The following is a 60,948-nucleotide window of genomic DNA, read 5'->3' as shown; positions in this document are numbered from 1 at the left end:
GTTTAGTGCTGTCCTGGCTAAAGTGAGCTCAACAACAAAAAAGGATATACACAATTCTCGGCCTTTCATTCAGCCAGATTACACATATAAAAGTCAGACTTGTAAATGCTAAAATATCAAGGGAATCACATTCACAGAATTCCTCTATGCTTTGAAGTCTGTCACACAATCTGTCATTTTAGCCATCACTCATCACTGCTGGATGTACTACTCATCTCTGAACCTATAAATGGCAGCAGCAGAAATGTTGTACACATCATCTGGATTAAAAGTCTTTATTTTTTGTTTGAAAATGTCAAACATGCAACACCTATCCTTTTCGGATAATGAGTTGTATGCAAGGAGACAGTAGGATTCCAGTAAAGATCAGACATTTATAAGAGTAATGAGAATGACCACTCCTTTGCTATTCAGGATTAAAAAAAAAAAAATAATATATATATATATATATATATATATATATATATATATATATAAAGAATCACAACATTTCTATTCTAACTACTTACTGAAAGAGATGGAAAATTGCACTTCTGTGTGGCATCCAGATTGTCTGCAGGTTTCCCCCTTTTCTCCATTACCTGGTTGACCCCCGTGGGCCAAGCAAATGCCATCAATGCACCTGATTCTGCAGAATTTGCAAGAAGCCTACCAGCAGCTGCCACCAAGGGCAAAGGCCCGTTCCTGGTGGCCGAGAAGTGACCACTGGCTATTCTCTGCAGAGCCATTGCAATGCAGGTGGGAGGTGTTCTGTTAGAAGGGAGGGAAAAGAAGAAAAACCCATGAAGAAGAGATTTCCCCAAATATTAAGTATGTGGGAAATCAGAATACTGTAAGAAGAAAAAAAAAAAAAAAAAAAGAAGAAAACACCCTTTTATGCTTTCAGAAACTTAAATAATTCTCACTGACATTTTTGATTACTATCTCAACTTTTCTTATCTGAACTTTGTACCCTTCAAAAATTCGATAAACCTAGTTTGGCAATTTTATTTCTGCAAGAGGGAGCTTGTGTCATTACACAGTGTTATATAACGATTAAAACCTGGGAAAATACATGGAATCTGGAAAGAGCCCAGATTTCAGCTGCATCCTTGGAGCTTATCTGTAACAAACACATAGCTGTAATAAAAATGAACTGGATGAGAATGCATGAGTAAGCTCTTCAGATGTAGCAAACTGACTTGTGAAAAGAGGAAAATACAGTGGTGCTCATGAAACCGTACTTTCTTCTGATCATAACTTTAATGCTTGGTAGAGGAGATGGAAAGCTACTGACACAAATGTATTCCCAGCATTGTGATTTAAATAACACATCTGCACTGCAAGACTGTATCTACATAGACATAACCAGCACCACTGCTTTTCTGATATCACTCACAGGGAATGAAAAGGACTGGGCTGAAAGCATCATTTATTTCCTTTAAAACTGAAGAATGAGGGGCTATTTATGCTGTAAGAACTATGTAAGAGATGTCTTGGGAAAGAAAGTTGCCTGTGAGCAAAATTCTCATTGAAGTTGATAGCGGATTGTTTTGATTTCAAGAACGTTTGTGTTTTGGTGCTCCCTGGCTCTCTCCTGCCTGGTCCACTCTACTGGAAGAACTGGGTAATCCTGCCCTGAGGGAACTGTATCTTCACAGCAGAGCACATGCCTTTGCCCTGCACTGGCAGCTGATCTCCTGTGCCAATACGTGATTTTGCTGACTTCTTCCATTATCGTAAACAGGCATTGTGGTTTTCTTATTTATTATGAAGCTTTTTAGTCTTGCTTTGTTTGCCTTAATTGTATGGCATACTGCGTTTTCAGTTAATAGCTAGGAGTGCCCAGAGCGTATGATGGATGATTCTTATGCTTTTATAAATTAAAACAAAGAAATACATAATTAAATGCAGAAACAATGGCCTGTAGTAAATATTTTTCATTTTCTTTTGCATGTGACTAGTGGGAGATGAATCAGACAGCTGTTTGCACATCTCAATTTAAAAATGCTGTCCCATTCTTTTGACTGTTCTGGAAGGTGGATGCTAAAGAATCTAAGAGGGAAACAGAAAGAACAAGGCAGAGATTTGGAAAAAAATATTTCCACTAAAACCTCTAAAACAGTGCACTGTGTTATAACAGAAATAAGCTGCTTCTAATGATTCTTAATAGCACAGCTCCCCCTTAGTCTTGCATGCATTTATTCTTGTAAGTGCCCTGAGGGCAGGGAAATGCTATTCCACTCTGGAGTGCTACATTTTGCTCAACTCTCATTTTAGGAGGCTAATGCAAAATAGCAGTCCCTGACATCTCACCGAACTGCTGCTTGTTCTGCAGCTGACCAGACTGAGTGCCTGGGCAGCCTCCGGAAAGGTTTGCTCTTTGGCATCTCTGGGAATACTTCAATCTTCAGTTCAAGTAGCCTCAGTTCACACTCATGCGTGAGTTCTGTGGAAGTACAGCTGAGCAAGGGCATCTAACAGGTCTTCACGGCCTCGGTGCCCATAGCTTGGATCACCACTCGGCTGGATCCCACACTGTGCACACACGTTTCAGCCACAGCTAACGTCTGCTGGCTGTGACCAGACCCCCGGCAGATCGCTCGCTGCACCCATTGCTGAGCAGTTGAGTTGCAAGTGATCTCTGGAAGCCAATGCCCAGCTGCAAGCCTTCCTCCAGAGCCCGAGTGCATTATCAGCCTCAGAACCCACCCCGTGAACCCCGCAACAGCAGCAGCAGGAGGGAGGACTAAATATTTCATCACAGCTACAAGGCACTTTAAAATTGTTACCAGTCCTTCAGAGGATTTGGCTCAGCTCATGGAAAGGGTCTGCAACAGATCCAGGACTCTCCAATGCTGTCCAAATGTTAAAATAGGATCTATCCATGTACTCCATTGTATTTGTGGGGGAACACATACTTGCAATCAGAAGTTCTGCTGTCAGATGTAACCATTTAACCATTTTTGTGGACTTCAATAGCAGATCTCTTGCAAGAATGTCTTTATTTGTTAATTTGGATTATGACAGCTCCAATTAGAGTGGAAGAGTGTTGCTACATTTTCCTTAATTGTTTTCATCCTGTTTTCTCCCTACTGCTATGAGCAGGTACGAGAAACAAAGGCACTTACTGTCCCTACTGAGTACAGCCATAAAATTATCCCCAGGGAACAAGAACAGAGGGACACAGCCTGTAATTAAGAGTGGAGAGCACAAGCAAAATGTGAATTCCTTTAGAAATTTTTAGGCAAAACAAACCACTTCCCAGTCACCCCTTCTTGTGCATATGAGGCCCAAGAACTTCTGGAAGAAAGAAGTCAAAATGTCATCTGATACGCAGTAATTTTATCTGTCATTTCACATGTCGGCAGGATGCAGATAATGATCCATCCAGTATAAACTATTTGTACGGACCAGGAGCATAAGCTAGTGGCATGAGCTGTTGCTTGCCAAAAAAGTTTTAGAGAACAAGCAGAAGGCAACCCACCTCCTGCTCAGATCGCCTCAGAGCTCAGCAGGGCTGTTCAGTGAGAGCTTGCACACCTCTCAAACCCGGGTGGCTCACACTGCACCCCTTTGATTTCAGTCTTTTAAAGAAGTGTGCACATAGAGTTACTCAGATCTGCGTTCCAGTTTTCCTGTCCCATTTTTGGACATTTTTGTGAGCAAGAATCCTGCTCTTTATAAGACTTCCCTTTCCTGCAGAAGTAAAAATAAGCAAAAAAATGCTTGTGAGCAGCTGCCTGAAGAACACAGTATTTCTGTGAACTCTTCTGCTGCTGCATGGAAGCCTCTGCTGACTTCTGGTACATCCACTTTCATTATGGAGAAAGGGCCATTGTGTGGCTGCCTGTAAACAGATCCTGCCCTTCCCTATCTTCACAGCATTATCAGGTCCTAAAATCCCCTCTGCTTGCTTTCCAAACTCTTTCCTCTTTCTTTGAAAACATCTCCCAACTACTTGCTTGCCCCACTCTTTCTTAGGGGGAAAAAAAAAAAACCCAAAAACCCCCAAACACAAAAAGAGATAAATTACTCCAAGCCCCGCCCTATAACACCACCAGGAAGGGGAAGATAAAGTGACATTGCTCAGTGGCATCTGAAGTGGCAGCAGACCAGCCGGACTCTCAGGCATGGACCTGTGTGGGAAGTTCAAGGAGAGCAAGATGAAGGAAGATAACAACAAAGAATGTAAATGGTAAGTGAAAGACCAAATAAACCTGTTCAGCAGGTGAAGGAAGGGAACATGGGGTTGACACTGGAGTTTCAAAGTGACCCAGGCAGCTGAGCATAGGAGGTTTGGTTGAAACTGTGCAGGAGCATGAAGTGGGGAATCAAAACTGCTGCAAAAGGAAGTCATTAACCAGACAACTACCTCCAGCATTTGTTTATCTATCTCTATTACTGTTTGCCTTGTTTATTAGGATTATAAACTCAAGAGGCCATACCAACTCTGGAGCTACTATACTGTATTTCTCCCAACATATCCTCAGTTCCTGATTACAATGCTTCTCTAGGGTGCTACTCTAGGCAAATAATATAATAAATAATGGAAATGGACCCAGGAGGAAACTTAGATGTTAACTGTGTAGAAACAGGAAACCTGAGGCTTCATTGCTATATAAATTTAATGTTGGGTTTAAAGCTCATGCTGTTTGACGGGTAGGTTTTTAGAAACCTGAGCAGGAATACGATGCCACTTTTAAAATGAAAAGCACTAAGATTTCCATTCTGTCTGCTGCTGCATTAGCACCAGCTCTGTCTCTTCAAATGTTTCCTGCTGGTTCTCCTAGAGCACAGGAAGCAATGTTCTGGTGATTAAGCAGCAGTATCATTATAAAAGCCAAATGAATAATCATTGTGTTAATGAACTTTATCTTAGAAAAGATTAGGTTTTTTTAACGTTAAGCTTCTTTCCATATGAAAGAGGAAATGCACTCTCATTTCATTTAATCAACCCTGAGATGATCATGATCTATACAATTTAATTTTCTGTCTGCATGTATTCTTCCATATATGCATATCCAGTTGCTTAAATGATTATTTCAAATCAATTTAATACATCAGAGACAATGCACTTTCCTGTTTGTATAAACAGCAAGTAGGCTCGGCTCTGTTTCCCACATTACTATTGAAGGGGTTTCAAGAAGTCAGAGTCCCAGACCACTGGCTGACTGCTTTGTGGGGAGCGGTATATTGTCTAGCTAGGAAGTACAGTGAAAACCGTATAAGAATGGGATACTACACAATATACAGGTGAAAAGATCAGGAAGGCTAAGGGTTGGAACCACAAAACTAGGGGGAAAATGATGAGTTGGCAAGATTCTGCTTTCCAGTTTGAGAGAACCACAGTCACTTCTTTCCTCTGCACGGGAAGAGCTAAACCTCATTCTGCAGGAGAATGGCTCCCAGGACAAGCCACTGTACAAGATGCTTTGAGGTGAGGTAGTCAGCTGTTGGCTTTGACTATTTGTGCATGCCTAGCATCTTCTTTAAGAGGGAAACGTAAGATGTGAGTGACAGAGATATCACAGTGTGATATTGTGCAATAAAAAGTGATGGGCTGCGTTCATAACCATATCAACCACTGTTTTCAGCTTGTTTCTGTGAAAGCTCCTATTCAAATCAGATCTTCAGCTCCCAGAAAAATCCTGATTCATGAGAGAGAAACAGAATACCATGAGAGGCCAAAGAGGAAAGTCCTTCGCAGGAGCTCATTGTGGCTGGATGTGTCTGGTCACCCCTCCTGCTGCCTGGGAAGCCAAGCTGGTCCATGCTATGTGTCTGAGAAGCACTGGGTATGTAAAGGGAGAAGGAAAAAAAAAAAAAAGGGTCCTTTTATAGATATACACTTCCCAGGCTAATTTTCTAAAAGCGAAAAGCATAAGGTCATGGAAGTGGTCTAAGGAAGAGGATAATCTTCTTGCTGTGATAGAACAACTGTCTGAACTTTATTTGTAGTCAGGAAAAAATATCAAACTGCTTTTACCAGAACATAAACATCTCAAATTCCAAATGGCTCTAATACAAGAAAGTAGCTGCAGTTGAAAATTCAGTATTAATTTAAGTCAATGGATATCAGTCAAACCAACACCCAATAGCACCAGATCTGGCCTTCAGAAAACACATTGTGACAGCTAGCATTTAAATATGAATTCTTTACTGGTCACATGGGTACCTTTATTAGAAATATAAAGGTACAGAGATTAGTTGGGTCAAGGGAAACATTTGTGGTTCATTTTAAGTTCTCAAAGAATCCACTTGCCTAACAGCAGTGGGAAACAAGCAGCACACAATGTGTTTTCTTCCACACATTTCCTCAAGTGGCAAACTTGCACCACCATTGCACCTGCTGCCTTTTTCCTTTCTGCTCATCATGCAGCAAAAGATGAAATTGTTGAGTGTCTTTAATTAGTATATGTTGTCTGGTAATCGGTACATCACTTCATTGTCTGTAACTGTAGCATTGCGTTGCCATGGCATTTTTTTTACCCATGTAACTTAATGAATGACACGATAAACAAAGACCACACTGCACGTGAAAGGGTACTTGTGCAGCCTTGACTCCCCATAAGTTATCTTTTATTGGTTTGTAATAGATTTGGGAAATGGATAGCATATGCTGTAAAGAGAGAGCCAGACACCAACACATGCTAAGAAGTCCAGAGGGAAACACACAGATAATTACAAGCTTTTTGTGGATTAATCAGCCTGCGAAAATGTTGGAGTGGTGTTAAGCACCCAAACACCCATCCAACTCCCACTAAAATAAAAGGCAAATCACCCGTAGTGAAGCTGCTGGTTGCCTTTTCTCTTCTACCAACAGAAGCGTGACCATATCTGCCTTAACAGGAGACCAAAGCCATTTGTGTAGCTCCCCGGCACCAGCCTCCCTAAGGGACAGCAGGGGTGGCACCGCGGCGTTATCTTTGCCATACCCTCCATGCAAAGCACTAATGAAAGAGGCAGCATATGGAGCTGCCGTGTTGGCGCCCTGGCAAATATTGATCCCTGCTGTGACAAAATGTGACAAAAAGTTTGCAAATGACAGGATGGTCTGGCGTGAACCTTTTTTCTGTTATTGGGACAGGGAAGTATCGCCACCGCAACTGGATGATTTTATTATTATTCTGCTCATGGTAAATCTGTCAAATATATCATTATTAAGGAAGCTGAAAGCATTCAAAACTGAATCTGGCTTAAAGAATGCTTTTAGAGCAAGAAAATAGAACAGGTTCATTTGAAAGTCTTAAATGATTACTTCTGGAATACTTCCAAAACGAACTAAGATGTCTGGAAAAAGACAGAAGAGTTTCACTTCTGTTTTCAAAATGCTGTATTTTAACATTTACATTGTGAACAATATTTTCTTCTTGAAATGTGGGTTGTTGTTTTTTTTTTTTTTTAAAAAAAAAAGAGAAAATACTGTGGTTAAATAACTTTTTAAAAGAAAAAAGTTCTATCAAAGATCAGTCTGACACACCCACTCCCCACACAATTTAATTGTAAGAACTTTCTTTGGATTTCACTAAACTGATTTTTTTTTCCTGTTAATTTTTAGTTCATGCATGAATCTCCAAATTCAATACCTTCAGTTCTAATAGAGAACAACGGACCCAGTGTCATGATTACAGGCAAAACCAAAACTAAAGTGCAAAATTTCCGCCCCCCCTTCCTGTTTTTTCTTCCCCTTAACTTCTCACTTGTCTTCTCTTTGTAAGTCACACTTAAAAATTATAGAGAACAGAATTTTTTAAGTAAAGATATTAATTGGGTTGAAAGGCATGAAAGTTATTCTTCAAGAACTGCTTTCTCTGAGTTCTAGGAAAAGTTGTATAGAAAATCTGACAAACAAAATGCTTTCTGTGTAGGCAGATGAGGTGAGCCAAAGGTAACGAAGTCAGAATATAGAAGTGGAGAAGCAGAGAGGAAAAGCAAAGAGAAATCTGCCATTTTATTTTTAAACACTCTATTTTGAAATAGAAGATCAGAGTGGGAGAAGCTATTAACCCAGAAAAGAGAACAGATTGGGAGGAAAGAAGGCAATGGTAAATGCCATCTGTATTTGTGGTATTACCTACCTAAATAGTGAAACTGGATTGAAGTTTTCAAAAGGAATTGTATTCAAGTCTTTCAAATACTTTCTAGGACTAGAGCAAATTGTTTGAAGAAAAAAAAGAGTTTTAACTCCCCCTCCCTCCCCCCCCCCCCCCCCAAAAAAAAAAAAAAAAAAAAAAAGGAAAACAAACTTGGCAATTTCTTCTTTTTTATGTTTCTAAAGTAACCAACAATTTGAAAGTTACTTCCTAAGCATGATACCAGACTTTCCCTCTCGTGTCTTTGTCTTTAGAGATCTACCCAACAGCTTACATCTGAACATCTGATGCTAACGTAAGTTATAGGCTGTTTATTTCTCCCCTTCCCGATCGTTAATAAAGGAGGATCACTACTTTTATAGTTACAGTTAAAATAAATCAACATGTTAATTAGATTCAGGTAGGGACCTGCAACAAGCAGGATGGAAAAGATCTTTAATTTTAACTGTAGCCTTTTACATCTGGACTAGGAGTTTACAGCTGGGAGAGAGAGGTCAGGAGAAGACCATCATTCTTCAGACTTGTCACATTAAAACATCCTCCTTGCCCAGCTGCAATCACCCTGCATGCATGCACCAAGGCTCTCAAGTCCTTTTTTTCCTTTTCTTGACATCTGCACCTCATCCCATGGCACAGTGAGCACTAAGCCCAGCCACGTCTGTATTGCTCACAACTATTTTGTATCTCATTAATGTGCACATGCCATTAGGGGGACCAGATACCAACACTGTCACCATCCAGGAACATCTCCACAGCTGTTGTAGTTCCAATTCCCTCACCCCTCCCAACAGGCAATGTGGCAGAGCTTGTGAGTAACTCTTCATGAACATTATTTGTCTCTCCTGTCCTTCTTATGGGTATTAGGTACTTCTGTTCTAGCATGTTCTCAGAAGTCCCCAGTTGTATATACACCCTGGAGGACCCACTGGGCTCTCTGAAGGATTTGGGAAGCTGACGGGTTCCCAATTTATGTAGATGCTTTTGGTATGTGAAAGCAATATTTCAGCAACATACACGAGCAGTCAGTGAGCTGGTATTTGCTGTCAGAGTGCTCATAGCGCCATTGTAGGAAGAGGGTTTTGGAAGCAGATGCCTTGTCAATTTTAGGTTTTGCTTTAACAGGCGAGATCAAAGAGAAATGGTTGTGAAGGAAACACAGTTGTCAGGTACAGACTATGCAGAGCTCGAGACATTCACGGTCAGTCCACGTGTACCAGTCACTTCTGTCTTTCAGGTCCAAGATAAAATATGAGGTCACTGGTCATGAACCCATTAGTGCCAGGAAATGAGACCATAGGCAGTAGAAATGAGATTTTAACTAGTCAGTTTAGGGAGTCTGGAAGGTATTTATACATCAACAAAATGTGTCTATACATCCTTTTCAAATTTCTAGAAGGTTCATTTTGGCTATGCAAAGGTGATCTGCTTTGGCTTTCTAAGGTACGCCTAGGTACTGCATTTTTCAGGGGGTGTCAGAGCCTGCACTGACGCCCCAACTGAGATCACAGCCACACCACGCTGACGCCAGAGCACACTCTGGAGTTAAGGACCTCACTAGCCCTGTCTGATAGGGCTGCGCGAGCAGAGGGTGGTACGTGCCACAGGGATCGCTGCCCATCAAGGGACTGCTCGCTTCCACCCAGTGACTTCACTGTGCAACTCATTCCCACCTTATTATTCAATAGTTCCCTCCTCCTCCCATTTGATTACTGCATTCCCAAACACTGAATCATGTTTCAAGTATGTTTATATAGAAAATATATTTGGGAAAAAAAAGAAAAAAAAAAAGACAGTAACTGTTATATTAAACTAATTTCATCAAGCAGCAGTTAAAATGTACAGAATCTGTAGCTTCTATTGGGTTCTTCTTTTCCAGAAATTTATGTCCCAGAATAGAGGTAAGAACAGATAAGCAAAAAAATCTAGGTCTAGAAAAAATAGACCAAAATTTATGCCACTCAGTTTCAGTGAAGCCCATGTTTCAGTAGTGACGGAGCCAAAGCAATGTTTAACCTAACAGTTCTAAAACATTTGAAGCTGGTCTCCCTTCTCCAAATTTTCCTCAAGCTGATCTAAAAAAGCTCCTAAACAAACTGACAGACATCTTTATTTATTATACTGGCATCATTCCTTTTCATCAAAATTTAAACTAACGCACTGAACCTGGTATACCTTTATAGATGAGGAACAGGTTTAGATTGGAACAAGTCCACAGAAAGCGAAGATGCCAACTACCAAAATAGCCATTTACCTTGTCCTGCACAAGCAGCATTAAGCAAAGAGGTTCAGAGAGCAAATAAATGCTTAAAAAAATCAAAACCAACGCCACCCCCATACACACATACCCTCTTATGTTAAAGTACCAGCTGACACGAAGGTTGGACATGGAAGCACCAAATTGCACAGCTGGACGCAAGCTAACAGCCAGCAAGATGCACCAAATCTTTCTGCACATGCAGAGTTAAAATCCATACATCAATGGCAAGTTGCATCAGAGCAACTGTTATTAACGTGGGAGATAAGACAACAGATTTACACAGCTAATGAGAACTGTTACTTAATGACAAATTGCCATCAGCCTCTCCAATGCCTACCCTGCGAAAGGCAAGATAACCGCTGACCTCAGCTTAAATCTACTTGTTTCCAGGGCAAACATTTTAAAAAGCACTTCAGTAAAAGTTCCACATTCCCATCAGATCCACATTTGGCGTGCCCCCGCTCCCTCCCTGACCCCACAGCACCGGCCCTTTCTCAGCCTACCTGGCCCCCGGGGGCTTCCCTCCGTGCTGGGCAGTGCTGGGGTCCGGCTGCAGAGCTGCTGGCTGAGGGCCACGGGCAGCACAGCCTCCACCTGCTGAACAGAAGGGTTATGAGCATCACTTGGTTCTTGGTTGCTGAAATGATTTGTATTAGGATTCCACCCCGCCACCCCACCCCGTTATGAATAAATTTTGCCCATGGAAATCAAGTGCCCATCACAACATTATGTGAAAAAATCAATGTTCCTTTGACGGGAAAAGGATACATCATTTCCACTGGACCCTTGCTATAGATAAGCATATCTCTGCTTTGTCTCCTTGTACGGCTGAGTTACAATAAAAGAAATTAAACTATTTCATGCAGCCTACAAGGTTATTTGCCTAAGGATTGAAAAACAGAGGCAGGAGAGACACAGATTTTATTTTTTTTTTCCTTAGGAGATTGTCTGATTTTATTCTTGCTAGCAGACTTGCTTTACTATTTTCAGGGCAGCTTAGTGTCAGATAAAGCATACCAAAACATATTATTTAAAACCTGTCAAAGAGAACTTGGTTATGTCTGTAGTAAGAATCTGACACACTGCTGAATCCTAAAGTTTGCTTCTGCTTCTTGAAGGGAACACAATAGACTGTGCTTCAATGACAACAGACGTCTTTCCCTTTTGTATGCTGGAACAGACTAGGCAGTAGATTAATAATTCAATGCTCATTAGAAAGTACAACACGCAGTAAGCAATCAGATATAATTAGGCAAAAATATATACACGACTACAGAGTGAACAAGATCTATGAATCTATTTCAGGTGAAATAACATAATTTCAGTGGAAGGGTCAAGAATAAACAGCAATCCTATAAAATACTCAGTTTAAACACATTATTCCCCCCCACCCCCTTACCATCATCTGTCTGTTAGAATAATTTTGCACTAGGAGCATACTGCAAGTACATCCAACATGTTCAGACTCACTCCAGGTTTCTTTTCTCACATTAAAATCAATGAGAGAGTATGTTTCTCCTCAAGATCCTTATATCAAATCAGTATACCTCGAGGCAAGTATATGACCACATAATTGAAGCAGTAAATTGATGACAATTAGCACATTAGCAGTGAATAGCAGCAAGTGATAGTCTTAATTGACAATGCAGTGGTTAGTAATTGATGTTAATGACTCAGAAGAAGAGGAGAATAGTGACTAATAACTGCAATTTTTAGCTGTTTTCCCTGCTGGTAAGTCTTGTACAAGCTTGGGGCAGGCGGGGATGTAGGCTGGTCAGAAAGCGTACAGAATTGCCGCCTAACAAACCAGAGGCTGAGGATTTAAGCAAGCATTTTGTGCATTACTGAGAAGCAAATACAGCTTTCTATGGCTCAATAAAATAAATTATAAATTGCCCTGGTGTTCAACTGCTTAAAGAAAGCTGTTAGTTTTTCCACCACTTCCACGATTCATAATTCTCAGACATTTTCAGAAGAGTTCTGCCAGTTCTGTGCAAGGTCGGCCCTGAGCAGTGTGAATGCAGTCCCTGAGCGGTGCACACAGCAATTAGGGGGGATGTTCCTCCCTCTTCAAAATGTATTAATGCATGAGGAAAAAAAAGGAAAAAATCCAACAGGCATAAAAAACAATGCCTACTTAAAACTTTAAAAAGCATTGGGCTGTGTTGTCTGGACAGATGGTAGATTTTGAGCAGCCTGCCTTATCTGGGGGACCTCCTGTGGCTATAAACAACTCATGGAAACTGAGACCTTGATGCCATTTACCGGGCTGAATTTTACCCAGGAGATTGGTGGGATTAGGAGCTTTATTTTCCTGTTACACAGGAATTTTCCTGTTCATAAAGATGTATTCCCTGCATAAAATACTTATTGTATTGAAAAAGAGGAGAATTAATCATACTTCACAGTAAAACATATGGATAACCATGTGGGTAGCAACAATTATCCAAAGATACCTAACACGATGACACTGAGAGATGCCTAATTATAGCCTTGGTCTTCCCTTCAGTAGGTGATGTACAACCACATAAATGGAATAATCCCTTCCTTAAAGATTGGTGCCAAGACCTAGCATGGCAGATTTTTCGACATATAAATTGTCTTCCTTACATCAAAGCCAAAAATGCTTAAGAATGAACTTATTATGAAGCTTTTTATTTTTAATGTTGTAGCTCCTATGCTGAATTTTAAAATCAATTTTGAGAACGATTAAATGCCAGTCCATGGCTGGCTTTGGTATGAGTGTTATAATCTTCAAGGCAATCATTTCCACCAGAGTTTGAATGATAAAGGACTCCCATAAATTTTAAAATGAACTCAGTTCTCTTTATATTCCTCCTCGAGTGCTCATTACTTTGATCCAAATTGTGGAGAGTATGTCTCTGCAGCCTTGACATACCTTCCCATGGCCAGTCTTTAACGCACAGAGCCAGATTCCCAGCCACAGTAAATCAAAGCCGTCAATGAAAGTCGGTATGTTTAGGCTGATTTACACCAGGCAAGGCTCTAGCCTGGTCCTTGGGCTGCTGGTGACTCCTCAGGCAGGGAACCATCCCCCGGTGTCACCCCAGGAGATGCACGATGGGCTTCCCCAGTGTTGCCAGTGTACTCTGCTTCACCTTGGCGTGAATTCAGGAGGTGCAGCACTGCCACAGGTGCTACAGTGGTCCTATTTTCTTCCCATTATCATGAGAAGGGATTTTTTTGTCCCTTTTTGTTGCAGCTGCAGACATAGAAAAAGAGATGGAAATTCTTCCTGCTGCAGAGCTGTAGGGATAAATATTCATTGGTGGGTTTTTTCGGGTTTTTTTTTTTTTTTTTTTTGCTTTCTTTCTTCCCTTTCTCCAGAGGGGATCATCCCTGGGGGAATGCTACACTTCTGTGGTTGGAGAAGAGTCTGGTGGCAACAGGTTTTACTGCAGCATGTCTTTCTGCTTAGAGTTGGAGGAAGACAGATGAATAATCTATTAAGGGAAAAGCAAACACAAATAGCTAAGGGGCCACTCCCAGGTGCTGGGCATATAGAAAAGCCAAACTGTGAAAATTATTCAGCTTCACTGAAAGTGCAAACTTTTTTCCTGATCTGAGGTAGTTTTTGTAGGTAACTTGCCACCATGCAGACCCACAGATTGCTGCATTAATGAAAGAAAGTGTTTCATTCCCAGAAAGTGAAAAATAACCTGATATTTTGGAAAGTATATTAACAACCAAAAAGTCAGGGACTATATACATACAGCTATTACTTCCTACAATACAAATATTTTTAAAGAACATTTTTAACAACGCTGTGCTTATATCCTGTTATGTAGGTTTTTCAACTTCAGTGCCTAAAGATTGTAAAAGCTTTTGTCATCAGTAAATGCATTCATTAATTTTTTATTTTGCAAGAGGAATCATTCATTAAGTAGGATTCAAACAAACACTATGAGGTGAGAACGGTCCATGAATTTTCATAAAGTGGAAGTCTCCATAGCTGGTGCTGGGCTTCAGCTTGTTGAAGCTAAAGAGGATTCTGGGGATGCTGGGGCACAGATGTAGCTTTTCTCCCACTCAATCATTGCTCAGGTGTAGTAAGAGTACCACAAGACTATCCAACACAAATCACAGGAATGGTGTTTCTGAAAAGACAGGCATCCGTCACACAGAGTGAAGGAGGTTTGTGTATCACACAGCTATAAAACTGCTGTGTGGTGAAGGAACCTCGCTTTTGTCTGGCTACTGGTACAAACTCAAAGACATCTCAAGTCTGCCATGTAACATGAGTGACTGAAGCATCTTAAAGAGATGTCGTGGCAGGCTTTAATGGTAATGATCAGAGAAGCAAGCAATCTTCCCCTGCTTCCCTGGTGTTATTTTAAAATTTTATTCTCAGCAGCACAATCCTATTGCAGAACTGAGGACAGACTTTCCCATAACTGGTGTTTCCAGCCACCAGTCATTTTCTCAACCTATCTAAGGCAGAGGTGTGAGCAAAAAAAGAGAGACACTTGTTTAGGTAGGGGAAAGAAAATGCAATCTCCATTTTTAATTTCTGAGCCCATTTTGCAGAGTAACGCACAGTGCTTCAATATCCGCCCAACAGCAGGTGGGATGAGCAGGCTCCCTGTGTGTCAGAGAGGCAGCATGCCATAACGACACTGGCCTGACAGGAGAGATCATCCTTTTGTTTGTTTAATACCATTCCTGAAGCGCAGAGCCCCTCTGCAATGAATTACAGCGTCTGGGCACAGAGTTTGCACCGGGCGGTCCATCACTTGCAGATCTGATGCTGAGGACAGTCACGAGTGAGGATGCCAGGTTTTTAGTCAGGGTAATTTACTGTGGGTCCATTAGCCTCAAAAAGGCTGTGTGGGTTCAGACCCTCTGAACAAGTCCTCTGTAAATCTGGAGACTATGTCAGGCAGCTCCACCTGCAATGACAGACCCCGATGCGTTTTGCAGCTACGAATTGCTTTCCTCAACACCTGTGACAAATTTTTATCAATGTCAATGTGAGCCAAGGACCCGAAGCAAGTTTCGTTTTTCCTACTGATTAAAAGAAAAAGAATGAAGGGAGGAAGGAGAGAGAAAACCTAAGAGTTCAGTAAAATTTTTAAGTGTTAGTATTGCCATGATTTTAATAGCTGTATATTGAAAATAAACACAGCATAACTGAAATATATCTCAGTGACATCTCAGTGTCCAACTCCGCTGATGCATCTTCTTGGAATTATTCATTTACTTTGATCACAAAAGCATTTCAAGTAGCTTGTAGAAAGTTAAATAAATACAAGAAATCTGAATTTGCATATTACTTGAATTTATGAGCTTTTATAAATCTATTTTGTGCATTTTGTGCAAAACTAATTACTGTAATGATTGCTGAGTAAGAAGCAACACCATACAAGACCTAATTCAAACAACATTTTTGTTATATGCTCTTGTCTTAATTTTCTGTCTTTGCTGAATAACTAGAAATCTTTGCAGCTGTAGCAAAGTGCCTCATATATAATGTATAGATCACATCCTCTTGCCATTTTTCACAGGTGTCTGGCTATTATATGGCTCAGAATTCATTCATAGTGCCTATTAGAGGTCTTTAAACGTAACTGACTTCCTTTCTTGAATATTTATAGCTTTTATGAGACATTTATGGGTAGACCCAACAAGAGTTTCTAAGGAAATACTGGGAAATAGTTCTGTATAACATCATTAATATACTGTTCTTTGATGGTAATGGCCACAAATGTCATCTAATTGCTATATTCTTACTTTGTCTAAGCTTTGTATTGATGGGGAGCCTGCTATAGAGAGCCTCTGCAGTCTAAAAAGCCTTCTGGGAAACAGTTTGGCTCTCATGGAAAGTAACACATTTCATTCTATAAATTAACCATTCCAGTCAGGATGTCTGTACCAGTGATCACTGTGGATTACATCAAAGGTTGCAAACACTTGAATGAAAGACAAAACATAGATCGTATGTGTAAAAATATTTGTTAACCCAGATAAGATTAATTTGGGTCATGTTGTAACAAAGACAGTCCTAAAAGCACAAGAAACATTGCAAAGACTATGACTCATTGTTTGAAAAAGAGAAATGCTGATTTGTAGAGTTGTACATAATAGTAAGATTGAAATTTTAGATAATATTTGCCGGCAAATTCAGAAAGGCAATGCATCCTTATCAGAGATACCTCAAGGGTTTAAGACAACATCTGCTCCTTCTAATAAAGTTATATTCATCAGTGTCGTCAATGAGGTTATAAAAAAATGACACATTTTCCTACTCCACCTTTATTAACCACTTAGGTTAGAAAGGAGAATTGAAAGTGTGTGTATTTATATACATGCACACATATATCTAGTATTTTGAGCTTTTTTCCCTGTAGGTTTATGGATTTACCTGTTGAAGTGGCTTTGGTTTAGACAACATTGTATAAAAAAAGAAAAATAAGTGTAATGTAATTGATATGTGTATGAAAGCACAAAGTTATATTTTTCCATCCAGAAGTACTGCAGTGAGAGTGTTTCCTACAGGAGGAGCTGTAGGCAGCATGGTGTAAAGCAGAAGCTATGGCACCCACACTATTGGAATCCCAGAGTTGGCCACATAAGTGGGTTATGACATCAATTTGGTATGTGTTAAGACATTTAAAAAATCAAGCAAACAGAACTGGAAGATTTTCTATGGTTGCAAAGTAAAGTATGCCATAACATATGAACGAACATACACTCTTTTGCTTTTGCTCACTGTCTTAAAATGACAACTCGCTTTCTATACTTTCTACATGGAATATTAATAAATGAGGTGTGAAATTTTGTCTAATTGCTGATATTGAGGGTAAATATATTTGCTTCTTTTAACTTCATGATGTAAATTTCAAGAAATGAGGTGTTCAAAATAGTATTTGCTTATTTTTGGAGGCAAACATTAAAGGCTTTTTGCATATTTTTCCCTTTGTCCCTTAAGCTGCTCAGTGCACTTTCATACCGCTCCCCATTGCTGGGATGAGACTCCTCTCTGGAGTAGCTCCTGGCATCTGGAACAGCTTTTCTGCAACTTCTATGCTTCACCAGTTCCATCTATTTTTATATCTCATCTCTTCTCCCTTGACTATCTCTTTTAATTTCTCTCCATCTGCTTTTTATATTAAGTTTATAACTCCATATAACATTTGTGATGCAGTTTGCATGAAAAACACCAGCTACCCGAAATAATGTTGAAGCTTACTGTTAACCCTGGCGAATGGATCTGCTCCTGTGGAAGGCTGGTTCCTCCTCTGGTGCACGCAGGAGCAGCTCATTGACAGCAGTTAAAGAAGAGAATCTCATCTTTTTAATATTTCAGTATTAATCCTCAAGATGAAGAGCTGATTGCACTAGCTACTTGGCAAACATAAAACAAGAAAGTAGAGCTTGCAGCCAAGAAGTGTGAAGTATTTATAAGCACACTGGTAGCAATGATAGAAGAAGAGGCATAGAGAAAACATTTTCTTATTTATCTAGTACATGACTGTGTCTAGAACCTGGTTAACTATTAATGGAAACTGCCTAAGTCCAGTGCTTCACTATTCAGCTTTTTACCTTCTCTAACTTGGTCCAGCACATGCTGTAGATTTTAATAGTACGTGAGCAAACTTCTCTCTGTACAGAAAAAATCCACCTCTTTCAATTTACTGAGGGATGTCCATGGGCAACGTTTACAAGAGGTTCCAGGTAGGTCCTTCACCATTTCCAATACTGCAAGTGATTTAAGACCATTAAAATAAATAAAGAAGAGTGGATTTAGCTGGTGGTTGTAACTGCCCAGTCAGTTATAATAACAACATAACACAGAATACAGTAGCTTTAGAAGTAATCTGGATTAAATTCTAGATATAGAATTAATCTAGTCAGTGTAGGCTGATTTCCGCATGCTTGGGAAGCCCTTTAGTGTTTCAGTTGCTGCAAGCTGCACATATACCTACACTTCTTGGTCTCTAGTCCAATAACAATTATTTACTGCAACTAAGAAATCTTCAAGGCCGTGTAACCTGTGTTTCACCTGCACTGACCTATCACACTACTTATCAGAGCAGTGTAAAATGCCATAAGTATATTTCCCTGTGTATTGTGCAATGTCAGTTTTTCTTTTTGATGTTGCTGAAGTTCATTCTATCTAGTGCCAGTATATTAAAAATCTATTAATGTTTCACACATAAAATGAACACAAATTGAGCCAGTGTGAGATTTATATTGCAGTGTACAAAGGCCCAAAAGTAACTCTAGCATTATTATGCCCCTGCCTGTGCCAAATTGAACTCCTAACACTACTGACAAATGTTTCAGAATTCCCATGTATTTCTTCCTGACCGCTCTCCCAGCCCGGAGCTCAGAGCTGTTCTCTCTGCCAGCCAGCTGGTGAATTATGCCTGCCACAACTGCTTCCCAGTCCTGCTAAGTGATGTCCTCACCTAAGGAAAGAAAATTCCTGAAGGAAATCCAGATGTGTAGAATTACTTCACTAAAATAGATACATTATCCCTTGAAAATCAGGCAACATCAGCCTTCCCATTATTATTCCCTGCCTGCCTTTGGCCGTACTAACACGGAGTCCAAATACCCATTCTTTGCTCATTCAGTCAGTTCTCTTCCCATGATTTCTTTCTCTATGTGCTCATGGCTTTAAAACTTATTTATGCCTCTTCTTTTCAAAATACCACGGATTACAGTCATTTTCTTCTCTTGCCTTTTTTGGCGGTACTTCAAGATGTCCAGCTTAGCCTGGTGTGACATAGTTTATGAACTTAAACAAGTGGTACAAGCAAACTACTGGAGCTGAAATCACAGGCTAAAGAATTAAGGAGTTTTCAATGTTCGTGGCTTGAATACAGTAGAAAATTGGGCTTGGAGAGATGCAGAAAGACCGCACGATCCTTTCCCACTGCCGGAGGGGACCAGCACTCCCTGAACCACGCTTGACAGATGCTTCTCTGACCCGTTCTTGTCTCCTATTATGGAGAGCCCGCAGCTTCCCTTACCATTTTTTTTCCAGTGATCACCTTCCCAAACCATTAGGAAGATTTTTTTTTTTCCTTAAAAACTTAGGTATCTCTTACTGCAATCTGGATTCATTACTTCTGTGTCCAGTTCACCGCGGGCACAGAAAACAGCCTGATCTCTTCCCCGAAGTGACCTTTTAGGCTTTTGAAAATTGTACGTCCCTTCAGGCTATTCTATCCTGATAAAATCACTCGCATTCCTTCCATCTTTGCTTATAGGTTGTATTATTCATAAGAGGAAGAGAAAGAAGGGTTAGTATTTGGTGGTTGGTGTGTGGGGATGCTGGTCCTAGAGCTCAGGCACTGCTCAGCGTGGAGAGCAGGTGCTGGCTGAAGGCCGGGGTGAGCGGGACCCTCCCACAGGGAAGGACCTATGGCTTACCTGGTGAGGGCCACCAGCTAGACCAGGGCTCTTTGCTTTTTAAAGTCTGCTAACATTGTGTTTCTCTAATGAGTACAGGTTCATCCTTATATTCTATAATGTCTGGATAGTGGAAAGCAAATAGAAAACCATATTCCTCCTACGAAGGAAATACCTTTGTTATGTCTTTCCTTCCCACCCTTTGTTGCTTTGTTTCTCCATATTGATTAAATCTTCATTTAGCTTCATGGTTTTTCTTAGTTTTCGCCTCACATGCTCACTACACCTGGTTTCATAATCTGTTGTCATGGAAATCAGACAGATGTCAAAAACATGGCATTATCACTTAATTGTGTGAACCACACAAGAGAAAGAATACGGAACCTGATGGGAAGTTTTGCAGGCTAAAGCGCCACAAGACAATGGCAAGGTAAAACCCCAAAAGGTACCTTTTACATGTAACAATGTTCTCATTAGTGCCACTGGAAAATGAACATTTGCAGGTACTCATTTCTGTGCTCATTTCTGTTTATTATTTTACGTGTTGAACCTTATAGGCTCCTGAGCTCTGTCCTTCACATGACTTAGTGGTGCATAAGGAGCTGTGACTGCGCAGGGAGTACCCCCGTGTGGGATGCCTATACAGTTAGGGCTTTGCAAGTGTTTGTCAAGCTCAAACCTAGCAAGTAGTGCAAGACAGTACATACATGCTATTCCATCATTAACAGCAAAACAAGAATAAACCCAAAGGTCATTCCCCTCAATGTCCGGCAGGGCAGGCAGAGGAGTGTTAATTCTATCACAAAAATAAATGGCATTTCGGTTTTTGCTTAGGACTACACAGCCCCGTTGAACATGTTGAGGTTCAGCGTCACTGAACCGAGGGTGATGTCCCACAGAGCACACCCAGAAGTTGGACTTGCCCCAAAATTCTGTGTCCTGTCAATATGTTTTTAAGCTTCGCTTTAGGGATAGGGTGAAAATCCATTCTCAGAGTAAAATGGTGTCAAATGAGGCCAGTGCTAGGGCTGGAAACAGAGGCTGCCCTCAGAAGTTGTGATTCTTGTTCAGGCTACAGTCCTCTGATGACCAAGGTGTTTATCATATCAAAGTCCACACACACAAATTAAGGAATTTTGTGATTTTAATGCCACTATCTCATCACCTTGGTTGAGGATGTCAACTTCCATGTCCATATTTGTACAGCAGTTTTCCAATTAGCTAGTAACGTTGTTCCCTTATATATTTTTATCAAGTTTCTACTAAGTAGAGCAGAGATCTTTTTAATGATTGTTGCAAAAGTGGTCCCGTGATCCCTGCTTACACATCTATTTTGAAATGTCATCCAGAAAAATGAGTCTATCTAAAATAATGCTGGATGTACAGAAATTTCCTACATACAGGAAACTTGCAGTGCTTCCTTTGCTTTTCAGAGGGGATATGTGTACTCTGACGAGAATGGGTGTAATTGGATTCTGCTTTGTAAATTAAGCACATCAACTCCAGACTTGTCATCTCTGAATGTAGTTAGAAATACACACTTTTCTTTAGGGTATAAAAATACACCTGTATCTTTGTTAGCTTAGCTCAAACAGTGAAATGAAAGACTGAAATCAGGATGGAAGAAAGGATGGAAGGAGAGAAGGAAGGAAAGAGTGAACTCAGCTTGAGCCTCAAATCTTAGAATGAATTTGCTGAGTCTGGCTGCTGAAGAAACAACCTTGAATTATAAATTGAACACATCTGTGCAGGAATCACCAAGAGACAGTGCACATAAAACTCAGTGTCCACAGTTTTGCACAGTCGCTTTCCAGATGAGAGCAGCATTTTCTGTAGCACAGGACCCGCAAAATATGCGCTGAGAGCCTTCCTCCATGCTACCCACCCCGGTGTGCTGCAACCCCCTGCACGCCATCGACACCTGCCCCCCAGATCACTCAGCTTCAACCTGGCATAAGCATGATGACGACTACATAGCGCCTGCCTGTCTTTTAATGTTTTATACAACAGAATGAACTGTGGCTTTTCAGTATTAATTCCTATTGCAGCAACAACATTATGGTTGGAGAAGGGTAAAATTAACATGTTATTTATGCTGAAATTACATTGAATCACAAACAGTGTTCCTGGAAGGCTGAAAAACTGAATAATTTTGAATAAATTATTGATGATTTTAAAAGCCTTTCTTATTGATTACAGGTTATACTCTTAGATTAAAAGAGTGCAGCTAAGTCCTGTCAGAGTCTTTCAAAGTCAGAGTTCATCAGAGTAAACGAGTATCACTGTGCTGTAATCCAGATCAGCCAGAGGAGTAAAATGCTAACAAGTACATTGCTTTAGAGTTTAAAGCTCTTCTCTTTATTATTATTTTGCTTTCTAAAAATTACTCTAGAGCTATATAAAACAAAATTAAAGTACCTAAGTTGTGGCATGCCGTCTGCAGTCCACCCTTGACTGGATGAGTGTTGGTGTTGGGTGGCACCTTGGTCCACCAAAGGAGCTGCTCCAGCTGTGAGCACTGAGTGATGTGAACAGCAGAATGGCAGCCACCCTGATAATACTTAGCTCACATATTTTTCTCCAGCCTCTTGCAGCCTGCTTACCAACTGGTTCTCTAACAATGCTGCACTACGTCTGCATTGTTATAAAGATCCTGGCAGTACTACCACAGGCTGTTCCCAATTTACTTCTGGATAATTGAAGCGTCCTATTACTAACAATGTTTTGTTTCTCATTCTGTTTCTTCATACAGTGTGCTGTGGTCATGTGCATTTCACCCTAGAGGTCTTTAGCAAATTCCTGTAATTACTTCTCCACATCTCTTGTTCATTCATTCCAACTGAAATTATCTCTGAACATTAGTTCCATTTGCTAAATCTCTTCTTGCTTTATTAACTTTAATCAAACTAATATATACTGCTAAATGGAAGGTGGTCTAGGATGCCCATACCTGGCTCAGCCCTCTTCCCAGGGGTAAACACCCTCTTGAAACAGCGGCACAAGTTAATTCTGCAATTATCAGAATATAATTTGGCTGCTGTAATTTCAGTTGTTGAATACTTGCCATTAATGCCATTTAAAAGCTGCATTGCAATTGCAAAATAGATCTGAAAAAAATTCCATGTATAGTCACTTGAATTTCAAAGTAAGTTCACTCCGTGATGGAGATTGCATCTCCATTAGTGTTTGCTTTTCACAAAGTTTTGAGTGAAAGAAAATTCAATTGGGCAAAGTGCACTCCCTACTCATGGAGAGGTGTGATTAAAGAAAGGAAAGAGAAAGGGTTTGGCTTTCATTTCTATTTATTTTTAGAATTTGTGAGGTGCACAGATTCAATGGTATTGAGAAAACACAAAAGACTGGTTGAACACTTTATAACTCACATTGCTGCTAAGGAAAAAATTCTGAGAGGAAAAAAATGAGAAATACGGCAGCTTTAAAAATCCTCATTAAAATCAACCTAACGAGACCTCTAAAAACATTTAGACTTCAATTAGTCTGCTTTTCTATGTCAAATACACATTAACGGCCCAATCCTGTTCCCATGGTAGTCAGTAGAAATATTGCCCCTTGTCTGAATAGGAGTGAACAGGAGTTCAAGAGTCAAGACAAAGATCTCTGAAGAAGAGATAAAAGCTGAGCCTCAAGCTCTCAGGTTTTCAGAGTGTGTTCAAACTAAGATGATAACTAGAAAAGTTGATTTTTTTTATATAGCAATATATAAAATACAGAGATAAATTTATCAGGGACGTTGCTGCTGTTCATTGTATAGTTGAACTATTACATGGAAGGATGAAGAGAGGAGAATGTCCTTGTTTGTGCCATCATAAGTAGCATGAGCGTATAAGTAGGGAGGTGTATTTTTGTCAATTATAAAAGCATTGCTAAAGCACACTGCGGGTACGTACATAACATATGGATTAGACACCGCCCCAGCCAGTTAAAATGGAAACCTGGAAATTTTGTACAGTGAGGCACATGGGAAACAACAGAGGACAGGTCTCCTAACAGCTAAAAGCCTTGTTAGTCACGGTCCTTTCACTCAAATTAAGTTCGTACCTACACATTTCTTTGGAGCACATTGCAGGGGACAGTGAAGGTGGCTCTCCTCCGACAGGTACCCACCGCGGTGCGCACTTCTGCTTCGGTCTGAAAGAAGGCAACAGAGTAAGTCTGAGGAGGGACTCTAACACTGTGCAAAAATACCACCTTGCAATTGCTGAATAATAATGGCTCTCACAGTACATAAATGTGTAACTGTGTAGGGCAACTATTGCGGCCAAGTAGCCTTTGATCTTGAAGTGTCATGTCAGACTTTAGGATATTTCCCAGTAATGAACAGAAATACTTACTTTATTGCAATAAACTGAGGTCTTTCCAATCCACATCGATTTCGTGTGTCAAATATTGACGCTGAATTAATTATTTGCTACCTGGAATTTGATTGGGATAAACACCATGAGTCATGTGAAAAAAAAAAAGCTTGTCACTGTCGTGATGAAAAGCATGGCATGGCACACGATTCATAAAGCTTCTGTGTCAATAAAAACCAGCAGAAATCCAAAATAGATTCTTAATGTGTGATTTCTGAATCGTGCTCTGCTTAGACAGCTACTGGTCAGCTTTGATGTTTTAAGGCCATCCTTGAAACGTGGATGAAGCTAGTTCTGCTTTTTAATTGGAGAACAAAAATTGTCAAGCTCGTGCAATAACACCTAATAGCCAACTATATCAAATATGACTTTGAAAATGACTGAACTTATAGCTTCTAAGGAGTGACCTATTTCAATAGCAGAATATACAGTTAGTGAATTTTACTGAAGGATTTTGGGTAATAGACTGAACTCAGAAAATTCCCTGACTTCGGGATAACAGCAGGAGATATTTATTGATATGTTCTGAAGTTATTGCAAATTTTTGGCTTAGCTAAGTGGAATTTGTAATCCTAGAAATAAATGGGGAAGAGTCTGCTATATAATGTCAGCACAGGGCAGGATCCCAGCTGCCAAATTTGATTCTTGCTCTCTGTGCAAGTACGCTGCATGCGGTATATAGCTTTTTAACAGCACAAATAAGGATATTTTTCACTTAAGGATATATTCCCAGTGGCAATGCTGTCACAGGAAGAATTCAGGCAGTGTGCAGTTGAAGACCCATCCCACTCGGGTTCCCACTCTGCTCTCACTATGGACTGGGAGAGTGTCTATAGGAGCTGCCTTCCCTCCCCTCCCTTCCAGATGAGAAAGCTTTAGCAGAATTGGGAAGAAACCTAGATTCTTTTGCACAACAATCTGGGCTTGCCAATTAAAAATTAATAATGCAAAGCAACAGGGAAAAAATAATAGCGAGAGCAAGATAAATAAATAAACAAAAATTATGTTTCCAAAACTTTTGAGTCTTCAGCTTTTTTTTTTTTTTTTTTTTTTTTTTTCCCCCAGGCATCTATAATCCACACATTGCTTCCCAAAGAGAGTTTTCTGACCTGTAAGAGTTAGAGAACTGGCCCCTTTTGTCCTGAATTTATCTTTATAGGAGTCCCCTTATAGGTTTTAAAATTAATAACAGGACAATTCTCGTACCTTACCTGAGTGAATTTGATGTATTTTCATGCTGTTCATCTTCAAATGTCTGGACTGGTACTTTCCACTCTCCCTCAAGAGAAGATTTAAATCTCTCAGTCTCATACTGGGCGCCAAGTTATCATTTTTAAGGCTTTGTTGTAAGACCTAGACTCTTGCTGGTCTAATTATATGGTAGATAAAAAAAACCAGAAGATGTATATCTTTTACATCAGTTGTCTTGTAAAATCAGATATCTAAAAGAACCCTATGAAAGCTGATAAACCAAAGGAAAATAAAAGCCCAGATAACACATACGAATAGGACAAACCTACATTAATGTGTATCTTTTGGAAAAGGCTAGAAAATGTTGAGAATAAGGAGACAGTTTTTGACGTTTCTGAACTTGTTTCCTTTAAATCAAAAGTCACATTTAGTATAAGGCTTGTAATAGATGGATCATTCCTGAGGTTTTAAAATGTGACAAAAATATAAATCACCTTGAACCTGCATTTTAAGCATTATATTATATAACATTTATATTTTGATCCTTTTACCATTTTTTTGCCATTAAAATGTAAGTCTGAAAATATTAAGGTTTGCTAATTAACATCTTAATGTGATTGATGTGTTATCTTGATTACTTCAATTTTATAGCATTTAATATTCAAATGTGCACAGGTCTCTCTCTTCCATAGCTGTATCACTTATACAAACAGTGAAGCACCCTTTCACAGCAATTTTTAGTAAAGAAAATTACTCTGACCCCGTAAAAAACATGCAGGTTGCTGCAACTAGTTGTTCAAAGCATTTTGTTTTCAAGATTATTTTAAAAATTGGGAATCCTAATGGATGTGGTAGCCAATGTCTTCACAGAAGATATGATTCATCTTGCTAAAGTAACGGTCTGCTTTACAAACAGAATATAATTGCCATGGGGAACAGCTAAGAAAAAATTAATTTGCTAAAAGTAAAAGTACAAAGTGCTTCTGATGAAGAAAATGGTAAAGCTATACATAAATATTAAAAAAAAAAATATCTCTGTTCTTATATTGGTAAAGAATGTGTGTTTCCACACATGCAATGGTGGAACTGGCATATGTTAAATCATGACATTTTAGTGTTCAGGAGATGGACATAGCACATGATATGGCCATTTCAGTAGTGGAGCAGGGCAGAGGTGGCAGACCTTTGGCCAGGACACCAGGGATACCTTAAAGGCTTGCTAAAATTATAGGCTTGAACTTGAGTAATTTAGGGGTGCTGTGAATGGGTGGCTCTGATGGGCTGGGAGTCTGAAAAGAGGCTTAAAATCAGCAAGCTCATCTCCTTGGTCTGTGTTTGATAGTTGATCGGAGCCTTAAGAAGACAGGAAATGTGCATGAACATCAGCTGAATGTCCCAGGGGATCTGTGTCTTACTGACTGGGGAATCAAATCAATTCTGGCCAGGGACAGAGTTCAGACACCTTATCTGCAGGGCTTTTGCTGAAAACTTTTCCAGACACTTGGCAATGTTAAGACATTATCTATTTTCGGGGTTGTGGTTGTATTGGGATCAGAAGAGAGAAAGTGATAAAGCATGGATAAAGCATTCCTCTGTGGCCCAAATTTCTCGGAAATACAGCTGAATGCTGCAGCAGGAGCATTTCTCATACCTGTAGTACAGAAATATCCTCAAGGAGATCAAGCCAGGCTGCGGCATAGGGGACACTCTTTCCTAGCTCTGTGTACCTGTTTGTCCTGGAAATCAACCCCAGACTGGCAGCTCAGGGAACCTATAAACACTGCTCCTGGTTCTGCCATTCACTCCTAGCCTAGCTTAAAAATGGCAATAAAAAATAAGAAAAAGAAAATGGAAAACCCCTCACGGTGAGAAGTAGTATGGAATAAAACAAAACGAAGGGGGCTACTGTTCTGTGCATACAGTGGGGAGACGTGGGAGCTGGGCTGCAAAGGCCTGATGCCACCCAGGGGTAGGAAAGATCTACTTAAGACCTGACTCAACATGGAAGCAAAAAAGGTGCTGTCTGATTTACATGGGTGTTGATTAAATTCCCATGAAAGGAAAGCTCAGTGAGCGTATTTTACCATCTTGCAAAAGGCTTGTATTCGAAGACAGAAAGAGAGCAAGGTTTGAGTCATCTATATTACAAAAATATCTGAACGAAGATAAGCAATGCAGCTTTCCTGACAGACTAAACATGGCTTAAAAAAAAAAAAAAAAAAAAAGCTTCAGTACGTCAGCAAATGGTGTGGTCCAAACCACGCTACTGGGTTTGGAATACGGTTTCCTTTATAAATCTCTACATAAACTCTTCAAATGGGTGTAAACTTCTCATTGACTTTCCTACAGCCCGGCTCTTACCTGCAGCCCACGATAAGCAGCTGGCACTGGGCTTTGCTCAGCAGATGGCTGGCACAGGGGCTTACACGCATTTGCTCGTCTCTGGCACTAGTCAGGGATGAATGATACAAAAAAATTCTTCACAGTCGCTGGATGAAAAAATACAGTCTGGTCCATCTGAGTGGAATTGTTATTTTCAATGAGGGCGATTTTGAACTTGGTACATTTTCAAAGGTCAGCTGAATCCCTTGGGGATCTGTGAAAGGAGATCAAGAAATTGTCTGATCATTTTTATTAGGATTAATAACAGTGATGCTGGTCATTTTTTTAACCAGGAGGATTCCTCTGGCTCTTGCTTCAGTCAGCAGTTAGGAGAACTGAATGTATGCTTCAGGGAGATTTTCCATGACACATGTTTTCTTAGGAACGCTCTATCTCCATTAATACAGAGAGATCAGTTTTTAATCATCCTAACCAATTGTTAGGAGAAACAAGAAACAGTCATGAAGTAGAAGACTTGATTTCCGCAAGTGTCTGTCTAACTGGTGCATTATTAGTCTCTGGTGTTTGGATGCTAGGCTATTTCAAAAATACCAGCATTTCACGTGTGGTCTATGCACATTTTATACATGCCCTAAATAATACAAGAGAGGAATCTGTAGGAAGGAGCTCGTGGAAGAGTGAACAAAACACAAGTCTGTTTATTAGGCTTTAGAAAAAAGAAAAGTGAGGAAAAAAATTGTAATTTAACTGCATCTGATCTTGTGCTCTGTGATAGTCACAGTTTTTCAGTGCACGGCTCCTTGTGTACTTCCCTGCAGGATGGCTGTAAAAGTGGGAACGCTGCGAGAATCATGTGTCCCTAGTAGGGAAAGTAAATAATAGTCTCTCCAAAGCAGATCTCAAACTGCAGTCAGTGCTGACTGCAAACTCTTTCCCTAATTAAAGGGTCAGGAGAAGTTCAAAAAGTTGAGTTTAGCCATGATGTGCTGTCCTGCAGATATGTATGAGACTTTTCTGAAAAAGTCTCACCTGTCAGGCTGGGAGAGGAGTCTTCCTTACATCTTCTCATTTTCAGTGTGCACTTCATCAAATGCTGTAAATTTAATGATTTTTTTCTTTTGCCTACTCAGGGTACATATCTGTTGATATCTGCTCACAGAGTCCCAAGCTTTGATAGATCCATCACTAGCTAGAACTAGTCCTTTCACAAAGCAATCTTCCTTGCTTGTGCACTTCTATTTCTTCTAACAGTCTGCTGTTTCATCTTTAGCTAAAAACGGTAAGGAAAAAAGTTGTAGAGTTTTAGTGAAAAATATAACCCTCAATTAATTCCTGTGTCTATTAGTAAAGAGCTTTTCCTTAAGGCATGGTCCACAAATATCTGTAAATCTCAAATTGTACCTTGGCTTAAAATAGATTCTGTAAGTAAGACTCTACAAATGAACAAATAAAATGTGTTCCCATCTTTACGAATTTCTTTCTTTATAGAGTTAGACATTTTAAAAACATTGGGCTCAACTCCGCATTTCCATACAACCTACGATGAATGCCGAGAGGGGGCTAAGTTGCCCTTCCACCTGCAAGAAGCGTCTGATGAGCAGTGAAGTTGTCAAACTAAGCCCGCATTGCCTGCGGTGTAGACCTGGAGTAGCGACCTCATGATGAGAAAGGCTTGGTAAGTACCTCAAAGCTGTTTTTTTTTAAGTTCTGCCTGAGTTATGCAGACCACTGGAAGCTGTTGCTGCAGCCAGACATTGTCAATCCACACCTCCTTACCATCCCTCATGGTGGCCTTCTCCACCTCTGCCCCAAGGGGCCACTTGCTCCCTGTGGGACAACATGTCTTTCTAAGAGACAGAGGAGACAGGAGCAGTTGGTCTTTCTCTGCTGGAGGATCCCTGGGGGCTTTAGCTTGTCACTGGCTTCATCAGTATTTGCTCTGAAACCTCCCGGGGGTCTCTGAGGATGTGTAGGGACAGCACTGCCCATGCCCTGGGGCTGCTCAGGCTGCACCTCATGTCTAGACCCTGTTGGGTGGCCATCCCCAGGGCCTGGCAGGCACCAGCGCTGAAGGAGTTCTGGTGCTGCAGCTTTTCCCTGTGCTTGGGGTGTTTCTCCTGGCAGCATAATGATGCGAAGCCTTGGGAATAGAAGGAGAGCCTCCATTACCCCCAGAAACCTTGATGACAAAGCACCCTCCTCCAAGCCAGGCTGGTTTCTTTCTGGTGAAGGCTCCCCAGCACAGGTCACAGCTCTGCCCCCAGCAGGGAGCTGCTGCAGCCTGACTAGGCTGCTCCGAAGTTCGGACGCCTCTGATGTTCGGGACGTCTGGGTTTACCCTAGTCTGCCTCTGGGCTGGCCACAAAGCCCAGCTACACCGGCAGCAGGTCTCAGCCGGGTGACATGGCCAAGCAAGTTATGACCTGTATCGCTGCTAAAAGCAGACATTTCAGCTTTCTATAATGGGAATAAATGAACTGGAAACCCTGAAAAATGACAGAATACGTAATCCCCATATCTAGCTTTTTTCCAGACATGACACATCTAGAAACCACACACAAGTGATGGAATTAAAGAGGAATAAATAAATGTAGCAACATAATTGGGGCACAAATAACCACAGATCAGCAGAGCAACACAAATGCAATGGATAGAGGCCAGGGCAGCATCTGCTTCTCTGATCTTGCATATACGGCGAGGCAGGTATAGCGGTTTGTTACCCTGGAGCCGTTCAAGCATACAGTATGCGGATTTCCAATAAATGGAGACCTTCTGCTTGAGCTTATGTTGCTTTCTTCCTGCTGCTGTTCTGGGATTTATCTGGAGTTCACAGACTGGGTAAAGTGTCCACTAATCTTATGGCAGCACACTGAGAATATTTTCAGCAGTGCAGCTGGCGCAGGGGAAGCCATTCATAACCAGGCACAGGCTGTGCAGAGGAGCCAGCTGTGTGGATTTGGGAGGATTTTTCTGTACACACAGGTGAAAGCAGATTTATTTCTACCTGCAAATTCTAGGGAACAAATTTCGGGCTCGCTTGGAATGTGGCTTCTGACAGGAACCAAGCACAAACTCGAGTTTCCAACTTGCCCATGCTGCTAATGCTCCTGTACAGTTAGGAAAAGGATTTTGTGTGTGAATCAAATTACTGCATCCTCAATAGCTATGAGAAACCACATGCATTGGAAAAAAGCCTCTGCATATAGAATAAAATTTTAAGAGAAAGGCACCAAGCAGAGGAGAAAATACTTTTTCAGAAAAACCTGGTGAAGGCAGGTTTAAATGAGAGTTGTGCTGAATATTATGGTGCTTCATTTAGCTCTGCTAAGGATATACAGTTTGTTTTGCACTTCAGTAAGAGAGAAGCAGACTCCTGGTTAGGCATCCAGTGTGCTATACTGTCAGTCAATTTACCTCTGCACTTCCCTTTGCTTCCAGTCACTGTGTATTGGGTGCTGATGTCTAGATATAAGCTTTTTAGGTCAAAGAGATGCTTCCCTGTAGTTTTGTGCTTGCACAGCTGCTGGCATGGCTAGCCCTTCATCTGCCACTGCTCCTGGAAGGTGATACTGAAATCAGAGCAATGAGGAGTGATGGAGCCTCCAGGAGCGAGCCCCGTGGGAGGGCATTGACTCCCAGCAGTGAAACAAATCCGGTGGGTTTGCCCAGGATGCACCTTGGGAGTGCAGAGGGGGGAGAAGTCCCCACCCGCAGTGCTCTGCATGGCACCTGCTGAGATGCTCCTAACATATTCCAAAGCATGTTTCTGAAAAGTGGTTGCATCATTTGAAACATCAGTGTAAATCGCCGACATAAATAAATTGAGCACAAACCCACAAAATCTTGGCTGCTGGAGGCTCACAGGCACCTGCAGGGAGCATACAGCCGCCCGCAGGGGCTCAGGAGTCCCCCCGAGAGCCACAAAACCCCAAAGGACCAAACCCTGCACGGAGAGAGAAACCCGGGGCAGGCTGCTGGGGCGGGGGGGGGGGGGGGGGGGTTGGCGCCAGAAGGGGGGTTGTTTTGTCAGCAAAACAAAGGACGATGTGTGTGCAGTCACCCAGGGTTCCTGTCTTGGCTAAACACGGTGCCAAGAACAGCAGAAATCAGATGTGCTGAAATAATTCCCCCTTCTGGATCTCAACTTCCTACCGTTCAGCATTCATTGTAGGCCAGTCTATATTTAGCAACAGTAAATTAGACATAATGTAATTAACCTCGAATATTCGTTATTTTTCTATTGTAAATGGTAATAACAGTAAATTATCGTAAATAATTATGGACTGCTTACAGAATTTCCATAGACAAGACAATGCGCTCTTATTTGATAAGATTCTATAACCGTATAGACTTTATAGCTGTAGAGGTAAATTACTTTTCCTGTGGTTTCAACATAATGGGTTGTGCAGATAAAGTATTTTTGTGGAAATATGAATGCTTCCAGATGTTTCACATATTTTTCTCATTGATTTAAGCTTAATCTTCACATGACTGTGCATAGGGAGTTCATGCAAAGTATGCACAAAAGGCACAAATGCACAGGATTTGGAACTAGAAAATGCAGACTTTTATAACAGTTTTAAATGCAAACAATGACTTGATTGACTATATCTAGCCAGGAATGCTGTTAGGTGTGAAACTTTGTGTTATTTCCAATATCATGCTAAGAGAATTCAAATCTATAAAACTAATAAGCTAATTGGAATTGTGCCAGTTTCAATACGTGCCGTCTAAATTAAGCCTGAGGGTACTTGAGGTCCAATTTCAAGATTTGCCTTGAATCCAAAATTTGCTAAGTAATTATGAAGATATTTGTTGGGAAACAATCCAAAATTTAATCCAAAACCCTGCATCAAATAGTAGGGACACAGAAACCTCCTCAAAGCACAAATATATGTATTTGGTGTGTGTGTTTCAATAGACAGCCTTCTGTAACACAAAGTTTCTTTAGCCCATAGATATTTGAGTGTAGGTGTAGAAGAAAGCAATTAATAGGGTGATATTTCCTTTTTTTTTTTTTTTATTCCGAGAAATGTGAGCAATAAATCATAATGCCAGAGCATAATGCTCTGGAGGGAGGGATTTTATGGGAATAATATGAGCATCAAGCTGGTGGCTGAATCCAGCTTGCAGGAGCACAGTGTGGAAATACGTTTTTCCGACCAGACAGCTGCATCTTGGCAGCTGCAAGGGGCGAACTGCTACAAAGGGAAGTTATTTTCTGATATCATTTCAGTCTGCTTACAACAAGGATATTCACAGTCTAGAGGACTGGTACTGTACACAGTGTTTTATTGTGGGTACTTTATTGTTGAATCAAACGTATTGGGAAGAATATTTTTTTTTCCTTAATTTATTTGGATCAAGGAAAAACATGTTATTCTTTTGAGATCCTTGCTCATGCACACGGGTTAGAAGCTTGGTACAAGACACCATTTAGTCACAGGCTTACCTTCAAGCACACACTTAAATCCCATTGAAATCAGAGAGCTTTAGAAGTGCGATTAAAGCTAAGTATATCTGCAATGCTTTGCTGCAAAAAGGGCCATGTGCTTGGGAAGGTATTTAGTGTTGCATATAACTTGAATCAGACAAACTTTAGGTTATTACTTGAAGACTAATTTTTTGAACGCACATTTCCCATCCATGTTAAATGGATTATCTGCAAAACTCTCATAAAAAATATGTAGCAAGAATAAACCACACAGTTTTCAATGAAAAATGCCAGCCAACTGCTTATGAGTTTAGATAGTAAAACAATCCTGCAAATCTGATCCTAATTCTCATTAAAAATCAAAGGAATGTCATTCTGTTAAATGGGTGGTTACCAGCTGAAATAAAACACTGCGACGTGATTTGAAAGTTTATCATAAACTTTGCAAATAATTTGAAATAAGATGTAAATTAGCCTGTGATAGAAAACCAGTCTTTACTGAATTTTACTTGAAATATTCTAGTGTTAACTAAAGTTAACAGAAGCACAGAGGGGCTGTTGTGGAGAGTGGGGGAAACCGGGCTGTGTGCTGGCCTCGCCATGCATTACGCTCCTAAAACCCAGCTCCTGGTCTGGCGGAACATACCCCTACCCCCCCCCCCCCCCCCCAACCCAAGGGGTTCGGTTTGACTCCCACCCCGCCTCCACAGCAACCTTGCAATGAGACTGCTAATTTCAGCAGATTTCAGTTGTGACAACAGAACCTGGCCAACTAATTTAAGAGAACCTGGAAGGAGAGTTTTTACTTCCAAATCAGTTTTTAGAGAGAGGTTTGAGATGATTCTTGCAATTACTTTCCTGGGAATGCTTTACTAACTCCGTGTGAATGTTTCTGATGAGCAGAGGACAACAGTGTGATAATTCTGCCTTAAAATAACCTAAGCAACTCTTGAAACTATGGTTTTTGAGGGGTTCATTGAAAACAAATAATGGTGCAAGAGGAACATGTAGATGTGCAGAGGTCTGACTTGCTCATCTTCTAGTCATCTTTTAGCCACGAGCCAAGAGGATATTGGCAAACATTGTTAAGTAGAAAATAAAGTAATAATCTTTATAAGGATATCCATACCCTTCTAAACCTGTAGGATCTTAAAAACCACAAAGTGATTGTGAATATAGGGCTCCTAGGTTAATAGCTGGAAATCAAATGCATTAGGAAGTCCAGCCGGAAGATGCTGATAAGAAATATTCTTTGTTCCTTTGGAAATAGCAATACTTAAGATAAAAGTAGAGTGCATCTTAGAGTGGAGATGAATCTAACTTCCAAATAAAACATGAAGTGAATATTGAAAAGAACAGCAGGGAAAGCACTTTTGATTTTCCTCCTAAGTTCAATATTTGAACTTCCAAAATAATTTATTTTTTGTTTGTGTTGATAGCCCTATAATAAAATAAAACCTCAGGGTTTCCAGGCCTCTTACAGTTCACATTGTTCTTTTTTATCTTATTTGCTGTTGTGTTGTGTGTGTGTGCGGTTCCTTAAAGCAATGCTCTCTGTTTCTACATTATTGACATAAACCAAAGAATATCCAACATACAAATTGCACAATAGTTTCAGGAAAAAGCAAGGTATAAGCTGATGCCTAACTGCTGAAAACTGAAATGTCTATTATATGTTAGCGCAAATGATTTCAGTACGGGTATTTGGGAGTCACACCTCACCCAGTGGCAGTTCTGGATATTTGGTGTTGTCATCTGCTGATGCTCAGGGAGCCTTAGTAATGAGATGCTTTTTTGTAAGGGAAGGAATTACACACCGTAGCCATCCATGGCAGCAGGAGGTGAGGTTCAGAGGTACAGAGTGGCTGCTGCTGTCCTAACACCCCCTGTACCCCTGCTGAGGAGCTGGGACAGCCCCAGCCCCTCGTTACTTAAGCCGGAAGAAAGCCTTCATTTCAGACTGTACAGCGACACCGTGCCATGTCGCCCAGCAAGCAGCCCAGCGGTCCCTGGGGCCTGCAGACGCTGCTGCTGTAACACAGGTGGTAGGGGCATGGCGCAGGACGTGGCGGTGAGCTGCCCCAGGCTGCCCGCCAGGCTCCTCCGCAGGTGCTGGAGTTGGCGTAGGAGGAAGGTGGCAGGATGGCAGTGATGGCCCAGGTGCTCCACGGAAACACACACCAGCCAGGGACAAACTGAGACTGTTACCCTGCTCTTTCCCGCACAGGTTTACCACCACCATGCTGTGGCCTGTGTTCCTCTTGCATCGGCCCAACGGCCCCATTCCAGCTGCAGCAACTCTCTCTGTAGGTGAGTAAAGCCCATGGCAACAGCTCTGAGATAGGGAGCCTCCTCTTCCATCTATCTGCTTTACAAGCAAAACATGATTTGTGAGAAGTGCAGCAAAATGTAGATCTAACATGCCCAAAACATTCCAGGAGATATTTGAAGCAAATTCCAGAGTTCTTGATCTTTGTCAAAACACCAGGTATTCGTGGTCCAGGTGACTGGATCATTTCTTCCACTTGCTAGCCAAATTCTCAATGATTTCTTTTCCTAGCTATACTCAATCACCTCACCACTTCCTTTACATGAGCAGCCACTTTGTTTCACTTCACAAAGAGAATTGTAGGCATTGCAATATGCTCATAATATTAAATGTGGGAGCACCTATCTGTCTTTTATGTGTTCATCACTTCAGGATATTAGTAACATTCCTGAGGTATTTAAAAGATGCATTGAAACCTCCTTTACTCACAAACTACATCAGGTTTTCAGTGCTCACTCTGCTGAACACTGCACATCCCATTTTTCGGCGAAGGATAAGTAAATGGGTCTTTTCAACGGAAGGGTAAGTGAAGAACATGACATATCTCTGATCTGGGTAAAATACAACTTCATGGTTTTTTTCTGTAAACTCTTATGAAAATGTCCTTCAGAAGTCAGGCTGTAGCTAGGACAAATGTAGGGGTAAATAAGCCCCTCCACCTTCATGTAGAGGTCCCACACATTCTGGAGAAACAAGACTCGAAAAAGGTGGAAAGAGAAGCAGTGTGTGGAAACCAGTTTCTTTGGTTGTTAATCCTCTCCCTCTCAGATTTTAAAAATAATTCCCTAGAATTCAGCAGGGAATCTCAGCCATGAATCTTTAACAGTGAGTGTTTCAGCTCCTCAGGATACTCCATGGGACTTTCTTATAACAGAAAGCCCATTTTATGGCTCCAATTTATTATTTTATGTGATGTTTCACCATATTAGTGTTGGCAATACCAACAGTACCCCTCAGTCCTCCTGTGAACATACTGTGTTAAGACCTATGGACCCCAAAACTTTCTTTGCCTCTCTGCTCCTGTAGGGTATCAGCTCCAGTGGGACTTCAGCAAAGCCTTCAGGCTGGAGATCAGGAAAACTGATCTATTAACACTGTTGAAGCCAAACTCTTAAGCTTGAAATCACCTTGTCTCGTGGGTGGTCTTTTGGAGGGATTCTCATTTCAATCAGAACCAAGTTTTCCAGCCATAAAGATCAGGGATTTTGTAGAGTTCATACTCTGATGCCAATAGAAAGAGATTTCTGGAACCTGATGGTGGGATGAGACAGAATTTCATCTTCTACCTTTGGGCTCTGAAATGAATAGTCCTCTTACAAACAGAAAGCATGAATGTTCCTGCAAACCTCACGACCAGACCTGGGTGTTACAGGTTAGGGGATAACTTCACTCAAAGAAAAATTTGCTTTTTAGTTTCAGGTGTTGGTATCATGGATAACCTTATCTGATAGACATGAAATATGAGCCATCTGACTCTTATGAAAGCCAAAAAAATATTTTAAAACTTCAGTGTCTTCAGTATTTTGCTGTTTAAATCACTTGACCTTTAATGGGAAAAATTGGCAATATCTTGAATTAAAATAGAATTTCATAGTATCAGTGCAATAACGTAGAAGATGCAACTCTGATTTCTTTTCAGCGATCTATTGCTTTTCTTACTGTGGTGGCACTGTGATGTTATCTGCTGCAGAAATAGGGCTGAATTGGACAGTTACTGTTTCCTCATCGTGCAGACATTTTCTCTCTCTCTCTTTTGTTAGCTGGTGAATAATTGTTATCTCCCAAAGATGAACAATGTTATCTCTGATGAGTGGTGTAAAACTAAGGATAGGACAGAGAGAAAGTGGGTGTTGCTCGTTCAAGTCAGGGGATTTTATAGCTCACTCTTAACTTCAGGGAAGGAGGAAAACACACCTCTTTCAAGCTTGGCTGGATTTGAAATTATCTATTGTCATGCTTCCTCTAGCTCAGCATCCTCATGGGCTGTTCCTAGTAACATCTTCATTTCAGGATTATATAGTCTATTTAATGCATATGCAGCAGACATCTAATTGCCTTTGTTGCAGCAATCCTTGGTCATCAAATTTCTCTCTCAAAGGCTGGTGTACGCTCACGGAAAAATGCTTGTTCCACAGCAGGTTCGCAACTGGGGCAAACATGAGGAGCTGGCAGAGGTTGCAGGAGGAGGGAGACAAAATTGGAACATCTCCGGTGAAGCTGTTGGATGGGAAAGCAAAGCCTAATCCCTATGCTACACATAAAAATTATCAGAAGGAGGAAAACAGGAGGTGTCTGCCAAACCTGTAGTGGTGCATTCACAGGGAGAAGTAGGTCACATGAGGGGGGCTGTTTTTTAAGGATTTGTGACTTAGAAATGCTTTTGGAGTTAAGTTACCAAGCTAAGGAAGTTTCTTGGCTTTTTTCCCCTGATGCCTCATTTCTGGTGGAATCAAAGTGGAAGTGCAGAAGCCCTTGAAGGCTCAGCTGTATCTAACAAATGCAATTCCACCACGTCCTTTAAAATTGTTGACCACCATATTAAAGTGGGATTAGATAGGCTCCAACTAGTATAAAATGACTTTCCATTCAATCTCTTATCATGTTTCCTTCATTCAAAGCTTAGCTGAACTGGGCATGTATATCCATCTCTATATATATATATCTACCTCAATCGTGTGACTTTTGGCGTTTATATATTTATCATATTCAATTCTCATTAAGACTTGTTAGTAAGTCTTGTTAGAGTATCTATTTCTCCTTAGCTAGCAACAGCAAGCCTTAGTCCCATTTACCTCATGCACACACCAGCAGCATCATTCAGCTCACACCAGTACTGCAGCTTGACCTGGCAAGTGCCGGAGAAGGGTGCTATTAGAACAGTCCTTATAGTTTTATTTAACTAATAAAACCAGTTGTGAGTAACAAGACTAACATTTAAACACAGGAAAAGCATTGCAACCTTGTTCCCTTTCTGTAATTGGCAAAAAAAGTGTCGCTAAAATCTTTCCCTAAGACAATAAGATAGTGTCTTATTAAAAAACATAGCTGGCCACCACTCTCCTGATAACTTGTGTCTAGGGACTACGTAAGACCTATTTATTCCTTATGTGAGTTCTTTTCAAAGGAAAAAGGCTTATCAAGATCAGCAAGATTTCATGTCAGATTGGGCTGTTGAGCCAGAGCATGAAATCCGAATGTTGGAAATGTCTGGACTAGACCCTGTGTGCAAGGCTGACTTGTAGCTACATGCCCATCACCTCCTGGCCAGAAAGCAACAGTTAATTGGTGAGAGAACAACTACCACAGGGGCAGTCACCTGCTGCCTCTCCAGGGGCTCTGGCTTTCATATCACAAGCTTTTATGTGAATCGTGGGACCTAGAGAGTGGTTACTTATCACCTGTGCTCCTCCCTGAAGAAGAATAATATCAGCTGTACACCTCGAGTGGCAGAAGGTCACAGCCGTAATGCTGAGCAGCCATTTTTCAATGATAGCCTGAAATGTGTCTCTCCTGTTGCCCTTTCTCCCCAGAGGTGCCGTTTCTGGCTTTTGCCAAATCGTATAAATCAATGACTACCACATTACCCTGTCAGCATTTTTCAGCTTTCTTACACAGGGAGAGGCACCATCTCTAAGAATAACCTCCAGCGAGAAAGAATTATTCCTTTTTCTCAGCAACACCAACTCCACCAAAGCCTCACATTTTGCCACCATCTTTTAAGGCAGGGCTTTAAAAAACATGTTGCCACTGAGTTTTAGAAAACCCTCCAGAATCAGATTTATGATCAGCTGAGGTTGCTGCAGTGAGGGAGATATATGCAATTGTTAACATATATATTTTGCTAATATTGTGCATATTTTTAGCTTGTGACCTATATTTAACAAACATATGCAATGTGACACATGCCATCGGAAATTAGATATGTCATTATGAAAATATAAAGAACGTGACACACACCATTAACACGTGTCAAAAATCATTAGAGTCCTTCTCCATTAAAGCTACCCAAGCACTTCTAAAATGAAGAAGCCCAGCCTCTTTATAAACACAGAGTTTAGCTGGTACACCTTTCGCCTTGTCTTATAAAGGCGCCTGGCTGAGTCCTGGGTCGTTATTCTATAATCTTTGTTTTATAAACCAACATTCCATCCAGCCTTTCCTGCAATACATGGTCAGAGAAGTGGCGGCACAGAAGCACGTTTCTGGTAGTACTTGGCACGTGTTGATGGGATTTATGTAGATTAAAATGCAAAACAAGTTGATAATCTAATGCAAAGTATCTTTCAGCCCTAAATCAGAAGCAGAAAACGCAGCAGTCCTGTTTTCCCTCTCACTAAGTCTTTCAAGATCTTGAACTTTGCTCTTCCTCCCCGTAAAAGCAGGTGATCCACTTCACACTTTCTCCATTCTCAGTACAAAGTAATTAATTAAAATTAAATTCTTAGAAGTGTTAAAGGGGTTGCATCAACAACATGTGTTAATATCTCCAGTGCTGTAAGAGTCATCTTCACTTTAAAGAGGCTCTTTGTTACTAGGAAAAAGTGGATGAAAACCACTTTTAAGCCAAAATAGCTTGTCTGCGAGGGCTGCGTTAACAACTGGGTGTTAGAGAAACCTACCTTTATGATCACTCAAACCAAGGAATAATAGTGTGTGTGTACATATATGTGTATATTGTTATTAAGGGAATAATAACACTTTGAGCATCACGTCAGGCATGTGCAGAGGGGATCTCTGAACTTCCGCGCAGCCAGGCAGGGAAGGCAGGATGAGCTACACACAGCAGAGCTGCTGCTGAATTTGGCACTTGTTCCTGCTGAGGATATATTTTGGTGCCCAGGATAATCCTTTTCCTTCCCTGTCCTTTGAAAATCCTTCTTTGGACTTGGGAGATAGTTATTTTTGCTCTTGCCAGATTTTGAGGGAAAGACAAGGTTTCAAAGCTCCTTGACGTCATTGCATTTAGAGAAAAAGAGTCTCATCCTCTGTCAAGACTGCGGGGGGGAGCAGGGGAGTTCCCGGGTCTCCCCTGGGATGGTTTGGCACAGGGGAGCAGAGGAAGAGGATAAAGCTGGGTTAAAACATGGTCCTATTTGTAGAAGGTGGGAAAATGAATGAGCACCTTTCATGGTGAACTACCAGTGAGTGGGCAGATAAATTTAAAAGCTTTGTCAACATCAGCTTGCTTCCAGCCTTCCCTGATGTACAGTCTGTGGTGTCTCAGGAGCTGTCCTCAAGAACTTCTGATCCTGAGATCTCATGCTCTATTTGTCCCTGGTGACTGCCGGCCTTTGATTCATTAGTGCAGACAAACTGATTTCCTTCTGCCCCTTTCCTCTGTGTCCCGAACCCAGGATTCGGCTTTTCTGTGTGCAGGAAAACATGCCCTAGGAAGTCCTACAATGAAAAATGTTTACATCGCAGCTTGCTTGCTAGAAAAGTCTTATTCTCTCCTGACACATTGATCTTTTTCACACTGCTTTTGTTCTCTTGTTAGCATACACAGCTGCCTGCATTATGCCATGCCGAATGTAACACATGCAGTATGTGCTTGTCAGTGTGTCAGGCTTGAAAACCTATGATTAAAAATTATGTTGCTCATTAGTCATTGCAAATCAAACTGAGAACAATGCTCTCTGGCCAATTTGTAAACAAACATCCTGTTCAACCTGTTCCATGATTTCTCTTTAAGGAAGAGAATAGAGGACCAGCTCATAAATAAATAACTCCCTAATTCTGCTGGAGACACACACTCAGGGCATCTTACTAGATGAATAAATATTCCATAATTTCATTTGCTACAAAATTGTCTCCTACAAATTTTGGCTTCAGATATCCCTAATGCCAATAATGATTCATAAATATTTTATGAAAGTGAGCACTCTGTGTGTGTGTGGTATATGTCTGTTCTCATGTGGACAAAGAATTATTAAAAGTAACAAATTAGTATCCTGAGAATACTGTCAAGAACATCACATTAGTGGAAAAAACTTCAATCTGAAGACATATACATGTTTCTCTTCTGTTTGTGAGCACACACAGCCTATGTGAAAAAGTGTCAATATTACAAAAAAGGAATTTCTGGTATAATTTCTGTATATTTTCTCCTCCACAAACACTACTTCAGTTCTCTTGGGCACTCGGAGGTCTAGGAAGAGCTTTGAAATCAGTCGCATAATCCCCTCACGTGTGTAAATTAACATTCATGGCCACAGAGAAGGCTGAATTCAGACAGCAGCCTGTGCCTAAGAAAAGCACATTTTCTTAGACTTCCAGCAGAGCTGAAGAGCGTGGATGGTGGCACAGTACCATGGACCTTCCTGAGAGCACAGGGCAGGAAGGTCCATGGTAGCTGCCTATAGGTGGAAAGAGAGCACAGAGTATATACGATACTGTACATGTGAAGGTATTCAATGAACTGAGCAAGCGCCACGGAGGCAGGACTGCAGCCCCCATCCTGCCTGTTACCAGCACCCGTCATGGGCGAGCCGCATGGTTCTGAATCTGGCTTAACTTGCAATGCAGCCATTTCCTCACAGTCAGAAAAATGGTTCCAGATTTGGTTCAGAGCACAGGAATTAGGAAGTAGCCGAGCACCACGCTGTCCCATCCTTTCTGCCAAGGAGGCCAGAACACTGGAACAATGCACTGCCAGGGTCCCCAGCAGACAGTTGCAAGGTAACATGCTCGCAGTATTTCTTACCCTTCCTTACTGCTGCTAATTAGAGGTTGTTTAATACCCGGAGGCATGAAGGTTTATACTCTTGAAATGATCCTGTTTGTTTTAGTTGTTACCAGACCCATTGAGAACACTGTTACAATCTCTGCTTAATGTTCTTGATTGATTTAGTGACATTTGTGTATATACAAAGCGATTACAACATGGGAGTGAGTGCAAGCTCATGTGTAGCTCCAGCCTGAGGACTAAGAAAAGATTTCTTTTTTTGGTCGCTGATTTTTTTAGGAGCAAGAAGTGCTATATGATCTTTGTCTTGATTAGGTTTTAGTTCATCAGGTCAGCATCTATTCTGGTTTGCCTGTTTGCCGAAATGGTGTTCTTTACTCAGTAGACCATAGTAAGTCATCAGCACCTGCTATAGTCCATTATCTTGCTCACTTTTTGCTCCCAGATCACTGACCCAACAGAAACAGAAAGACCCTTCGGAGCTGGTCTGGTCTGCGACGGCAGAGCCATGGCTGTGCCCACGCACTGGGGGCACTGGGAGCTCTAGGCTGCTCCCTGCTCTGCAATGTGTGCTCTGGCGTTTTCTCCAACAAAGCACGTGTGCTTTGCAAAAGTTCATTTCCAGCAGCACAGGATGATGCTGCATCCTATATTCCCAAAGAGCAGGTAAGTCTCACTGCCTGCATTCCCTGATTCCTTAAAATTGAGCAGAAAAGAAAACATTTCTGTCAAATCTTGTTACATGGTACACTGTGGTGTAGTACGGAAAAACATCTTTTCCTGGTTTCGACTCAAATGTGTATGAATTCAGTAGACTAGCAAAAAATTATTTACTTTTTAGTATTCGATCACTTAAAACTCTTTGTATTCCTGTTGGGAGGTCCTGGTTGAGCAGAGCAGCACTGCTCCAAGCACCATTAGGGAACTGAGACAACATGACAATGAAAAACAGGGATCGGGTCAGATAAGCAGAGAGAAACTTTCCAGTTTGAAAGGATAAAGGTCAAATTCTTCCAGATAAGCCCACTGACAGTGCCACGTGCGTTTTATGCTCAGGAGGTTTCCACCTCTAAATGAAAACCCAGGTACCAGGTGAGACTGCATCAAAGAGAGTTTGTCAGAATTTCTGTGCAGTCTTTTTAAAACACTGGAAAAAAAACCCAAAGCAAGTCAAGCTTCTTTTCCTGTTCAGGACTTTCCATGCTGTTTCTAAACTTACTTGTCAGACAAACAGATACTCATCCTATTTCCTTCAAATTCAGTTCCTTAAATCCTCTCCAAATCTGAAATAACTAAAATAAGAAAACTGAGAACTTACCGGCTGCTTGGAAAAGTTTCTTGGACCGCTTCATAATGTTCTTACCAGTTTCCCTATTTGCAAAATAAAAATGTAAGTTAATATAAACTGCAAGAAAATATTAAGGAAGTATAGTAAATACATAGAGGTCATAACAGAATTTCAGAAAATTAAGGCTGCGCTAACAAGTATGAGCTTCACTATATCAAAGCCATTTCTGAACAGCATACCTTGCTCTTGAAGACCTCCCACAAAGGACAGCCCAGCACCTGCACACACTGTCCATCCCATCGCTCTACTGCCCATTTCTGGAAAGCAGCCTTTTCCTGGTATATCTAAACAGAATTTCAGGATGTAACATGACTTCCTTGTGTTACGCCTTTCACGGACATGAAGTACACCGCATTTACCTTTTCTGCAGGCTAATATGTACTAGTATGAACTCCCAGTTCCTCCAAGTTCACAAATTTCATAAGAAAGTTTTCTATTCAGTCATCCGAGGCCATTAAAAAAAAAATATTATTCCTACAGAATCCCATTTGATGTATTTGCCTCTTTTGATAGGGAATCCCAAATTCTTTAAGTATGTTTTTCTAATGAGTTTTGCAGCCAATTCTTGTTTCATTAGATCATGGTTTATAAAAACTTAATAATTATCAAAATGCTAAATTATAAGAAAGGTTGAAAAATGAAGAAATTATAGCAAATAGAAGTTGGCAATATTTTCCATAGACTCGATTCCTTAAAAGCCTGTTCCTTTGCTGAATTATATTCTCAGGATGATTGCTTTTGTGCTTTAAGTCAAGTCCATACTGAAATAATTTCAGGAATTAACCCATCATTTAAGACTGGAGCATTTTGAGAAAACTGTCTAAAATACAAGACAAAATACTCTGTTACAATTGTATAAATATTAATGACTGTAAACCAGTGATTTCAGTAATAACAGGGATGTTAATTACGCCAGCAAATCGTCATTCATCAGCCATATTCCTCTCCTGGTCTTGAAGTGAGGAAGATTATAATTTGAGGTACATGGATAAAACTCTATTGCTTCAGTAAATAAAAGAAGATGAGATATGAGCTCTGTATGCTGATAAGCTCCTCATTAAAACAAATGTATTGATGGTAGTATTGTCTATTAAGACAATGTAATATATAGACAGCTGGATCATATATAATTCAAACTGTTCTCACTTTACAAACCTGACAACTGAACAAATATAATTGATTCATGTATTGTAATATACATTCCATTAGTTAGAATATATATCCAAAATTGAAGATGTCAATCAAATAAAATGAATGCATGTTTTCATAGAGCACTGATTCCTTTTATTAAACCAAGAAAAAATCAATCACTATCTTTGGATTCAGATTCAATGAGAGTGTGACTCCTGTAAGTTATGTGGCAATAAATATACATGTTTATTTTAGTCATGCCAGGAAATTACTCTGGATACCTTTGATCTATTTAATGTGTAAGAAAATAAGCTATTTATGATAGCAGTGTCTATGAACACTTTAAGCAAATAGTTTCACTGACGTATAGGTAGAGGAGATAGTACTGATTCTCACAACAGTTTTACACTCTGTTGGTTTCAGTGAAAGTTACTCCAGGTTTACACCAGCGTAAAAGAGACTGGGGAAGCCTTGTATTTTAACAGCTGACTTTCACATGCTGATCTGCAGCTCCCAACTTGCAGGATGAATAATGCTGAAGCAAATATTGCAGGTTCTGTTTGCATTTTTGTCGTAATTTACTTCCGAACCTTGGGAATAAAACATGAAATCTGTCATAAACAAAACATTTATTTCCTTCATCTGGAGCACTGTCTGTGCCTGCTGAGCAGGCCTGCTCTGCTTGATGTCTAAAACATGCTGTGAGGCATTTCCTTTCTCTAACAGGATGCACAAATGCTTTGTTAACAAGTTTGAAGTTCCCGCTGCCTGCTCTCAGCTGAAGGCGTGGTAAGGCAGCCACACGCACTGCCGAGCGAGTGCAGCTTGGATCCGAGCAGGTGTAACCCACCATGGGCATCAGCTCCAGCCGCAGTGGCACTCACTGCAAACCCCTTCTTGACAGACGACAAGAGACAAGGGGAAGCAACATGAGGAGGAGGGAACTTCTCAGAGAAACCGAGATCCACGGTTTGTAAGGGTCTTGTGGTGGTTCGTCTCATCTGGCCCGGTCACTCCGGTCCTTCTTCCCTTTTCCATCATGCTTCTCCTGCAACAGCTGTGGCCTGCACAGTACTCAAGGAAAGGATAAACCTGTGCAGCTTCTCCCAAAACAACGGTTTATATTATTGTGGTGGTTTGAACCTTTACGTGGAGTATTTCAGTTTTGACCTCTCCCTGATATCCATGTGCTGCCTTAGGCACATGCAGTGTATTACTGCGGTCCCTCCTCACCCATGGAGGATGGTATGGAAACCATATGTGTGTAGGATATAGCATTATATATAAATTTATATTATTATATTGAAATTAGAGACATTATTATACTGTTAGTATATAGTAATACATTACTTTTATAGAGAAATCTATAGTATTATATAGATTATATATAACACTATATATACTATATATACTATATCTAGTATTATAATATAGTACTATTAAAATAAATGGTACTGAAGTTCTTATTACATGTCAACAAAGCTCTTCCAGCTGGGATCAGACTACAGGTGCCGGGTGCAGTCCTCCCGAGCATCAGATGATCATCCCCACCCCAGAGTTTCCCATGGCCACCGCTGCTCCCCATCTCAGTGGTATCTCAGTGATGTGGCGCTGCTGCAGTGCAGGAGGGGCTGGGAAGGGCCACGGAGAGCGATGCTCTGCCTTCGCAGTAGGCAGCAAGGTAGTAGCACTCAGCTGAGCATGATGAAATACATGCACAAAAGGCTAAATAATATATACTTAACCACACTGCAACTTTTAAACATTAATACTGCTTACAATTTATTTCCTAAGCATTAACCTGTAGCAACAGGCCCTGACATGATCTGCTGTAAATGTGCTCAGTATCGCTGAGAATTTTTGCATGCAAAATTTTCTAATACTATTAGCTGGTTCTGCGGACAACCACACTGGGGGTTTCTGCCAGTTTATTCTACCTCAGTCGTGCTACAGCAGACCTACATATCTCCTTGGAATATGACTACATATAAAATTCCACAGTGATTGATGGACAAAGAATTATCTATATTCTTTCACTTTCTCACGCTGTTATATGTTGTACGGTGATATGGTGCATGCACCTCTGCATGTGAAAAGATCTCGATCTCTTCTATGATGGCTCTGTGGTTTAATGCAGCGAGCTCCACGCAACCCTTGCACGGTATTTTGCCGTGGCTGAAGCAGTGAGACCTGGGAGGGGCTCTGGCTCCGGGGCCACAGCGGCCACTTGCATCAATGGAGATTTTCCTTCTTGCACAAGGAAACTCGCTGCAGAGAGCTGTTCCCACCCTGGTTTGCCCTTTGTGGTGGGTTCAGCCCATGGGCTTTGCTTCGCTTTAAATACATCCTTCCATTTTCTGCTCGGGGCACACTTGGGCAGTGCCGAGCTAGGAGCACTTTGTGGGGTCAGTGGAGATTTTGGGAGCCAGGGATCCAGGCTTTGAGCACTGGCTGAAGAGTCCTGGCTCCACCATCCTTTAGGGTGAAAAAATTTGTAAAGTTGTAAAACTGGCAGCATCTTTTTCACATTAAAAAAAAAAAAAAAGTGTTAGGCAAGATGAGCAATCTATGTAGCGATCTTTTCTGCCTGGGAAAACCTTATTCCTACAGAGATATGTGGGATTTAACTATCGTTGTAGACTGATACCTTACATGATGATGCAATTACAGAATGTTCATATATATGTGAAGACTCGCAGCTATGTTAGGAGAGAAAGACAAAACCCCTCTTTATTACATCAAATTAAACAGAGGCATTGCAGTTTCAGTATGGGAACCCTTTGTATCCCTCCAGCTCAGCTGTTCTAGCAACAGGCTGTGCTATGGCCACATCTCAGGCAGGGAAGCTGAGAAGGAAAGGAGATGCTGTCCAATCCCACACTCTAAATATTGCCTGAGAACATTTCTTGCTGGTCCATTTTTCAAAGTTGAAAGATTGTCCCTTTTATGTTCTTTCAGGTATTAGCTGTCTTAAAAAGAGAGCGCAGTGAGGAGCAAGCGGCTCACAGCGCAGCAGGCGGTATTTTCCCTCCCAGCTCAGAGGGCTCTGCTTAACGCCCATTCATCACCCCTCAGTAATGTGGTCGATGTTAGATTAGGGTTTTGTTTGCATGTGATCACAGAAATTCTTTATACAAGGGCTGGTCAGCACCCGGGTGACCAGGGTGCGGGCTCTGGGCTCACTCACGTCATGGTGATTTGTGGAGGACACAGGAGGACGACTCGGGGCAGCAGACGCGGTAACAAGCGATGGCATTTATCAGATGCTCGAGAGGGGACACAGCTCCTGAGCAACTCCTGATAAATGCACAGGAACGTCTTTGGGCCAGACACAGAAAACTGCTTATTTTCCAAATAGGAATTCTTTAACCAAAGAAAATCCAGGCCACTGAGTGGGGCGAATCCTCACCCCTGCCAGTCCACCCCACACCAAATGGGTCATTCCCTGCTAGCCCTGCTTTGCCATCCAGCAGGTCTCATGGCTTCTAGGTTGAACCAGCCCCACAGTGTTCATCCCAGGCGCTGCAAAAGCCATCTCCCTTCCATCCCATCTGCACAAGCCTGTGCCCTTGTGCCAACACACCAGGAGCTTTTCCCAAGGATCTCCCCCATCTCCCCCATCGCTCCCAGGCTGCCTTCCTTCCCTGGCTGTCCCAGCAGAAGTTGTCCCCATCCCTCCGGCAGGTCCTAGGCCACAAAGTGGCATCCAGGAAGGCACCAGCAAGGAGCTCTCCCCTGCCTCCGCACAGACATATCTTTATATGTAAAACAAAATCTGCAACACATATATGGTAAACTGTGAACAACGCAAACAGCTCAGCCATCCATCACAGCGCCATATGGTTGGATGTAAAAAATAGGTCCTAAAGATTATATTATAATGAACAGAAAAGATTGTCAGAAAGGAATTTAAATAATCAAACCTCTGTATACGTATACTGATATATACGTATGTGTGTCCCCTTCATATTTTTTTAAAGTATATATACATGTATATAAATGCAGACCTAAATCAAGCAATTGATTTAATAGATGCTTACAAAGAGGCAGGAATCAGAGCACCCACAGGAATATGCTTCAGAGGGTCACACATCAGTCAGAAAAAAAACCCTGATTTTTTTATTAGTTTAAATGAGCCTATATTTTAAAGAAAAAGCACTACATCAAGTCACAAATATCAGAGTCTGCCAGAATCCACCTGGTAAAAGCAGAATTTCTTAGGAGACAGAAAGAGTGCTGTTCAGTGCCATGCCCGGTGCCGGCAGCCGCGCAGGGGAGCACTCCAGCTGGGAAAACACCTCCCAGGATGGGCACCACCACGGCACCCTGCGCTGCTCCCTGGGCAGGCTTCTCACAGCGAACTGAGTGGAGTCCTTTTTTCTTTTAAACTACCTCTTTCTTAAGATTTCATGAACTGAAGTGGTGAATCCACTTGTCCTGCTCTTACCTGTCCCTGTTCTGCTGTGCTCACAAATGGTTTCCAGATCTAAAACACCATGAGAAGTTCCCTGCAGGATTTCCACCAAATACTAAGCAGGAAAGAAGCCAAGTCCCAGTGGAGAATTTGACCAATTTTGACAATTTTAAGCAACATTTCTAATGATAAAGCTGGTATTGCTATGGTGTAAATAGGGAAGACCTGTTAAGGCATGACTGGCAGACTTCACCAAAAGCAACCAATTCCCCACTCTGCCACAGAAATATCTGGGAAAAAGATGCAGGACATGCCAGGAGAGAGAAGGAAAAAAAAAAAAAAAAAAACAACCAACCAAACCTACACATTTTAACAGGGAAGTCCATTAAGCAAAACAATTATTTCCATTCTAAAACTGTGGTATCTCTATCACTGGAAATTTCTAAGGACAGGTATGATGTGGTTAATCCTATTGCAAATAGGGTCAAATGAAATAAATGGCTTCCTGAAATCCCTCTACCTGCATTTGGTACAATTCTGGTGACCTTGATTAAGTATCTCAACCATAAAGCTGTGATTCTTTGGAAGAACTCTGTTTTCCTCTTATTTCTGAGCACTGCTTCATTCCCAATAGGTATGATAAGGTTGTTGACATCTCAAGACATAAAGAATTGCTGTGGGATAGGAAACAGCCTGTTCCTTATCCATCTGTATCTAGATTGCTGAATTTTCATCTCTAAAAAGTCAGTTTTGACCAAAATGGCTTCAGTGATAAAAATAGCTAATATGTTCTTTTCTTTACATCTCTATTTTTCTATATATCGGGAAAAAAAAAATAGGAAAAGTCTTAGAGAAATTGCCTGTGTAAGACCAGGAAAAGTTCTGGCTGCACACAGCTTCTACTGCACTCATGAATGTTGCTTTGTTCATTAGGAGAGAAGAAGCTTGAGTCTTTTACTGAGTTCAAACAGCAGAATTGCATTTTTTTGGGAAAAAAACAACCCAAAACCAACAACAAACCAACCACCAAGCCAAAACGGGAAAGATGGGCTCATCACAGTTCGGTATGGCTTTTTTTTTCCATCTGTAAAGACATAGCAGTTTTCCTCTTGGCACATTTTCCATGATATCTGTAACATGTAAACCTGTTTCAAGGAGCTGCCGGCAGTGGGCTAATACAGTGTAATGGAGTTGTTATCCTTTATTCTGCAGCAGGTTTACAAGTGAGTTAAAATGATTTATGGATGATACTGAAAGCTGGATGTCTTTCTGCCTTTTATACAACCTGAAAACAGAGGGACAATCTAGGGCCACAGAAAGGGTTGCATGCACAGTTAATGTATTTTCAGGCTAATTTTCCCATGGAACAGATAGACACAGGGAAGCAATGAATTCAGGAATATAATAGGAACCGAAAGTCCTGAGATGTGGTGTAAACAACAAAAAAAGAAATATTATTTGCAAATATTTTTATATCAACATCTTTTAAGACAGGTATCAAGATATCACCCCTTTTTTCCTGGTGAAAGGAAAGAAACGAGCAGTCAGGTTTATCCCATAGCAACAGTGTTTAGTACAGGATTTTTTCAGCTTTACCTCTGGACTAAACAGATCACCAGCACTGAAATATCTGTGCTCCCTTTCTGAGCTAAACACTCCATGTAGCTTTTTATTTTAGTCTTTATCACAGGGATGCATTTCTTCCTATCAAACTCATGCTGAAACCTCAGCAGGACTTCTTACTGGCATCAATGCTAGGTAGACTAACAGTATATTTTATAAGTACTCATAAGAAGAAATGTATTTTCCCTGGAAAAAGTACAATATCTGAAAATATCTGGGAAACTTTTCAAACTCAGCTACCATGAGGACAGAATTGGTTACAGGCAAATTGTGCATTTAAAAACTACACACGTAAAATCTACACAGTAAAGCGTGCATCAGTAAACGGTCATTTCCTACAGCAGACGGAGGCAGGAGCTCACTTCAAAGCCTTAATTTTGCAACACGAAAGCAACCCAAAAGATCAGGAGCCTGGGGGGTAATTAGTGCGTCAGTGTGACTGGGTTTGTTTGCACTCTTATAATTGTTTTATGAAGCCTCTATGGTAATTTGGAAAGCAGTTTTTAAATGGACGGTTTTAAGAAAATTGCTTAGATATTACAGGCTGGGAAAGACCAATTTGTTTCAATTACTGTAACCCAACATTGTGGAACTTCTGCAACAGGCAAGGTCCCTGTTTCTTCATTGACCTCCACTTCATCTAATCAGGAGCTGGCATAAAGCAATCTGATGGTCATTTATGCTCTGATGTCAATGGCTGGTGAATCAGACCAGACCTGAGTCTGCTTTATTAGTGCTGGTTTTGCCCCTGCTACTGATGGCATGTGTTCAGAGCCCCTCTCACCAGGGGAAGCTTTGGGAGGGCTCTCCAGGGCAGAGCTGTCAATAAACGTGAAGTGGGCTCTTACTGTTTCACAGCATTTCTGTGGTTAGAAAGTATGTGCGCTGAAAAGTGCAAAAGCCACAGCATCTACATCCTTGTTATTGGGGTGTCCCGTGCGTGGGGTGTCCCTGGCTTTCTCTGAAGCTGTCTGCCGCCCTCATTCTCACAATCTGTTGGTGTTTCCTCAGCAGTCCTGCACCACCGGCACCTCTTTGTGCTCTCTGCAGGCTTCCTTGGCTTTTATTTCCTCCTCCAACAGCTCCTTTGGCTAGAAACTTGCTCTTTCTAATCTGCTTCTAGTCACACTGAAGCCTAAAGATCTTTATTTTAGAAGAAAATAAGACCATTGTAAGGAAACTCAGTGAAAACAGCTGGCTGATCAAATATACATAAGGAAGAATCTGCTGCCTGGTCTTTTATAGCTCTCTTTTTCCTGTAGTTATCATCCAACTGTCTTTTTCCCTGGTACAACATTATAGCGTATTACATGACTTGTCTGTCAAAGGCCTCGCCTGAAACTCGCTCTCAGCATTAAACTGCTCTCGACTTCCAGATTGCCGTGGCTCAGGACAAGGCATTAGCTTAGATGTTTGTTAATCAATAGGTTTCAGATCTATGACACAAAATAAAAATATTAACAAGAGAAATAATGGCCAGATTGGCTAAACCCAAGTTTTGCTGCAAGCCAAGGAGCAGCACTCGGCAGTCTTGTCCTCAGAGTGAAGAGGGAGCAGCATTTTTAGAGATTGCTCTGGTGTTCTTCACAAATTCAGTTCTGATTATTCCTTCTAAGAAAAAGCTCTACCAGGCAGGTGGGTGACAAAGCAAAATTCGGCTTACTGCTAGGCCCTTTATCCCACCTCTGTGGATGTTATTTGTGATGTAAGTGGCTTAGGACAAAAGTGCATACTCCACATCTTTATCCAAAAGACAATTGAGACAAGGTTGAAATACTGCAAACATTCCAGAAGTCCACATACAACGCTGCAATATTGCACAAAACCGACTATAATGTACTATGACATAATAAAAATAATTTTGCAGAATATTTCTGTGCTAATGAAGATAAAAGAGAGGCTCAAAGACATCACTCATTTCAGGTGGACTGAGTTTTGCACCACTTGAATCAATTTACATTATCCCAAATTTAATGTACTGCATTGCATTAATTTAGAAAACTGAACGCATCAGTATGATCAGCAATATAGTAACTGACTCTTTATATGGTAACCGAGTTACCTGAAAAGCAGAATTATTTCATATTTCCAAGTAAAAATAATCTGCACAGTTAGGGCTTTTAATGACTAGATCAAGTAGAAAAACTGAATGCGTATCCATCAGGGATTGTACGCATAGTTAATTAAGTATGAAATAATAAATGCCTGATTTCTACAAGATAGGGTAAATATCCAATTAAAATAAGATGCAGTGTACACTTTTCCTTCGTATTAGTCAAAGCATAAAGCATTTTAACATTGCCTAAATAATTTACTTGTATTAAAATAAAGTGAAACGCTTAAAACATTAATAGGGTACTTTACAATGCTGTAGTCAATAAGTTGCTATATGAAGGTAATGTAAATAATTTATAGTTCTATTCAGCAGAAACAGTCTGCAGTTCTCAGTAGAGCAGGGTCCCACCAAGGTGAGGGAACAGGCACCTGGTCAGGTTCCACTCAAATCACAACTAAACCCCGCAGACAGTGGCAAAACCCACTGGCAACTTAGAACTCCGCAAGCAGAGCCTGCGGGTGTCGAGAGCAGATGGCGGAGCTCCCACTGCCCCGGGTCCCTCCTGGGGTGCTGCCACCCAGGACCAGTCTTGTTGGGTGCGGGTTACACTGTGCCATGCCCTCAGCTGTGCTCAGCCCAGTGTAACATCAAAAATGGGAGTGGTGTTTTTTGAACATGGAGGAAAAAGTGGTCTTTTAACCTAGAGATGGTCTAAAATGACAGAGTGGCATGGACCCGAGCTGGGGGCTGCTGAGCCACATTTGTGACTCTGGCCAGTGGCTCTCCATGGCACGTCCGTAGGTAGTCCACACATTGCAGGTGATCGCTGCTGTCACCGGCAGCAGCACCATCCCTGTCCCATGCAGTCCAATTAACTGTGTAAATATTTTGTTTCCAAATCTGTGGATTTATAAAGCATTTGGTCAACTTCTGTAAGCACGTGTGCTGGACCATAACCCTTCCCTGGACTGAGGGCAAGGGCAGAATTCTCAATTTTCGAAAGCCAGATGGGCACAAGTGGTTTTAGAGCTGTGATTCTGAATAATCTGGGTTACTGATATGCAAAACACAGCAGGCATTTCAGCTTCAATTTTCTGCTAAGAGTCAAGGTATGGATGTTAAAGCTGGGCTCTCTGATGAGAAAACACATGTACTGACTATCCAAGCAGATTGCTGGATCCCGTGAATTAGGACTGCAGTACATCACCAGCAAGTACATAATAGGTTTGTGCAGCGAAACTGAATTAACATACTTTTCCCATGGATCATTTTGCTATGTAGAAGAAATTTCCCTAAAATGTTTCGTTATATAGCTATAGCTATAATAAATAAGAATTAATTTCATAATAAGAAATTATTAAATACTGTCTTTTATCAAGTGATGTAGGTAATATCCTACTAAAACTTAGATTTACAGCTCAGATAATATATAGAAACATGGCATTTGGCTGGGACAGCTTTTAAGATTTTTCAAATGCTAGAACCACTTTTCATTAAAAGTGTGACAGAAACTGAGAAACTGGCGCTGTGCCTTTTCTTATATGTACATTAAATCATGCATTTTGTGGCAGGATTTTTACATTTTTTTCTGTTTATAGAAGTCATGTACAATATCCTCCTTGAGTCACACCAAGATCCATCTGTACAAATAAAGATATATTTGGCTTGTAAAGAGGTGAGCGACAAAAACGTGCCGCCCCCAAACCCTTTGTTGCGGCAGGCGCCGGCAGGTCCCGCTCCTCAGTGCTGGCTGCTTTGCCTAATTGATTCATGAAATTATTGAAAGGTGATTGTGGACAGGGCCATGCCCACCCCAGCAGTGCTGCTGAGCAGGGGGCAGAACCTCTGGGTACATGGGTGCAGGAGAGCGCCCGGCACCGAGGGGAAGCCCTTCCTTCTGCAGGTGCCCGCGCTGTTCAGCATTCAGTGCCGTACGGAACGGCAGTGGCTCTCTTCTCTCGGGTCTTGCCGTGCTGCAGCACCTTTTCTTTACTAGTTATGTTTTTATGAGAAGCTGATCTTATAAAATGCATTTTAAGGCCCTTTTGCGATATCCTTTTGTAAGCTGGGTATCATATGCTGGGGAAAGAAACCAGCTTTAGTCCTGAAAAGACCTTTGCCTTGGGGAATGACTCATTATTTGAAAACAGAAATGATGATTAGCACAAAACAAAGCCATTCAAGCTGAAAAATTCTGCCTACGGTCTCCAGGGTCTCAGTAAGGTGAGGGAAGAGGGATGTGAACCTTTCCTAGGGCTGCCCGTGTGAAGTTGCTCTCCTTGGGCCATGCTGCAGGCAGGGTCACTTTTGTGTCCCCACTTGCAGCTTATGGGCATCACTGAAACCTCCTGGAAGCGAACATGCTTTATTTCTCATGATCCTCGTAGAAAAGGAATGAAAACACCATTTTCTTCAACTTCCCAAACTATTCTGTAGCTATGTAAAAGGAGAGGACCTGCTCTCGCTATCTGCAACTCGCTGCTTTCTATAGGAGTCTTATTTCTATGACAAGGCTGGTGGAAGACTAAATTAAATTTGGGACCTAATTTTAAACAGAATCTCAACCTCCTGAGTAAACAATAGATGGAGCCTGCCTATTAAATCATCATGTTTTAATTAAATTCTTTGCAGCTTGTGAGTTCTTTGAACTGAGCTAGGTGATAAATGCATTGTAATTTTAATAGGGTTATATTTTGTGCTAAACTCACATAGAGCAGTGACACAAGATATATACTGTGTTACCACAAAATACTGCATGGTATTTGGCTGATAACTGTACACTTGGTATATGACAGGGTAGCTTCACGGAAGAAACAAAGGCAAGGTAAAGTGGGATATTTTCAATTACAGACTTAAAGATTCAGAAGTACATGAGTATTTGTGGTACTTGCAAAAAAAAAAACCCAAACATTTATTCTTCATATTAATGGTTCAGGCTCCACTGAAACCAGAGGGAAATCCACCTATTTATTGCTTTGAAAGGCTTTTGAATCAGGCCCTTAGTGTGTTATTGAAATAATAAAATAAAATAAATAAGAAAGTCACAAAAATGGAAGAGGCAAGTATGGCTTCTCTCAGTAGTACATGAAATAGTATTAGATCTGAATGAAAAAGGCTCAAAGAAAAATACTGACAATTCTTTTTTACTTAAACAACACAGTGGGGCTTAGGAAGTCGATTAAAAAAAGAAAAAGTTGTAACTTTAAAATGACCTCCAGCACCATCACTGAATATCTCTGCTTCTTTATCATAGCCTTTGAGAAGTGATCTTCCCACAATGCTCCTGGCATCATAAAGTTTCCTGGTAGGAAATATGACACACTCTTAAAACATATGTCAGAGATTTCCAGAATTGCAAACATGGTATTTTAGATGGCGAGATTTCTTTCCTCATAAAAGCATCTTTAAATTGTCTGACAGAGAAAATTCATATCAGGAATAAAATCCTGGCCCCAACAGAGTCAATGAGAGTTTTATGCCTGATGCAAGTGGAACGAAGATTTCATCTCCGCTTTCTACAGTTATTCCTGTATGTAAGTACATGCTGATGGTATCAACATCTGCCTTGTCACAGAGGGAGGGTGAGTCAAAAGGGCCACATTCTGCCTCCGAGCTGGGCTGGAGCCCACCGTGCCTCCCCTCTGCCTGCGACTCCCAGGCTTGCTGATGGGCACCGCCTTAGAAACCTAAAAATAAGTAAATAAGGCATGAACACCATACACTGACATCTATGACTGATGCTTAGAAACCATAATATATAATGCCATAGTTGATAGGTTTCTGCTTGTAGAGACCTGATTATTCCACCTGGATAGTGGCTTAAACAAAAGAACCACCAGACAAAAGAAATATATGTGCAAAGTCCAAGAATCAGGCTATTATTTTCAATAGAGGTGTTGTGTTGTGGTTTTTTTTTTTTTTTTCCCCTGGCATTAGCTGCAGTAAAATGAATCATGCAGAGCAACATTTTTCACAAACCCCAAACATCCTACATTCACATAAAACTGATGTACACCAGGAATGTTCACTGGGCTGTAGAATGGGAACAAAGAGGGCTGCAGACATACAATTTGTCATCCTGATTTTATATAATAACAGGATATAAGCATATAAATGGATAGGTTTGGCAGGTGAAAAGGAAAATTATAGGGAAAGAGGAATATTGTAGCTAACTCAACAGTAGCCATATTGCCAATAGATCCTTTTGCCATTTGACAGCTGTCTTACGAAAGGGCTGAAAAATCATGTTTACTCAGATCAGCCTGATCTCTCTTTTGGTTATTTAGGACTCCACATATTCCATGAAAAAAACCAACACTTTCAGCTTCTAACTTCAATTGAATTACCATGAAGTGCACATATTTGAGTATGTGCTTTCTGAACCTTCAGCAACAGGTCTGAGCGACAAGGTGTTCAGGTGAGCCCATTATCTTGCATGTAGGAGCTTGCAACGCCACGTAAGAAGAGTGGCTTTTCCTAGACAGGCAAAGGAATAAGCACAGTTTAATTTTTCCAGCCCGATACCAGTATTTAGAGCTCAGTAGGTGGTCAGTATGCAGAGGAAGCCAGTGAGCTTGGGAAAATCTTTCTGTAGGAGAAATAGGCAGGGAAGCCCACGAGTGCTGCTCCCTCCACTGTGCGTAACTCAGCCCAAGTCGATGCCTCTGCGGACAGGTGCTGGGGACAGCAACGCAAGAGTGACTTGAGGAAAGGCTCAGTAAACATCTGACAGATTGCTGCTGCTGCTTCTTTACTGGAGGGCTTGTTTTGTACTGTACTGAGAAACTTGTAATACTGGCCTGAGCTGAAACGGTGACATTAAACTAGGTCCTTGTGCTTCAGGCTAGGTCTAGTGTTTCATCCAAAATCAGATCATGAATAGTGCTAACTTTGTTGTTGACAGACCTTTCATTCATTGTGAGCAGGTGCTTGGGGCGGTTTTCTGATGTTGACCTGATCATTGGCATTTGGGGTAAGAAACTTGGAGAAGAGAGCATTACTTTCACTCCAATGAGATGGCATTTCTGTGAGCTATCTTCTCCTGGTGAGAAAGAATTTGGGAGAATGAAAGAAACTATGTAGTGCAATAGCACTTTGAAATTATTATTTTTCCCCCCTATATTTTCCAGAGTTGTGTTCAACGGTCCCTGTGGCAGGGGAATTTTTTTAAAGGGTGTTGACCAAACCACTGATTTTGCAGTCCTGAGTGTTTGTGCATATAGACTATGGATTTTAGACATTCACCTATCTGACAGGCAGATGCAGTCAGGTAGATTTGATGTTTATTTGAATGGAACTGGCTTTAAATGGAAGAACAAAACTACTGGCTTAAAAATCTTTCTTCTGTATATGATTTATCCATTAAGCCAGCTGAAAGCAGAGGTAGCAAGCCAGCCAAATGCATACATATATATGTAGAGACATAAGGTCAGAGGAAGAAAGAATGTGAGGTAGCTATTACAGAGGGAACAACTCATGATTATAAAGCACCAAGGAAAAGAATAATGGATGAACTCAACAGAAGCCATTAAAGCATCAACAGTAACATTGGCAATAGTTTAGCCAGCTTATACTAATGAACTTGGAGCGGTTCACCTCACAATAAATGGATAATGAGTATATAAAAAAATTGCATACATTAATATCTCTGCAGGTTAAAAACACTGGTCAATGGTTCCTATATGTGTCTATTGAGAAGCAGTAGGACAGGGTAAGTAAATAAGAAAGCATACACTACACCCTTATTGATCCCTGTGGAAGTACAGAAGGAGGCTTCTCAAGTTCCTGTAGTGGGGTAATTTTACAGAGTAAATTAGATGTATTTGTTTGATCCAGGTCACGTGCAACTCTGGGTGGGGATGCTACTCTCTCAGTGAAGATTTAAGGATATTTTTTTAAGTTTGTGTGTAGCTTATTTCAGGTTTTCCTCTACCCTCCCAGACACACTTCTCATAACTGCTGCCAACATAGGTCAATGCACTTTCACCTCCGCTCACATCCAGCAAATCCCATATCTAATGCGAGAGTAAGAAAAAGGAAGGTCTGCCAGTGGAAACCGTGCAACTGAAGAATTGTTTCTCAGATGTGAATTTTAATGCACAGATCAGCCACAAACAAAGTGAATCACAGTGTGGTGGAGTGGAGTGGGAGGCTCCACAAACAGGTACCAGAAGGTACCTTCTTGGTACCAACTCCTCCTTGTCCCACTTCCAGACAACTGTTAATATCTACAAATCTTACTAAAAGGGGACATTTTTCCATGCTGTGACTTTCTGCAATTCCGAGAGCATATAGTGCTCCTGAATTGTTCATTACGGCCAGTGAAAACTTCCATGCAATACTGAAGGAATACTGGAAACTGCCACCCTCTGTTACCCCTCGCCACCTCATGACACTAATATTTCCCAGTCTACTAGTTCACAAGGCAAAATAAGGTTCAACACATTTGTAAAGTGTAGGGAAATACGCAAGGCTACAAAGAAAACTTTTGGACCTCTTTGCAAATACCAGCGCAAGGTAAAATCACATCTTAATTCCTACAAAAAGATGATTTTGCCTATTTAGATATACCAGCATCAGACACAGAGAGAAAAGAAAGCAGCTTAGTGGAAGAGGTGTGGCTGGTGGGAAGGTGTGTGGAGGTTTTTGAGAGTTTTTTTCTGAAAAGGTATCGGAAGAGTCCCAGAGGCAGCAGAGCACCCAGCAGCAGCAGCCTCCAAAGGTGGAACGTGAGAAGCCTTCAGCCCAGAGAGGGCTGGCGTCAGCACACGGGTCTGAGCAGTACCCCTGAGCTTTCCGTGCATTTATGTGATATCTATGCTTTCAGTCAGACTTCTTATTTTCTATGCAAAACTGCCAAAATATGGGCGAGACTCTAAAACACGGAATAAAGGAATCTCCCAGGGAGTTATCTGAAATAAATATTACAGAAGAGTTCATTTTAACAGAGTTAATCCACCCAGAAATGGATAGCAGCAAGATATTTAATCATGGCATATCCACTTTAATCACATTTAGAATCCTCTGGAAATTAAGCTTATACAACTTCCTTAATTTAGAGGACAGTATAATGCTTAAGTATTTAATCTCCTTAGGATTGATATTGGACTCGAGTCTTTTGCAGAGTCTCATGAATAGATATAACGCTCCTCATGTTAGAAAACTTCAGAAGGAGCTCAAATTAATAAACCATCTATTTCTGGTTAAAACAAGATAAACTTTTTAAAATTATTTTTTACCCTCAAATTTATAATGATTTGGTTTTGGCACTGAATATTGACAATTCTGGCATTAAGACCACTGTTCTTTCTGTTGGGTGTCTAAGATGTATATTGCAACACAATGGTTCCCTTCATTAACATATGGCCAAATGAATGGATGCAGACCCTTCCCATGCTTTCTGGAGAACCTTTGCATTTTATAATTTTTAGTCTGTGCCTAGAATTCAGCTGCACTTTAAGCTACAAGTTTATTTTTGTGAAGTTTAGGATGGGTATGACACGCCACAAGTTATAAATCATCCATCACTTTGATTTTGTTTAGCCTACCCTGGATTTCCATCCTGCTGTTCATTCTATCATACAAAGCTTACAAAATTTTATGTAAAATGCCTCAATTCTGGTAATTTATTTCAGAGCAGCTTCAGAACAATATTTAGTCCTGTTCAGTCCTTGTTTCCAGGGAAGGCTCTTAAGTCAAAGTGATTGCTGTTGATGGTGCAAGTGATGGAGGAATATGGTAGTCATAAATATAGTATGATTTTTCATCCTTTCTATTTTCCTAATGAGAAATCTCACCAGCCCGCAATGGCTTAAGTATGCTTTGTGTGACAGGGAGCCTGCAGACCCGCACAGCCTCAGCCTGCCCCTCCTTGCCACGAAAGGGAACTCCTGTGACAGTACCGGTCAGTGCTTATTCGCAAAAATAGCTTCCTGAAAACAGCAAGGCTGCATAAGGCAGTACTACTCATCAGTATGAGTAATATGTTCAAATTTGGATCCTAATTAAAAATAGTCAGTGCAAAGAGAACAAAAAAAAAAGAAGGAAGCACTGAAAATAACACTAACAGAAACAAATTAACAGTAGCAAAAAATATTCACTAGTAATTACATATTTCCTATATCACTCCTTTAACCAAAAAAAAAAAATATCACTCCAAGTGTCTTGTACACACAGCTCTAACACCACTCTGGCATTGAACTACATCTCATAAAACAAGATGATGCCTTGTCTCAAAACGTACTCTAATAATATAGTATTTGAGGTTTTATGCCTAACAATAATTTGATTTTTCTGAATTTATTGATGA

The 60,948-nt window shown here is 40.9% G+C and overlaps 1 long non-coding RNA gene across 3 annotated transcripts; it reads left to right on the top strand.

Annotated features, from left to right (window-relative positions):
* Positions 1-475: 475 nt before the first annotated feature.
* Positions 476-47,117, top strand: LOC308062792. Of its 3 annotated transcripts, XR_013927698.1 has the most exons (4): positions 476-4,177; positions 5,577-29,295; positions 44,971-45,516; positions 46,039-47,117. It is a non-coding gene; the product is annotated as an uncharacterized lncRNA (long non-coding RNA). The 3 variants fall into 3 exon arrangements; XR_013927697.1 differs by having other exon boundaries at positions 45,274-47,117; XR_013927699.1 differs by having other exon boundaries at positions 44,971-47,117.
* The last annotated feature ends 13,831 nt before the right edge of the window (positions 47,118-60,948 follow it).

Source organism: Falco punctatus, assembly GCF_963210335.1.
Source record: "Falco punctatus genome assembly, chromosome: 4".
In the NCBI taxonomy this organism is placed as follows: domain Eukaryota; kingdom Metazoa; phylum Chordata; class Aves; order Falconiformes; family Falconidae; genus Falco; species Falco punctatus.
Note: the sequence above shows the minus strand (reverse complement) of the source record. Positions and strands in the feature narration are given on the sequence as shown.